The 72,089-nt window shown below is 36.7% G+C and overlaps 2 protein-coding genes across 2 annotated transcripts; one reads left to right on the forward strand and one right to left on the reverse strand.

Moving 5' to 3' along the window:
• Nucleotides 1-19,596: 19,596 nt before the first annotated feature.
• LOC149249223 (uncharacterized) lies at nucleotides 19,597-23,221 on the forward strand. Its single transcript, XM_089452377.1, has 5 exons — nucleotides 19,597-19,695; nucleotides 20,240-20,299; nucleotides 20,406-20,477; nucleotides 22,308-22,505; nucleotides 22,622-23,221. Exons 1-5 carry the CDS (start codon nucleotides 19,597-19,599, stop codon nucleotides 23,219-23,221), a joined length of 1,029 nt encoding a protein of 342 aa, XP_089308503.1.
• A 1,160-nt stretch (nucleotides 23,222-24,381) lies between these two features.
• LOC149249224 (uncharacterized) lies at nucleotides 24,382-32,012 on the reverse strand. Its single transcript, XM_089452381.1, has 3 exons — nucleotides 31,907-32,012; nucleotides 25,687-25,816; nucleotides 24,382-25,555 (listed from the first exon to the last, which is right to left on the reverse strand). Exons 1-3 carry the CDS (start codon nucleotides 32,010-32,012, stop codon nucleotides 24,382-24,384), a joined length of 1,410 nt encoding a protein of 469 aa, XP_089308507.1.
• Between the last annotated feature and the right edge of the window lie 40,077 nt (nucleotides 32,013-72,089).

The raw sequence follows: 72,089 nt of genomic DNA on the forward strand, positions 1-72,089 counted from the left end.
ATGTCAATTGGGCTTAGATAGTTTGGGTTGTGAAGAGGAACATTGTTATCCTCCCCACCAATGTTTAAATCCCACTTGTAACATTTTCTCTCATGGGCTTATTAGGGCTAATAGGGTATGAACAATGTCACTTTGTTTAAGTGCTTGAGGGTGTTTAATAAGTTAGAATTTAGGCTATTTGAGTTGGAAAAAGTAGAATGATTGTTGACATTCATTATTCTTGACATGAACAAATTGTTTCTAGAATTTTTTTATGCAAAGTTGAAAGTTAGTAAACTTTTCCAAAAAAATTACAAAGTTTCTTGAACGTTCTTCACTTTAAAATTACAAGTATATGATATCTCTACATCCAACAAGAAGTTATAAATGCACCAACAGTGTCAAATAATATATAATTTCAAGGGAAGAAGAAAATTAAGGTATAAATTTGTATTACAACATGGGAACATGGAATTCTTGGAAGTGTGGAAAAAATTCTTACACTTAGATGATGAACAAAGTTCAAACCTTTTCTTTAAACTTGAGAAATGGTAATAGTTCCTTTTGTCATTTCCACCTCAAAAATAACTACAATTTTTGGGACAACCCTTATAAGCATTCTCATTGTAGATCCTAATTCCCTTACCCTAGTACTAGAAAACCAATATAGTATCTTAGTAGCTAAGAGCAAAAACAAGACTCAAACTTTGGCTAGTTTGAACACTCAAAATTATATGGTCACATTTTTTTCCAACTACTTAATTTGAGAACATGTGAATATGTACAATTTAAAGCATTAAAATAATAATAAAAATTGGGACTTTTTGAAATAAAATACACTTGATTATTGGGGCTCAATATAATTATCACAGACAACCTTACCTTAGTTTATGGTGACAAGGAGATTACCTTTCCTAGAACTCTAATTTATCAACTAATAAAATAGTTCAAATTCTACAGAACTTTGGCGATAGGACACAATGAAAGTTATATTTACATAACATAGTTCTCAATAGAAATAAATTAGCATAGGTTTAATAAGTATTTTACTTCTAGTTATTTATACTAAGGTGCAACATATACCAAGTAGACTTGAGCAACAAATGTTGGTGCAAAATGTCGTTGCCAATAACATGGAATTATATTTGAGCTATGAGATTTTCCACCTCGAATAAAATGTTCTCTTCCTAGGTTTTATCCATTAAGACAACACAAGCTTGTTGGACAAGGAAAAAATAATAGCTTTGATTTTATCAGTGATTATCTCAACTCTAGGGTTTTGTTTTCTCTCAAACATCCTTAAATAATAAATTGTAATGTTATAAATTTAAGTTAACGATGTTAGGTTTTTTGTTTAGGGTTTAAGGATTAGGAGTTAGGTAGTTACACTATGATTGGGGTTTAGGATCGACTGGTTTAGACTGGTTTGTACCCTATCCCTATCCAACTAGCTAGTTTTACCTACTATCCAACTTGCTTATTTGATTAGTCTTGTTCAAATTGGGTTGACTTTTAAAACATTAATGTAAGTGCCTTCTCCCATATTTAGCTACTTTCACCAGTTTTTTGAGGGTAAACATAACCTGAGGGTCACTATGATAAGGCTCAACCTCCTATATGACCTTAAGGTAATGGAGTCGACAATTTAAGACCTTACTAACTTCCCTCAGGTGTTACAGGACCTCCAGGAGCTACCCAACCCCTCCAGGTGTCCAACCCATGGGCTAACTCTTTTTTTCACTAACCTGACCTCTCAGTCGCTCCCTTGACAAGGCCTTCAAGTGACTGTAAGCCTCCAGTTTCTCCCATAAGCCTACTTCTGAGTGACTATGGACTTTTCTAGTATGTTTTGTGCCAATGACCCTAATTCTGAGCCACTTTTTCAGGGCTAGGATTGAGACCTCTGCCCAAAACTCAATGAAACTTCCAGAAATGATGAATAATGTTGGGTCATAGAAAAGGTATGTTTTATCCTCATATTAGTTTAATTAATCATTCATCTTTATATGTTTATCTTCACTTTAGAAAAGAATTTATAGTAAACGATTGTAGAAGCTAGATAAAATCAATTACTGATGAATTGGGTAATTTTGGGCATGAAAGCTAACTTTCTCTATTTTAATATGCAAGAATATGAATTGAACAGTTGTTGTTCAAATGGTGGAACAACGATGACCAGGAAAAGGAAAAGGATAATGTTTCGCTCATGAAGGCTAGTGGAAGGCCAGGAGAATAGAGTTTATTTTGTAATAAACTCAGATTGTCGGTTGCAAAATCCTCAGGATCTCCTGATCTTGAGGATTCACTGTTCTCCATTTGTCTCTCATAGGTTCTATAAATCTGACAGGCGAAATAGAACAACTAGCTAGGAATTTGGAGATTGTAACTATTCACTTTTGACACAGAGTATTCTCAGTATGGTGACGTTGTATCTTTATTATTGTGTTTAATGAGAAAGACCATGTTTTACCTGTAATCACATTCTGAGTATCTTTTGGCAGTGACTTTTGGAGACTCTAGGCTCGATTGATAGGAGATTTACTATTTTGCTTGTGCCATACTTATTCCTTTTACTCTTGCAATTGTTTATTCCTGTTATCTCATGAAATTAGAATTATTTCGATTGTTGTGAGTATTGATCCTTATGATTTACTTGATCAGACTTGATCAGGGAATAATCTCAGTATAGTAATTCTATCTCCTCTCCTCCTTAAGGCCTTCCCATGGAAGTCTTTTTATACTTCTCCCAAATTAGTTTTTTAGTTGGGAAACAGTTGGGAACAGTTAGGCCATGGGCACTAGGAGGTAATCAACAGGTAAAACCCATGAACTCCGCCCATAATTAAGGAAATTTAATTTTTAAGTGTTTTAACACATATACGTGGGTTGGGTATAGAGTAACCCGCATGTACACGCTTTTATCACATGGCAAAGTAGCATACAGAGAGTAAAACATTGTTTCTAAAATATTTGGACCAATTTTTGAAGGAGGGGTTACCCTAGGCCATAAACCAAGCATCACAAATACCAAAGGTGATATTTGGAGCTATAACACAAATGGAAACTGATCCCAAGGATTGAATATTTCTAATTCATTGAATAACAGGCAAGAAAATGGCTTCGTTGGAAGGGTGTGCTTTCTCAATATCAGTACAGTATCAGGCACATTTGTAATGCCAACAACAACACACAAAATCAAAAAATCAGTTAAAGAGAGAACCAACGTAAAAACAAATCTTAAATGCTATCACACTAAAACTTTACCATAATTGAGCAAAGCTGAGTTCTCATACCACTGTTGTAGGGAATGGGGACTGAAATTGGAAACATAAACCAATACACAATAACAGTAGACAAGAAAAATTGTTGTATGAATCAAATATAGCCAAAACAATGATTGTACTTTCCTTCATTTCTGATATAACCAGAATCACCACTGGAATTCACATGGAAAAAAGATTCAGACTCTATCAACTCCATTAAATGCAATAAACATATTAGATAAAGGTGCACAGTCTCTATCATCTGATGTTGGCAGAGGCAGTAAAAATGATTTCAATTATTGAGAAGTAAATCAATCATCTAATCCAATCTAGCACAAAATTAACACCCATGACATCCATCAACATCATGGATTGGTTAAATTTGCAGGTATGGATCCTCCCATATTCTATTATTTCATGACCCTTCACAGTTTAAAAAATTGATCTAAAGCTTCTGTAAGCTGTAATCTTAGCAGCCAATCAAATTTGAAATGGATTAATACAATCAAACAGAATATGCAACCCACATTTTGTCCAAATACGATTTGAGGGCTCTGGATTCATAACCCAAAGAAATTTGTAGTTCCAAAGGATGCTCTTTGAAAATGCTTCGATTGACTTTGTAAGAGTGTCTATATTAATTTGTTATTGTATTAAAAATGGTTGATTCAAACATGTCAATCTTCACTTTGGGTGTCATCAAGTCTTTTACATATGCAAATGGCAACTGATCCCAAGGATTGAAGATTTCTAATTCATTGAATAAGATTTCTAATTAATTGAATAACAGGCAAGAAAATAGCTTCGTTGGAAGGGTGTGCTTTCTCAATATCAGTGCAAAATCAGGCACATCTGTAATGCCAACAGCAACACACAAAATCAAATGATCAGTTAAAGAGAGAACCAACCTCAAAACAAATCTTAGATGTTATCACACTAAAACTTCACCATAATTGAGCAAAGCTGAGTTATCATACCACTGCTATAAGGAAGGGAGACTGAAATTGGTAACATAAACCATTACACAATAAGAGTAGGTAAGCAAAATTTATGTATGAATCAAATACAGCCAAAACAATGACAAATGCAGAATAGGGAATATTAGCATCTTTGTTAATATAAGCTGGTGGATGGACTCATATATTTGTACCATCTCAATCAACATCTATCCCCATGTCGCACCTGTTAGTGCCTAAATCTACCTTAGGCTGAGAAATGTAGGATCTAGGGTAACATCAAACCAAGCTTAACCTGGTAGCTAGCCCTACCAGGTCTGGAGAGGGCTCTCTCCTGTCAATCTCAGCAAAAATAATCAATGAGGCTTTGAGATGACTTGAATGAAGACTGATTTTAGGCTAGGTATTTGTGCAAAAGGGCTTGATTGAATTTGACGATGTTTTGTTGGCTCAAATGGAAAGGCAGTTTTTGGGTCTTGGGAATGAGGCTCAGTTTTGCAGAGGTCTCAATGGGGCAAGGTAGGCAAGTGATTTGATACTTCAAATTGAATGAAATAGAAAAGGTATAGGTATCATGAGTTAGCCCGGTTGTTTGTGCTTCATCTACATAATGGCCAAACCACTCTAGTTGGTGTGACATTCACCTTGACACCGGAGTCTATTTCTCTAGCAACCGGCATTCCTAATGTTAGAGAGCAGTGGAATAAAAGGCAGCAAATTGACAAGGAACACTATGAACCATACATCAAGCCCGGTTATTTGAGACAACTCAGCAGAGTTTTTCCCTTTTGATACTTGAAAGACTCATATGCTCCCTTGATGAAACTCATAATGAAATATTTCAGCTGTGAGGGTCAGTTTTCTCACCTATATGCTTATCATATTAGATTGTTGATGCACTTTACCAGGGTGAGAATGATGAATCTCCCCTACTTCATGTGCCGAAATATTGAGAAGATGACCACACTAGTACAACAAAAGACTCCTCAGCAGCAGTTTAACAGTATATACCATTTTGCACTCATCAAAATTGTGGTCATGCATCAGCTTGGTTTGCAGGGCATCTCATGGGAGGATTTCATTTCTCATGAGTTCTTCACAGCTCCTCAGGTACCTCCAGATACTTTTCATGAGACAGGTGGACCTTCTCATCAGCAGGAGGGTCATGAGACACAGACCGCTAGTGTGCTGGTATTTGTCACATATCAAAAGGGCACTAGACAATTGTTTGCAGTAGCAAAGCGAGTATTATCTCCACCCGGGGTGGAAGGGGTCTCGCTTCCTTCATCAGCACAGTAGGTTCAGGACAAGGGCAAGAGGCCATTACATGATGAGGGGCCTTCAGGTGAGCAAGAGACCGATTTCATTCTCATTCAGGACGATGACACGGATTTGGGCCCACAAAGCTCAAAGCTCAAGGAAGTCATCCAAGAGCAATAGGCGGACATCAATGCTTTGTCCCTCAACTTGGAAAGAGCTGAGTGGATAATAAAGTACCTGGAACAAAGAAACAAGCAACTAGAGGATCAGAAAACCATAATGGAGCTTAGAAACATAAGAAAAAATCGGCAAGCTGCCAAACAGAGGAGAGTCAAGTTCACAACACTTGAGCAAGAAATCAATGTTGATCGTGAGTCTTGGTTGGAGAGGACTAATATCCACTTGGACAGGATGTTGGAGAAAGCCATCAATGAGAAGAATATGTTGAGAAACATGGCATATCATTATTTGTCAAGGAATATGGTGTGCCAAGCTAGAATCAGGAGCTTGAAGGAAAAATTGAAGAAGAGATCGAGGAGGCAAAAAGAAAGATAAACTTCAGATCTTGGTTGAGGCTTCCTTGGCCCAACAAAACACTTGATGGAGAGCACTTAGCCCAAATTTCAAAAAAATTTGGACACTTTTTGCATTTTTGAAATTTTTGGGTTAAAACACATAATTTTCTGCCTAATGCACCACGTCACCTGGCGCTCGCTTTTGAGGGAGGCCTCCAAATGACAAAAACTCAACATCTTTGGATTTTTCTTGGAAAAATATGCATGCCTACGAGCACCTCCTTTAATAAAAGCTATGTCACGATGGTGCACATGCGAGCAAAGATGAGTTTTCATACCACTACTATAGGGAAGCTTTTCAGAGCTCCAAGGTTGCAAGCCATCGGCATAGTAACTATCCATTTGATATCTCACAGCATCTTTGCTTCACTTTCTCCATCTGACTATAAAAATGGTTTTCCCCATGGTATGAGTATTGTAAGGATGCTTTGAGACAACAATATCAACATTGTGAGTTATAAGGAGATTTTCCAAAATTAACAAAGGATCAACAACAAGTTGTAGCTTGGCATCCATCCAAATGCTATAAACACAGTTTGGGAAAAGCATGTGGGGAAGATGCTTGGGTATGAGGCAATTCATTATAGATTCCTTATATGGCAACTCCCTGAGCAAAACAATGTGCCGAATTCCAATTCTATGAGACTCATTGGGCTTGATCTGGTATCTGGAAAGAACCGTGAGAGTTGCATTGTCCATAAACATGAAGAAACAAACATTTTCTGCTGTGATTTTCTTAAAATTCTTGGGTTGCTTAATCTTGTCATAGGCTCCAAATATAGATGAAATTACCACAACCCCCTTGCACTGTTCCATGTTCTTCCTATCTTATTCAGCCACAAGGAACCTTGAGGTAAGGTAACTGGAAAAACCACAAGGAAAATTAGTCCCTTCAGACTAATTGAAATACCTTTTTCTTTCTTTCTCATCCACATTTCCACCAAAGGTCACTGGACCTATTGTTGAATTGGGGTTTTCAGGTCCTTTCATGTACTGTTGCCGAGATTTATCAATTAACTCTTCTTTCTGAATATGATGAACAATAGCTGAGACTACCATCAACAACGAAACATAGTTTTAGCCTGATTACTTCTACAGACATGCATGCCATAAGGTAATGTTTCTTGATAGATCTCTCAAATTGTTAAATATGAGGATCTTTGATTACCTAAAAGCTGAGAATATAAGTGGCAAGACCGATTCCCCACGGCTATAGCTTTCCTGAGCAAATACTTCTCCGCTCCATAATCTGAAGGGTAAGAATTGCAGAAAAGAAGTTGAAATCAAATACCTTCCCTCCAAAGGATTACCCTCTATTTTCTATTATACAAAGCTTAAAATTAAGACTTGGACAGTGCTATAATCTATAACCCTATGGGAACTCCATTCAACCATGAATACAATTAAGCAGAGCAAACGATAACCCAGATGCTGAGTAAACCCATCAAACTCTTTGATGCTAAGTAAACCCATTAAATTCTTGGAGCAGTTCAAAGGGGAAAGAGGAACCTAGAAAGAAATTACATGACTGAGTAGTTGTATGCGACTGGGGTTATGAAAAAAATTTTGACGAGTCATTGATGATTTGACACCCGTCACTGATGATTTACCTGAACAAAAAAAAGCATATGAAGGCTCTGTCAATGAAATCGAGGGTACCAAATGTAACCAATTAGCTAGCCAAAGCAATAAAGATCTTGTCAATTCTAGCACTGAAGGAGAATTATCATACCAATCATAGAAAATAGGGCATTTAATCTATGAAAAGTATGCACGTATAGCCAATTTACAGAAAGTGCACTTTGAAAAGGAATAATGAAAAAACGAGCATCCCAGGTGAGGAGAAAACCACCATAGCAATAGTCAACGAATAATATTGAAGTGGAGTTGCAGGTTTGAGAGATTGGGGTGTGGAGATTCATTCCTTGTGCATTAAATTTCACTGTGAGTTTGATACCACTAGTTGGGGAATCTAGCTCAGTGTTGAGAAATTTGTAGAAATGGAGCAGTTCTATGTTAAGCATTGCAAAAATGGAGCAGTTTTGTGTTAAGAATTGCAGAAATGAAGGTTGTCCCTTAGCTATGAGATCAGGGGGTGAGAAACTATAATATGTAGGTGGTTACCTCGTCACCCTAACCACCAAGGGAATCATGTGACGACACAGAGTTATTTAATCGTCTAACAAGTGATCGGAGGGCACAAGAGGGTAAATATATTGTATTTATGTCTCTAAATGATATGAGAGTGATAGTAAAATATTTATTTATGATTGAGGGTAAATTAAGAATGAGTAAAATATTTTAATACAGTGAAATATGCAATAAAATGTTTTACCACATATCAATAACTAACCAACCAAATATAGTGATAATAAAATTATTGATATTTTATAATATTTTTAATTAAAACTAACCAATTCATTATTTTTTAATATAATCAATATTATTTTTTAATATAACAAATATATTTTATATTAATTTCAAAAAACACATGTCTAAAATCACACATAACCATTACACTTACAATGACCTATAGCATGCCTCTCTGCCCACTAATATAAATTACTTCTAATTAAAACTAACCTATTCATCGCTTTTTATTATGATCAATACTCTTTTTAGTCCGTGCCGATAGGCGGCTGGGACTATAGTAATCGAAAATGTCTTTTTAGCATTAATCTGGGCTAATCCGTATGGCAAATTTATGGCAAATAACCTAAGTGGGCTAATCCGTATTGCAAATGTATGGCAAATAACCTAAGTTTTTAGCTCTGAAATTTTTACAACTTACGAAATTTGTTTTACAGTCTTATTTGGCCTCTTCCCGAGGCGCGGGGAGGCCGAAACATATGTTATATTGATGTGTTCCCATCACATTTTAGAGAAGGTAAACTAAAGGTAAATTAATGCTAGCATTAGTCGAAGAAATTAAATGCTATGCGCACTGATCTTGGAGGCAATATCACTTAGTGTTGGCATTATGACTAAAGTGTTGTCCTTGATGGCAACCCATTCAGGTGACAGGTCACTGTTCTTCAAGTCAGCAGCAGAAGTTGATGATCAGCTATCAAATATTGAAGGAAATAAGGAGGACGCAGGTATACCTTACAGAAAGTGCGTACCCGCAGGTACACCATGCAGAAGCCGTGTCCAGAGACGCAGGCCAGCCGTTCAGGAGGTGTGTCCACCCAGTGCACACATTTTAAGGCAGATAAAAGCACACGTGGGGATTTCTTGTGTTTTACTCTTGGTATCTAGCCGACGGTATTGTGTTTCTATGGTGTCGGCTCGTGGTATTGTTCCATGTTTTGAGGAGGAGCTTGCCTATATAAAGCAAAGGAGATCATTTGGTTTGTACATGTCTTTGGTTGAATATCTTATGAGGCTAGATCTGGTCTAGATCTAAAAGGGCGAATCTTCTGAAAGACTGAGATCTCTTTGGCGCATGATCAGATCTGTAGATCTGACTGTTTGGGTTACTCTTGAAGTCTTGAAATCATCTATGCCCGGAGGTACGCAGGTGCAGTAAGGGTTCAGGTGCGCCGGGACGCAGGCGCAGAAGGGTTCAGGTGCGGCGGGACGCAGGCGCAGAAGGGTTCAGGTGCGTCCGGGACGCAGGGCGACTAAGGTTCAGGTGCGTCCCTGGAGCAAAAGGACGCGGTGCGATAGCATTTCTAGGTGCATCTCTGCAGCAAAGTACGCGGTGCGATAGTGTTTCTGGGTGCGTCCCTACAGCAACAGGACGCAGTGCAGTTCAAGGAACAGTGCGTGGGCACGCAGCGGAGCGGAAGGTTAACTGCGTCTGGTCGCAGGCCACAGAAGGGAAAACTGCGTCTCTATCTTAAGATGTTCTGTTGATTGAATTTCTCTGTTGATAAGGTGTTCTGGGTTAGTTCTGTTATTACTGATCTGATAACTGTAGTGGACTGTAACTATGATGTACTTGATGATCATTTGATCCTTTATGAAAAGAAGTAGGGGGTTGTAGCTCCCTTCCAGGAGAAGACTGGAAAACGAGAGAGAGTTGTAGCTCTCTGCAGGTTGCAGCCTGCGTACTGGTAAAGGACTGCACCAGTACAAAATCATTGTAAAAGGAGTTTCTAATTTGAAAGAAGATAGAGACATATTGCAGCAGGTGGTTTTCACCCACATTGGGTTTCCACCTTACATCTTGTGTTCTTTGGTGTGACTATCTGTTTTCTTTGTTCATGCTCATTATTTTATGGTACTGACATGCAAAAATAATTCAAAGATCAAATAAGGAAGATTAATTAAATTGCTAGATAATACTGATTCACCCCCCCTCTCAGTATTATTTTCAACAATTGGTATCGGAGCAGGTCCTTCAGAGAAGCTTGATCGCTTGAAGGTAGATCGTTCATCATGAGCAACTACGAGAGAGAAGCATCAATCAGGCCACCGGTTTTTGATGGGACAAACTTCAATTATTGGAAGGTAAGAGTTACTGCATATCTTCAATCTCTTGGTACAGAAGTTTGGGACATTGTAGAAACGGGCTATGCTTTTCCTTCAGCTACTCCTACAGATCCAGCTGAGAAAAAGAAGTATGAAACAAATGCAAAATCAGTCAGTACTCTGTTAGGATGTATATCCCAAACGGAATTCATGAAGGTAATGCACTACAAATCCGCAAAAGAAATATGGGACAAAATTGTCACAAGCTATGAAGGAGATGAACAGGTAAAGCGTGCTAAACTGCAAACTCTCAGGATTCAGTATGAGACTCTCAAGATGTATAATGATGAAAGTGTGGCTAACTATTTTCTTCGGGTAGATGAGATTGTTAATTGTATGAAAAATTTGGGTGAAGAAATAAGAGAGGCTATAGTGGTTGAAAAGGTTCTAAGATCTTTGTCTCCCAAGTTTGAATCTAAAGTATCTGCTATAGAAGAAAAGGAAAATCTACGAATTCTTACTATGTCTCAGCTACATGGAATTCTAACTACTTATGAAATGAGAAAGGGAGGTCCTTCAGACAGAAGAGAAGCTGCTTTCAAGGCATCAGGCAAAGGAGATTATTATGAAACAAGCCACGTCCCAGAAGAAGAGGAAGAAGAATCAAATTTTGTCAGAAATCTTCAAAGGGGTTCTGGAAGGTTCAGAGGTAAGTTACCTTTTAAATGCTTTGCTTGTGGAAGAGTAGGTCATTATGCTGCAAAATTCTCTTATAAGGATAAAGGAAAGGAACCTGCTAGATGGAACAAGAAACAGAACGCAAATAAGAAAAGCTACTACACTCATGAAGATAGTGATGGTCTATCAAACAGTGATGAAGATGAACAAGGTAATGAATATAAGTTGTTAATGGCATTTGAAGATGATGATTATATGGATGCTGTAGATGTGGATAACCTTTATGATGAAATTACTAGACACAAGAGATGTATAGAAGAAAAGAACATGATCATTGATACTCTACAATTTCAAATTGATGAAAAGGAAAAACATCTTGAAAAATTAGAAGGTGAAATTGTTGGTCTTAGAAAAGAGATTGAGAAAACAAAAGCTATTAATCTCAAGTTTGTCAAAGGATCTGAAACTTTGGATGAGATTATCAATGTGCAGCGATCTCCTCTAAACAAGACAGGTCTGGGCTATAATGGAGAAACTTCTCAAGCATCCACCTCAAAAGGTTATCTTGATGCAGCAAGAAGAAATGAGCAAAAGCAAAATGAAGATCATCAGGTAAAGCAGGGACGAACTACAAACAGAAACTATCAGGGGCAATCCATCTTAAGGGTGAACAAAAGCTACAACCAGCCACAGGTAAAATCTTCTCAATTTGGTTCAAGAATGGATGACAATAGAAATTACAATCATTTGGCCGGTAGATCTGATAACCGCAGAAGTTTCTTCAATGGACAATGCTTTTCTTGCCATAACTTTGGTCACAAAGCAGCTCAATGTGTTGCATATAAAACAATCATGACTAGGTAAGCTCAAAAACGAAGAAGTATGACAGGGATTACAAAAAGGACCTATAACAACTTTTCGGTTCTTGAAAATGAAGTTGAATGTTCTATTTGCAATAACTTTGGTCATGAAGACTCTGAATGCAGGAGCAGGTTCCAGCAGAAAAAGGAACAAGCCTCAAGCACCAAAACATGGAGAATAAAGGAACCTCAAACAGAAAGATGTGGGATAGCATTTTATGCAGAGGGACAGGAAAATCTATGGTACATTGACAGTGGATGTTCGAAGCATATGACAGGTGATAAAGAAAAACTTGAATCTTATTCTGCTCTAGAAAAGGGAAAGAAAGTCTCTTTTGGAAATGATACTCCTGCGACTATAAAAGGAAAAGGCATTGCTCAGTTAAAAGAAAAGGTCAAGGCTGGAAATGTTTTGTATGTTGATGGATTAAAACATAATCTTCTAAGTGTCAGTTAGATGTGTGATCAAAGAACCGAGGTTATATTCAGATCGAATGGATGTCTTGTTCGTGATCTTGATACAGGTAAAACAGTGCTCAAAGGCAAAAGAACTCCAAATAATCTGTACATATTTGAAGAAGGACAACAACAATGCTATCTGAGCAAGGATGAAGAGCACTGGTTATGGAATCGGAGGTTGGGACATCTAAGCTTCTCACAAATAAGGAAAGCATGCAAATATCAGGCAGTCCGCGATCTTCCAGATATTAAAATTCCTAACAACACCATATGTAAATCATGTCAGTTTGGAAAACAAACCAGAACTAACTTTCCAGAGAAAGAAGGATCAGCTAGCATGCCTCTTGAGCTAGTACATACAGATACATGCGGTCCCTTCAGAAAAAGGACACCTCGAGGAGAAGAATACTTGATATTATTCATTGACGATTTCTCCAGGTTTGTCTGGTTAGGACTTATGAAGCACAAAGATGAAGCATTCGAAAAATTCAAATCCTTCAAAGCCTTGGTTGAAAATGAATCAGGTCACAAAATCAAGTGCCTCAGATCCGACAGAGGTGGGGAATTTACTTCAAATGAATTTTTCGATTTCTGTGATGAACATGGGATAAGGAGAGAATTCTCTACAGCTAGAACTCCTCAGCAAAATGGAGTTGTGGAAAGAATGAACAGAACAATCCAACAAATGGCTCGTGCTATGCTTGATGAATCAGGAACTCCCGCAACTTTCTGGGGTGAAGCTGCACATGCTGCGGTTGTTATTCTCAACAAAACAAATGTCCGGGTGAACAGCACTCAAACTCCTCATGAGCTTTGGAGTGGTAGGACTCCTTTGGTAAAGCACTTCAAAATATTTGGGAGCAAATGCTATATCAAGAATACTGATGAGCAGCTTGGCAAACTTGAACCCAGGGTAGATGAAGGCATTCTTCTTGGTTACTCTCCATATAGCAAAGCATACAAGTGCTACAATAAAAGACTTGGCAGAATTGTTGACAGTATTGATGTAGTGGTTGATGAGAAGGGATACATTCCTAGGCAAGTGCATCATGAAGACATAGAAGAAGATGAAGGCTACCCTCAAAGACAGAATGATGAAGAAGAAGAACCTCAAGCAGAACCTCAAGAAGAACCAGAGGAGCAGACAAGAATAGAAGAGAAAACCCCATCTAGATATGTTCAGAAAAATCATCCAGAATCTCAGATTGTAGGGTAGAAAGAAGCAGGTGTACAAACAAGAAGAACAGTTGCAGAAGCCTCAAGCTATTTGGCATTACTCTCCTCTACTGAACCACAAAATGTGAAAGAAGCATGCAAAGATGAATGTTGGGTGAAAGCAATGGATGAAGAACTTGAGCAAATCGAAAAGAACAACACTTGGGAGCTGGTTCCTAGACCAAAGGATAAGAATGTAATCGGAACAAAATGGGTCTTCAAAAATAAATTGAATGAAAATGGAGAAGTAATTAGAAACAAAGCCAGACTTGTTTGTAAAGGATATGCGCAGCAAGAAGGAATAGACTTTGAAGAAACCTTTGCTCCTGTTGCAAGACTGGAGGCCATCCGAATGTTCCTTGCTCTCTCAAGTTTTCAAAACTTCAAAGTATTTCAAATGGACGTGAAATCAGCCTTTCTGAATGGAGACTTGGAAGAAGAAGTGTACATTGAACAGCCAGATGGGTTCATTCTTGGAAATGATCCAAATCTTGTATGCAGATTGAAAAAGGCTCTCTATGGTCTCAAACAAGCTCCAAGGGCTTGGTACTACCGTTTGGACAAATATCTTCATCAACAAGGTTTTTCAAAAGGATCAGCAGATAGCAATCTTTATATAAAAGTTGAAAAGGACAAATTGCTAATACTTGTTGTGTATGTAGATGACATTATTTTTGGGAGCAATGAAGAAGCTATGAGTCAAAGCTTTGCCTCAGTCATGCAGAAAGAATTTGAAATGTCTTTACTAGGAGAACTGACATATTTTCTTGGTTTGCAAATCCAACAAAAAGAAGGAGGAATCTTTTTATCTCAAACCAAGTATCTCAAACAGATTTTGAAGAAATATGGTATGGAAGATGCAAAACCAGTATGTACACCCATGGTCACAGGATGTAGCCTTAGTGCAAATGATGAATCTGCAGCAGTACATCAACCAACCTACAGATCTATGATTGGAAGTTTACTTTATTTGACAGGTACCCGACCGGACATCATGCATGCAGTTGGAATAGTTGGAAGATTTCAGGCAAATCCGAAGGAGACTCATCTTCAGGCAGTGAAGAGAATTTTCAAATATCTTCAAGGGACTCAAAATTATGGCTTATGGTATCCTAGAGATACAGATCTTACTCTTCATGCTTATACAGATGCAGATTGGGCCGGAAGCGTGGATGACAGGAAAAGCACAAGTGGTGGTGCGTTCTTTATGGGTTCCAGACTGGTATCTTGGTTCAGCAAGAAACAGAGTTCGATTGCCTTGTCTACAGCTGAAGCGGAATATGTTGTTGCTGCATCTTGTTGCACCCAACTTCTTTGGATGATGCAGACTTTGCAGGATTTTCAAATCACTTGTACACCACCTATCCCCATCTTATGTGATAACACAAGTGCAATCAGCATCTCAAAGAATCTGGTTATGCATTCAAAAACCAAGCACATACCAATCAAGTATCATTTTCTCCGGGAACAAGTGCTTGAACAGAAGGTCAAGTTGGAGTATGTTCCTTCTAAGGAACAAGTTGCTGATATTTTCACCAAACCTTTGCCCAGGGACACTTTTGAATACCTCAGGCAAAAGCTGGGGGTTGTTGATGCATCATCTTATTGTTGAATCTTTTCTGATTGATGGTACAGGTTCAGGGGGAGCATATAATGCATTGTTGGCATTATGGAGGATGGTCAGATAGCTGCAATATGTCTCTATCTCTTTCATGGTGGATTATGGTTCTTTGTTGCAGATCTGGTTCATATTCAGGGGGAGCATGTTCTTAGGGGGAGCATACCCCTTTTGCCCTTGATGTCAAAGGGGGAGAATGAAGCTGAAGTTTGTGAGGTTGCCATCAAGTCCAAAGGGGGAGATTGTTGGCATTATGACTAAAGTGTTGTCCTTGATGGCAACCCATTCAGGTGACAGGTCACTGTTCTTCAAGTCAGCAGCAGAAGTTGATGATCAGCTATCAAATATTAAAGGAAATAAGGAGGACGCAGGTATACCTTACAGAAAGTGCATACCCGCAGGTACACCATGCAGAAGCCGCGTCCAGAGACGCAAGCCAGCCGTTCAGGAGGTGCGTCCACCCAGTGCACACATTTTAAGGCAGATAAAAGCACACGTGGGGGTTTCTTGTGTTTTACTCTTGGTATCTAGCCGACGGTATTGTGTTTCTATGGTGTCGGCTCGTGGTATTGTTCCATGTTTTGAGGAGGAGCTTGCCTATATAAAGCAAAGGAGATCATTTGGTTTGTACATGTCTTTGGTTGAATATCTTATGAGGCTAGATCTGGTCTAGATCTAAAAGGGCGAATCTTCTGAAAGACTGAGATCTCTTTGGCGCATGATCAGATCTGTAGATCTGACTGTTTGGGTTACTCTTGAAGTCTTGAAATCATCTATGCCCGGAGGTACGCAGGTGCAGTAAGGGTTCAGGTGCGCCGGGACGCAGGCGCAGAAGGGTTCAGGTGCGGCGGGACGCAGGCGCAGAAGGGTTCAGGTGCGTCCGGGACGCAGTGCAGTAACAGGAGATCTGCGTTGCGACGCAGGGCGACTAAGGTTCAGGTGCGTCCCTGGAGCAAAAGGACGCGGCGCGATAGCATTTCTGGGTGCGTCTCTGCAGCAAAGTACGCGGCGCGATAGTGTTTCTGGGTGCGTCCCTACAGCAACAGGACGCAGTGCAGTTCAAGGAACAGTGCGTGGGCACGCAGCGCAGCAGAAGGATCTCTGCGTGTGGACGCAGCGGAGCGGAAGGTTAACTGCGTCTGGTCGCAGGCCACAGAAGGGAAAACTGCGTCTCTGTCTTAAGATGTTCTGTTGATTGAATTTCTCTGTTGATAAGGTGTTCTGGGTTAGTTCTGTTATTACTGATCTGATAACTGTAGTGGACTGTAACTGTGATGTACTTGATGATCATTTGATGCTTTATGAAAAGAAGTAGGGGGTTGTAGCTCCCTTCCAGGAGAAGACTGGAAAACGAGAGAGAGTTGTAGCTCTCTGCAGGTTGCAGCCTGCGTACTGGTAAAGGACTGCACCAGTACAAAATCATTGTAAAAGGAGTTTCTAATTTGAAAGAAGATAGAGACATATTGCAGCAGGTGGTTTTCACCCACATTGGGTTTCCACCTTACATCTTGTGTTCTTTGGTGTGACTATCTGTTTTCTTTGTTCATGCTCATTATTTTATGGTACTGACATGCAAAAATAATTCAAAGATCAAATAAGGAAGATTTATTAAATTGCTAGATAATACTGATTCACCCCCCCTCTCAGTATTATTTTCAACACTTAGCTAGGCTGGTATGTGCATGTTGACCACTCGTCACTCGTTGTCTTTACCACCAAATCACTAGCCATCTTTACCACCAAGCTTATGGAAGGCTACGCTGCAGCTTATTGTTCTGGGTCTTTCAGTAGAAGGAGCATCCACACAGAGGACGATGAACAGCCCTCAAATGGGCTGCTCTTGAGAAGCTCCCAACTTATGATTGGCTAAGGAAGTCTGTTCTAAGCGAAGTTGCAGAGACCAGGAGTTTCAAATATGACGATGTGGATGTCACCACGCTTTCCAATGACACTCGCAAGAGGTTCATTGAGAGAGTGCTGCAGGTGGCCGAAGTGGACAATGAGCGCTTCTGGACGAAGCTCATACAGAGGATTGATAGGTAAAGCAGAATATCTGATGTCAAGTTTGAGCTTTCTGCAATGATGAAATTATACTAATGTCATGGAATTGCAATGATGAAGGCAATTTTTCAGTTGCAAAGAGTTGGGATTGCGATGCCAATGATAGAAGTTCTGTTTGAGCACTTGAACATTGACGCAGATGCCCACGTCGAAGGTAGAGCCCTTCCTACTCTTTTGAATTTTACTGTCAAAATAATAGAGGTGAGGCACCAGACGATATATTTGCGAATTCATTGTTCTTGTCCTTGCTTTTGATGTAATTTTAGTTTGGAGTGCTGGTAAAGGTAATCTTGCTCGTCAAATCCACCTGGGGAATAGTACCTACTCCATTGCAATTTGTTTCCAAATTGCACTACCACTGAGCTACATGCCTCTTGCGCACCTCTCCTTAACAGTCAAACCCTATTGTTTTCTCTGGGACCCAGTGGAGTGGCGCGTTAGAAAATTTTTCGGACCCTAGATTAGGTTGGATGAGCTCTTTGCATCCTTATGTTCTATGAAGAGTGGGAAATCCCCTGGGAAAAAGAGAGAGGTATGTCAAAGGTGTGTTTCAGCATGTGCAGGTATCTCACGTATCATTCTATTACTACTATTAGGCAGGGGCTCTTGATCCAATCCGTTGCTGGGCTCTCTATCTCTCCCGGATCAATTATTTATATAGTAGATCTCGCCTTGGATCGATGATCCAACCAGCTTCCCGTGTGGCTTATCGTATAAGAAAGCTATGCTCAGATCTGTCCCAGAAACAGACAGTAAGCGGAACCCAACAGCGAACGTATGACAGTTATGCTATTTAGATTCTCGAAATAGTTTGTATGTCAAGTAGTAGATTGGTGTAAGGCTTGCCTGCAGAGTGTCGGGGGAAATGCGAAGTGGACAGGCTAGAAACTGTTGTTCTTGCCCAGCTACCTTCCTTGGGTCGGTGTTTCAAGCTTCCTCACTTTGAAGTGCCCACCGGAAGAACAGCGAAGGAGATAGCTCCACCTCTACTTGTCATATTTTTGTTGTCCATTTTCTTTTTACTTGTCGGTGAGCATCCACTACTTTGACTGAGGTTCCGGATAATAGTAATAAGTGTTAGCCGAAGCCGAGAGTGGAGGGCGGGACTCAGGTTGTATGGCGGCCCAACATCCCATCCTTTTTCTTATTAGTAAGGCCCTTTAGCTTTGATCAATCCCTCACCCATAAATTCCAAACTTCTTCGGACACTCGAACTAGGGCTAATGTATAAGTGCGGATTAAACAGGAAAAGAGGCCTAGCGCCCCGAGGGTTAAATTCGTGGTTGTAGTCTGGTCACATAGAGAGAAAGGTTAAACCCTTAGAGCTAAGGTAAAAACGTGGGAGTCTGGTGTCTAGTCCAAAGGAGATTTGGAACTCGGAGGACAGGTATATAGGAGGCAGCGATCAATAAGTTCTTCCATGTAGGAGTAGCCTACATCATATGCTTCTTGTAATTGTACATAAACAAACCCTGAGCAATCCATGCATGCACTAAACCTTGGGACTCTATCTGAGTATTCTTAGCAAAAACAGAGCAGTAAAGAAAACAAGGCTTTAGATGATGTGGCAAAACCTGGTAAATTAACTTCAATGATGGCATAATGCAATCTCTCATCACATATTATTCACTTAGACGGCCAAGGGTCCATTCCCAATGATTAGGAATCCCCTCTACTGATGTTGCCAAATAAGCCCCTATTGTTTTGATGGCAAGTGGCAGTCCACCGCATCTATTAACAATTTCGTGGGCTATCTTGTCCAGCGCCTCTGGACAATGGTGTGCACCATCTGGGAAAGCATGGAGGTAGAATAATTGCTAACTGTATTCTTCTAACAAACTCTTTTTGCGAAGAATTTGAGGTCCAGCCCCAAAAGCCTTTGCAACCTTTTCATCCCTGGTTGTCAGCACAACCTTATCTTGCTTTCTGAATGCAACCCAATCTTCTCTTTAGCAAATCTGTCCCACATGTCATCAACAACAAATAGACAACTTCTTTTATCTAAAAACCTGTCAATCTTCTCTCTCAACATTCTATCATCTAGCTTGTCGGCCCCTTTTTTATATTTCTGAGAAACTGCTAACCAAACCTGTTTACCAACTTGAAACAAAAAGAGACATGGCCTACTTCCTGGAAAACTTGGTACTTGAATTTTTTTTCTTATTTCGTTAGAGTTTCTTCTATGATTTCCACTTCTTCTAGCTGGTGGAATAACTTATTCTACAGGTGTCGAGCATGCAAATGACAACGAAAAATATGGGAGACACGGGAAAAAGAGCATGTCTGCCTGCACAAGTGGTCGCAGGGATGGTGTGTTTTTCCATGTCGCTTTTTGGACAAGTGGTCGCAGGGATGGTGTGCTTTTCCATGTGTCCTTTTTTGTTTTTTTACGGTGTCTTCTTATTTTCTAAGTGACTTCATAAGTTTCTAATTTCTTAACATCTTTTTTTGTACGGTGTCTTCTTATTTTATAAGTGAATTCATAAGTTTCTAATTTCTTAACATTTGTTTATTAACATTTTTCAAGATTTGGAGAAATAATATTTTTCATTTTTCAAGATTTGCACGAATAATATTTTGCATTGTCGCTACAATCTAATCTTTATAAACTAAGTTAAAAATAATTCTAAGATCAATCCCGGCCTACTAATTGAATGCATATATCTCTTTCTGCAATATGTCCATCTGTGTGCTTCATAAATTGAATTAAAAAATATATCTCTGTTGACCAACAATCCTCATTGAATTCATATCTCTATCGTTCCAAAAGTTTTGTAGGGTCTCCTAACTTAAATAATTATTTATCTCACGCTTTTGATAAGGTCTCACAGCTCCAATGATTATTACAATTGAGAAATATTCATTGATAATAATTGAATTTCTCATTGTTTTCCTCCAGGGTGGAGAGGTTCCTTTCGCAGAGATGTTTGGCATATTTTCTCTAGTTGTTGGAGCAACGGTAAGACTGAGTACATTGGAAGAAAAAATAGAATTTTTCCGATCAGATATAATACACAGTTAGGTCAAGTGATCTTATTCAAAGAAATGATAAAATTCTATTGCAGATTGGAATGGAGGCATGCGCTCGTTGGGCACATCGAGCTCTTTCGCATTCCTCTTTATGGAGTATGCATGAGGTACATGTTTTCTTATGTTAACCATACATTATTATGTTTGAACTTCTAAGATCAAACTATCTGTGACAATCATATTGATATGAAATGATTTATTGTAGAGCTTTGTATGGTATATAATTCATTCAAGATGTTTGTTCTGAGTAATATTGTTGTATAGTTAATTTAATAAGTAAGGAGTGTTTTAATAGTGCACTTATTTATTATAAATTTAGCATAACTTATATAGTTAATTTAATAAGTAAGGAGTGTTTTAACAGTGCACTTATTTATTATAAATTGAACATAGCTTAGTTTTACAAGAAAAATTAATTCTTGTGTTCAACTCCCTAAATATTTATCCCTGAACATCTCCAATTGATTGATTAAAATTTATTATTTGAACTGCCCTGTTAACATGGATTTGTGGCAGTTGGATCACAGACTAAGAGAAGGTCCCTTTGAGATGAATGACATGTTTGCTATTATTAATGTTGTCCCTGCCATTTCCCCTTTATCTTATGGATTTTTCAACAAAGGCTTTGTACCAGCACTGTGCTTTGGTGTTTTAAGTTCTGACATCAATTTCCCCAACCTAACCTATATTAAAATTCTTCTTGTTTTGTTTTTTAAATTAGTGTCAATTTTGTTAGGAAAATGTGTGGATTATTTGCTTTGCAAGGCCTGGGGATCACTATCTTTGGCATGGCATATATGTTTGTACATGATGGTCTAGTTCACCGTCATTTTCCAGTGGGACCTATTGCAGATGTCCCATACCTCAAGTTGCAGTAATTGCCATGAGAAACAAGGGACAGATGATGAGTACCCTCAGCAGCCCTGTAAGTTTTCTGATAAGGGTTTCTTCTGCAAGTTTGACCAGGACAACCATAAATATGATATAGCAAAGGGCCCATCTGAGCCCATTAAAGACAATGGCATTTTGGACCAAAGGGAAGGATTATGTTTCTTTGTAAAATATGATGATGGTATCACAGCTTCAGTCTATGAACCTATTTTTACCAAGGAGCAATCTGGTAATGATTCTGCAGCATGGCTGAAAGGGAATGTTTATCTATTTCTTTTCTAGGTAACTGTTTGCGTTCCAGGCTTTGAACCTATCTGCTTTGTTGCTGTGATGGCATTACAATAGTAAGGCGGTCCTTAAGGGAGGGGTGATTCCATCTACGTTTTTCAAGGCATAATGACATGTACATGTCTCAGTTTCATAATCTTATTGCAACGTGGGTTGCATGCAATCAAGGCATGAGCACCAACGAGTCTGAAGTTGGTACACATGTTTTCTTCTTTTGGTTTTCTTGTAGTATTCATCCTTAATGCTTTCCATTGATTGACTTCCAGATTGGGATAACCTTATTTATAAATAATCTAACTTGACAGAATGATATACCTTCGCAAATTGGCGATTGCACTCGAGCCGGCTCAGATGCTTCCTTTGCTGCTAGTGACTGTCCAGGTTGACCGACAGGAATTGGCCATGCTTCAATCAATCACTTTCTAGGTAAGCATAACCCACCTCCTGGCTATCAGCGTCTGGCTTATGGCTCTTGCCTCTCCAAGAAGACTGGCTTTTTGAAACAGTGGAGAATTGTTTGTGTATCTTCGCTTGGTGCCTGTTGAGAGCAGTGGGGTGAGGGAATGAAAAGGCTTGATAGGAAGGTGTAGCAGGTATTTACAAGAAGGGCTGGGAGCACTAGCCTGAGGTGGAGTAGAGGTGGGAGCTGTAGAAGGGAGTAAGTGTGGAAAACTGGGTGAGAGTCGACACCAATATTATGCTCATATTTTGATCATGGAGTTGCGTTTTTCTTTATTAATGCGTTGAAAGAACTGTAGATTTTCCCAATAGCAGATGGGCTTTATGTCACATTCTTGATCTACAGGACACTTTTGTCCTGTTATTGGGAACACAGTCAAAACAATGAAGCAGGACACTTTTGTCCTGTTATTGCGAAGGCAGTCAAAACAATGAAGATAGGAGAAAGTGTGATTCTCACCGTAAAACCTACGTGTAAGCTGAAAGCTCCAAACTCGGTTTGTTCTATATTGCTTTGGGTTTGATATCTTGCTGCCATACCTGTAACACCCATTTCTGATCCCGCACTGCACTAATCTGGAATGAACGCAGCCATGAAAGTCACATTAAGCAGTATGTGCAGTGCAGTGCAGGATCAGAAATGGGTGTTACAGGTATGGCAGCAAGATTCGGAGCGGAGAAGATGAAGACCAGCATGAACGCAGCCATGAAAGTCACATTAAGCAGTATGTTTTGCAGAAACTATGTCACAAAAACTGATGTTGTTGCTTCTGCTTCTGCTTCTGCTGCTGCTGCTTCTTCTGCAACAGAACTCAACACCAACTTGAAGGACAGGCTAACTGGCCTTAACTTGAAGAAGGATGTGTCTCAGTTGATAACAAGAACCCCCATGGTACATCTGAGCAAAGTAACCGAGGGCTGTGTGGCTAACGTATTGGCCAAACTGGAAATGATGCAACCTTGTTGCAGTGTCAAGGACAGGGTTGGATATGCCATGATTCTGGACGCTGAGGAGAAAGGACTCATTTCGCCAGAGAAGAGTGTATTGGTTGAGCCAACATCTGGAAATATGGGAATTGCGTTGTCTTATATTGCTGCGAGCATGGGATGCAAACTTGTGCTCACAATGCCCTCATACACAAGCTTGGAAAGACGAGTGACCATGCGTGCTTTCGGCTCTGATACCATGACAGAAAACATTGAGAAACACTGAAAACTCTTTCATAGAGTCTTCAGTGTTTCTCAATGTTTTCTGTCATCAAACACTTTTTGAACATAGCGTTTTAGCAGGGACTTGCTGCTTAGCAGCCTCTCTTGTTTAATATAACAAGCACATTTTATATTAATTATAAAAATACATGTCTCAAATGTACGTTGAATAAAGAATCATACATAACCATTACACTGACCTATAGCAGGCCTCAGCCCAATAATTTGTCGAATAATGTAAATTGATATGTTTAATCGAGATGACTCGCCTATTTAAAATAGGTTGGGGATGGAAAAAATCGTAGAACGGGGCATATGTTATATTCAAATCTAATCAATTACCTCAGGATTTTTTTAACAATTTAATAACTTAAAAATTAAAATATATATTTTAATAAAACTCTGTTCCATTTATCAATATTTACATCTGATAGCCATTCAACCTTACTTTATACAGAAATTACCTTGATTTGGAAATGTACGCAGGTATGGTACGATTAAGATACCCATCTCCCATGTTATAAAATGTGCCATCAATGAAAATTGAAATATATAATAGCATCGAGTGAAAATTCGTATATCAAAATTACCACTCGGAAGATGAGAAAACATAGGAAAGAATCGAAGTGCCCAGAGAAATAATTTCATAGGTTTTGCACCTTCTTTGAAAAAGACAACGACATTTCATGAGCCTTCTTTGATGTGGTGAAAGCGACCGTTAAACGGTTGACATAGATTAGATCTGTTGTGCATATGAAAATTAGATTCCTATCTTTCAAAGTCAATTAGGTAAAACAGATTTCGTGATCCAGAAGAGAAGAAGAGGCGGTATCAATCTATTACTTTGATTTGGAAATGTACGCAGGTATGGTACGATTAAGATACCCATCTCCCATGTTATAAAATGTGCCATCAATGAAAATTGAAATATATAATAGCATCGAGTGAAAATTCGTATATCAAAATTACCACTAGGAAGATGAGAAAACATAGGAAAGAATCGAAGTGCCCAGAGAAATCATTTCATAGGTTTTGCACCTTCTTTGAAAAAGACAACTACATTTCATGAGCCTTCTTTGATGTGGTGAAAGCGACCGTTAAACGGTTGACATAGATTAGATCTGTTGTGCATAGGAAAATTAGATTCCTATCTTTCAAAGTCAATTAGGTAAAACAGATTTCATGATCCAGAAGAGAAGAAGAGGCGGTATCAGTCTGGAGATTATAAAAGTGCTCCTCTTGTGTCCAAATATTAACATGGCCGGCCTCACCTTCATACTTCAAGTCGAATGTTTTAAATTCTCGTCTTCTGGCTTCTTCATTTAGGAATGTTGAGCAATCATATCTCAAATTCACATCATTGGTGCAATCAAACTGATGCTGAGGTTGGACTTTCAAGGACTGATCAGCCTCTGGCGATATAATTGGTGGTGCACTAACTTGGGAGTGGGAATTAATTGGTAGGCATGACTGGTGTTGAGTCTTGACAAGCAGCTGGCTCGCGCAATTTTCTACCATATGAGCTGTATAAGCTCCCGGATAAACATCAGTAAATCCGTTGGCATTTGAATGGGCATGACTAGAGCTCCATGGTTCTATTCCAGAGGATGCTGTGGAAGACGAATAATCGATTATCATCTTATTCTCATTTTCCTTCAACATAAGCATGTTACCTTTCAATGAGACCCCCATATCAAAAAGAGCAGGGCTGCTGATGGTACAGCCAAAAGGGTTAATGGCAGAAGTGGGCACTTCAAGAGGCGGCAATGTAGTCGACGAGTCCATTAACTGATCACATCTTGATAATTTTGCGGTATTATAAGTTTGATCATGGGCTTTGAGACCTGCACATGTAAAAACCTTGGAGAAACTATGATTGGTGTTAGTAGAAGTAAGCCAGAGCTGAGAAGAAGGAATTATCTCGTTGTCATTAGGGTTTGCGTTAATAGGAAACAAGTTATTTTGCTCCAGTTTCTCTTCTTTCTCTAAATCCAATAAGTTGTGAACAGAAGAGTGCCGATTTTCTGCGGTTACCAATCCATTAAAGATGTTATAGAATGACTGCAGGTACCCTTGAGACATGATGTCCAACGGCTTGGCAGAGTGAAGCAACGTATAAGCATCACGAGCACTGGCTGACACTGAATCGGTAATGCAGGTATCGCCTGATTGTGAGGGTGTATTAAATTCTGTACAAATTTTGCCGTTGGATTCAGTGGAGGATGAAAAGGGTACCGTGGAGTGCTTCAAGTTGAGCTTCTTCTTGATGTAAGAGTTCCAATAATTCTTGATCTCATTGTCCGTACGTCCAGGCAAATGGGCAGCAATTTGAGACCACCTGCCTCGTCAATACCATTCATTCAGAAAGTTAAGGGACCGAAGATCAGTAGAGACTGATGTGAAATAAGTTTAACAAAGAAGTAGGAAATGGACGAAATAAAGGGTGTGGAAAAAGGAAAGTAAACAAACCTGTTACCAAGAATGGACTGTAAGTGTATGATCAATTGTTCTTCTATGGGTGAAATTGTAGCGTGCTTAAGGCCAGGTCGTAAATAGTTAATCCATCTCAACCTGCAGCTCTTTCCGCATCTTTGCAGACCTGTATAAGCATTCGAGCCAATATCATAAAATACTCACCCAATACTCATTGGTGGGAACGATGTCTATTACTTTTCCCAAAAACCTTTTATTTATTTGAATATAAATTAACCTAAGTAAAATTATGAGCGTGCACATTCTAATAGATTTTGGATGTTCAGAATGTTAAAGTGTGGATTTGAACTTCTTCAGAGAAGAGAATAGATTGAGTTTTAAATGAGTTGAATATGGATTTTTATCTTTATTTATTATCATAATAATAATGGAATTATATCTTTGAAAATCTACAAATTTAAAGATAAGTAACTCACAGGTTTGAAAACATTTATTTGTAATATATTTTTTTTATTAATAACATTTAATAAAAAAATTAATTAATTTAATTTAGTTTAAAATGAATTTCTAATAAATGCTAGCGCAATGTTTATTAGGTTTATAAGTTAATGTTTCGATGTTCAATCAGTTAAAAGTTAGTTTTTTAATAGAAAATGATGATATTAATGATGATTATAAATTAAATTATAATTTATTAATTTAAATTTAAATCATAAATCATAAATGTTAATATTAATTTTAATAAGAAATGGTTTTTTAGGTGGATCAATCAAAAGAGTACAACATGTTTGTCTAAAATTTAGTGCTTTTAGGTTTCAATTCAATCATATTGGCTGGCTAAAAGCACAACACTAGAGATGTTTACAAAATGCCAAGAACTCACCAATATGCTCAAAAGATTCTTAAGATAAAACACAACCCACAAACGTCAATGAATGAGAGGATGATCAAGGATCTAGAAGCCCAAGTTCCCCAAGAACATGAATTTCAACATGTGTTAGACAATCCTATAGTTGTTCCATACATTCAGCTAGTTGCCTTTGGCCTCAACAAAGTGACACTAGGTAATCCTGCATGTTCCATTGATTGCGCTGCAAGTAGTTCATGCAATTTATCATTTCATTGCAATCATCATCTGTATTTTGGCTTAGTTATTCTAGAAGCGTTGTGACTTGCCGCAATTGAGCTTCCAAGGTGTTAAAGGAGGTGGGAAGTAAGACACGACTAGACGAATGATCAAGGTTATGGGCCACCACCTCGTCAATATTTGCATCCATGACACCTTCTCCCTCCACTACCGTGACTTATCTTCTCTTTTATACTCCCTGTTATTGTGGTCCTATCACTCTCCTCACTTTACCCCTCTATCTAAACATTTTCATCAACCCTCCAGTCCATTATTCCCAGCGCCAAGCCACCTTTGACGCACCAAAAACCAATTAATCCACCAACCCCTAGCACCCAACTATAGAATTCCAGGGTTGCAACATCCATACCTCTTTCGTGGGTGGCCACCTCCAGCAAGGATCGTCTCCAAACCTTACTGCATTACTATCAGTGGAAGACCATGGTAACTCTCCTTTAACAATTTTGCAACCATCCCCAATAGCTTGACTCCCAAAACAAAGTTGGGATTCTTGGTGCTTTAAGGACACCTCACCGACCCCAATTTTCATTGACTAGAGGAGAAGACACTGTTTGCCAGCTTAGTTTTGTACAAACCCTCTCACATGCTTGTAAGCCTAGGATATCGTTAGCAGGGAATTGTAAAGCCCAGAGACCAACACAGTTATTAAACACCTCCCCTATATACAATGCAAGATCGCACTATATAAATCAAGATACCAGTTTTGTAGACTTACCAAGGTGCTTGAATCTGAATACCGGGTTTTTGTCTCCACTACCTTAAATGAGGTATGCAAGCTCCTCTCACGCGTCTCGCTTACCCATCTACAACTTAGCCTCTAGCTAAATTCCTCTCCAGGGTCTTAGATCTGACATTGATAGCCTCCAACAATGAACCAAGGAAATCCTCATTTACATATGACCACCTGTATGATTTAGAGCCATGGTCAAAGAAATTTGCACAAGTTAATGGCCTACACAAACACTTCATTCTCTCTACCACCTTAACAACCACTCATGCTGAAACTCACTAAAAACATCAATTCACTTACCCTCACACATATAAATGAACACATTCCATCGTGAAACATCCATTTTATAAATGCATATATAGCACATGCCACTTGTACCATGGTTCAACTCAAAGAGGAGGTGAAGTTTGCCTCCACTCCCCTCATAATTCCGTTCATCCACCCCATCAAGGTATTTTCATATGAAATGTTATAAACAATATTATAAGAAATAAAGTTAGTTATATATATATATATATATATATATATATATATAATAAAATAAATAAATTAATATATTATTTTTAAAAAATATTTTAATTATATATATATATATATATATATATATATATATATATATATATACTTTATTTATTTTTTTAAAATATATTTAATTTTTTTATTATTATTATTATTATTAATACTTAATTATTGAACTATATTTAAATGTGCTCTTCAATTTGTTATGTAATGTATTAATTTTTGTGTTGAGAAGCACTCTCATCTCATCTCAGTATGGAAGAGATGTAATGTTATGTAAACATTTCGACTCATTGTTTTAGGGCAAGGGCTTTGACAACCTATGCTTTGCCCCATGGTATTCTTCTCTAATGTAGTGTATTTAAAGGCATAAAGTTCCAATGAATTTTCATTTTTTCTAAAGAGAATTCTAATGAATTTTCATTTTTTCCAAATAAAAAGATTTGGTAAAGATGGACAATATCTGATGTGTAAGTGCAAGATAAAAAAACCTAAAAACCTCAAATAGACCACCATTTCGTTAAATGATGAATTAGATTTGGAAAACCCAACAAAAATCATATTACCAACCAAATACAAGAAATAGAATCGTACCATTTCGTTAAATGATGGATTAGATTTGGAAAACCCAACAAAAATCATATTACCAACAAACTACAAGAAAAAGAGAATCATAACAAAGGAGTGTGTAATGTCTTTTTAAAATCATAATTTTTAAATTTTTCCCAATTTACAATTAGTGATATCTACTATTTGAATAATTGTTTGGCAATTATATTTTTAATCATTAAATTAATTTAAATTATATTAAACATATTTATATGATTACACTTTAATAGAAAAATAAAAACATATAAATATAAATTTATAATTAAATAATGTATTTTTAATATAGAAATATTAAACCATCATAGATTTCTTTTAATTCTAGATTTATCAAGTGCTTAGAGGGATCAAATCTTTTAGGGGTAATTTTTTTTTCAAATTGTGCACTCAAAAAAAAGTTTGTACCTTGAGAGATTTGATCCCTCTCAATGTTTGGTAAATCCAAAATTAAAATATATCTAGGCTCATGCTATATTGAAGATACTATATTGTATTGTAAAATCAATCTAATCATTTATCCTAAAATTACTCTGACATAGGTACATAAATAAAATATATGTATTTCACTCTTACAATGTTATATTAAAATAAAAGAAAATTAACATATGTGTGTGTGGGGTTTACAATTTAAGCATTTTAATGTTTGAATTTTATGCTCTATAATGTTTCACACAATAAATTCAAATTAATTAATTCAAAATAAAACTATATTAAATATTTATGTTATTGTATTGAATTTTATGCTTTATAATGTTTCACACAATAAATTTAAATTAAATTAATTCAAAATAAAACTATATTAATTATTTATGTTATTGTATTGTAATTATTGAAATTTTACAAACAAACAAAAAAAATCTCGTGGAATACCATGGTAGGTCTATCCGAAGGTACCACACCCCCAGCTAAAATAATCTTAGCCTAACCTCAAAGGCATTAAGGAGAATTGAACCCAGGACCTCCCATGGCAAGGTGCTTTAGCAATTGAGCTAACCATCGAGGCTAAATTTTTACAAAAGTATTATCAAAATTGTTTATTTTGTTTTTTAAATAAAATTATTTTAATTAAAAAGTGATATGAAAAATTAAATGAGTATAGATAGATATATAGATAGATAGATGTGAAAAACATTCTTCAAACATGAGAAGGGACAACTCCACTGCCATCATGCCACTAACTTGGAAGGGGAGGTGTGGTTGTTTCACCCGCCGCATGACCCAAACTCATTACCTTGCTGATGCACAACAATTTGAGAATCATTATGACCCGGGATAGCATTCAAGAGAACTCTCTCAATGATAGGATGGTGAGGTGTAACTCGGGTTGGCGAAGGAATACCATTCTCATCCTTGTCGAGTTGTGCCAACTTCCCCCATCCAAACCTGATTTCTGCTCTTGAATTGTTGTTTCTCTTTTGTTAAGAGGGGTAGGACCAAGTCCTCATGACATAGCCTCCCCAATTGAGGCTATTATTCAACTTTTAATGGATAAGATAAATGAAATTTTGGAGATTATAAGCAAGCTAGTTGTTGGGTTATGTCTAAGTACTCTTGAGGGGAGGTAAGTTTCTCCAGGCGTGGAGTGCCCCTATATTGGTTGGATTGGTAGGGCTACCATGTACCTACACCCTATCTATCGCATTGGCCACACTTAGGGATGTGTTGGCACTAAGGTATTTCAAGGACTTGATTATGTTTGCACTCAATTTTATGTTTATTATTGTTGTTGGCTTTATGTGTTAATGGAAACATCCCCTTTTTTGGAACATACCTGGGTTTGGTATGGGGAAGTCTCACTTCCAACTCTATCCCATTCTGAATAGTTCACCATTTACAGGTATTTTGTCTAGTCTAAATTTTAAGCCTTTGAAGGTTAGCTTTTTCCTCACTAAAGTCGCTCTTCCTCTCCTCTATCGGTGAGGAAGGGAGCGTAAGAGCTTTCCCTCATGCCCATAATCTGACTTGCTTCTATCAAATATAGACTCTTGAGAACATTCAACAAGAAATTGATCATGTTTCAGTAGAGGTTCTTATAAATAAGGATTAACTTACTAATGCAAAGGCATTGTCATCAGTGGCTAAATGGGTCCCTAATCCGGGTCACACTGGAAGATGCCAATACTAGTACCTAAGTACCATTGAACTTTACTAGAACATTAAGGCACTTATTAGCAAGGTTCTTTTAGAGTGCAATGACGCTAAAAGAGAAACATTGCTGCAACTAGATGAGCTCCAAATCGAGCACATAGATATGGACCTCGGACATAAGGATATGGTTCTCATGTTGGCTTGGATCAAACTATTTTGAATTGTGGAAAATGCTCATCTTTTCGAGGAACTCTTCTTGAATAACTCTCATGGCCTACAATATTTCTCTTTTAATTTCCCATCCAAGAAATTATATGCTATAAAATTCAATTCTTTGCAAGTCATAATTTAATATTTATCCTTTACATGTTAATATATATGTTATGAGGAGTATAGGTTTTAGTAGACTTAACAAGAACTAATTTAACTAGTGTTATGTTTTTGTTAAATTGTGGGCAAAAGACTTTTTTTTCTCCACAGACAAACCAAAGTTGTAAAAAATTGGTTATCTATGTAACATTTTTTAGTGAGTAACAGAAATTACTTTTATATATATATATATATATTTAAAGGATCCCAGATTCAAACTCAAAGTAATAAAATATATACACCTTTATAAATGTTAGCAATCAAAACCCTACCATTAATAATTAACCTAAGAGGTTAAACATAAATTGTTAGTATTATTAACTAAATAATTTCATTGCTCTCAATTTTCCCTTCTACATTACAGGCTTAAAACTCTATACTTAATTACACTTTAATATTCTCATTATAAGATTTTTGTTGGGAAAGGAAAATGTATCTTTGTTATTTTAGAAGATCAAATGATACAATCTCTAGTTCTCCTGAGAATTCCTTCAACCCAAAAAAAAATAAAATTAAAACAGAAAAGAGAAGATCGTCACTCCATGATCCTTAAATTCTGCAATCTCAATCAACGCTTAATATATTGATGCTATGATAATATTAATGCATTATATTGATCCTATTGTAAAACACCTACCTATCTTCCTCGATGCTAACATTATTGCATTGCACGGTTTATACATGTTTAAAGACACAGCTGTTCAAGTGCGCCTAAGTATGTTACGCTGACTCACATAACCTAAAGCCGAGTTAAGCAAAATTGAAATTATCGTGCGAGTGGGTACACAAGGTATTACCAGCTTGCTTGGCCACATAGCTCCAGGAGCAGCCGAGAAGGCTGTTCTTCATCATATAGTTCTTGAGTTTCACGTCTTCCTCAGGTGACCATATACCTTTTCTCATCTCTGGCGTGGAGGAGCTCTCTCCTTGTCTTTTTGTGCACCTCATTTTGTGCTCCGCCCACCAAATTGCTCTTCCCTCCTGATTTTAATGGTCCGCTCTCTAACCACTGTGAGTTGCCAAGGGTTCACCTCGCCTTCGGAATCGTGTCGTCACAGATATTTAAACACAAATTAAGAAGCTAGATCGACAAAACCTAACGAAAGATGTAACCCATCATCCTCCAATTTTCTATCATCCGCACATTCGTAACCCACCATGACATGTCCAGTTGTTGAACGTTCATTCAGTGAGTTGCAGTAGTGAAGATAAATCAAATGAGTACAAGCTTTTATTTTTTCCTCCAGCTATTACTTACCATGTCAACAAAACATAATAGAATAATAGGGATTTTATTCTAGAAGACATAGTACTCCTTCCTTGGGATAACAGAATCCCCAAACCCATGATATTCTTTGTTCTCCAATGAAATATTACGTTCATTCAGTGATATCACCATGACATGTCCAGTTGTTGAACGTTCATTCAGTGAGTTGCAGTAGTGAAGATAAATCAAATGAGTACAAGCTTTTATTTTTTCCTCCAGCTATTACTTACCAAACGATAGCTTTTTCGGAGACATCTGTACGTAGTAGTTGGAAATGCTTTGCAGATTAGAAAAAGGTAACCATATTTTAGTCACGCAATGTTTTCAACTAAACCGTACAAGCGTGCAATGGCAGGTGATCTAACGCAGACATTTCAACGGAATGAAAACAATAGAAAATATGACGCATACGTCAAAAGTTCAAAGCCAATTATTTAAGCTTCTTAGTGTTCTATCTCTGGTTTGACCGAATCATGTAGGTCACTGAGATTTGTGATGACTGTTTCTTGGCATAAAGTAAAAGAAAATGTAAAATGATTGATATTCTCATCACAAAGCTTTTCTAGAGTTATAAAGTTCGGAGGTATTAGGACATCAACTACCACAAATTAGTCATTGTCGTAGTTGACGAGAGGATGATGCATGAGGATGATGCATGGGCTATTATCATTTATATTTATAAAAATAATCTAATAGTAAAAGGTGTATGCTAAATTTTTAAAATATATATATATTAAAAATTTAGCGTAGATCTTTTACTATTATATTATTTTTGGTATATATTAAAGCAATCAAAAGCTCAGTCATAAAATATATTTTTTTTTTTTTAGTATATATATATATATATATATATATATATATATATATATATATATATATATATGATAAAGAATGGTTGAAATTACAGTTTTGAGTTATAAGATTAATTTAAAATGTAATTTTAGTATTATAGGTTTTTTTTTGTTTTGAATTTGTTTATATATGCAAAATGTGATTTAAATAAAAAAAATTGACTTTACCAAAAAATTTATTGTCAAATTTAGCTAAAAAATATAGATCCATCTTAACCACGCATCTAAAATAAGTCTAGAAGGATTAAATTTCTTCATGTGCAAATTTATTTTAGAGTGCAAAAGAACAATGTGTAATTTTTTATTATTTAAATTGTATTTTTGAATGTTATAGAGATTACATAACATGTTCATTGAACCATTTTACACACATTAAACTAGTATTTTTATTATTAATATAGTTTAATATAGTTTATTATAACAAACATTGTTTTTCTATTTAGATAATATTTTATTTTTATTTTAACACGGATGTATATACTTACACATAGTCTTCACATTTGGCTATAGAATGAGCCTTTCCCCTCAATAAGAATCAAAATATAGAAAAACTAAAACATGCTATAATAATAACTAATATAAAGATTATAAGTTAGGGACGGAGAGCGCTGAAGCCGAAGACAAAGACGAATGGTTAGGGTTAGGATTTTGGAACGGGCGACCTCTAGAAGACCTGCACCTGGTCAGGGTGCAGGGGAACCCGAATCCACCTGTAGAAGTTCAGACCAAGCCACGCTAGGTCGATTGAAGGAAGAAACCCCAAAAATAGACAGGATTGACAAAAGAGATGACAGAACCGAGCGGGGGGGGTGAAGAGATCCCCTCCTATAAGAATGTAGCAGCAGGAGAAACAAGATGGAATGGATTGAGCGGCGGCTTAGGGAGATGTAGCAAGGATACGACAGTCATGGGGGCAATATGGCAAGCAAGGACGAGGAACAAATGTCTGGTGAGAGCAACAAAAAAACCCAGGTTTGTTATTCCTAACAATAAACTTGAGGAGTACAGAGGATATATGAAAGACCATGCTCTCATTTGTAAGTTTGTAGGCACATGGCCATCCGAGAAAGATCTGACTAAATGGATAGAACATAGATGGAAGCCCAAGGGACATATTGACCTAAAACTAGGCGCAAAAGGATTCTTCACGATAATATTTGCAAACCTGGAAGATAAGGAGAGGATATTTGAGGAGGGACCATACTTCTTCAATAATGTAGGCCTTTTTATGAGGCAATGGGAAGAATGCTATAATCTAGACAAAGAGAAAATGCTAGCAACACCAATATGGGTTAGACTGTTTGGGCTTCCAATAGAGTTCTGGGATCTAGAGATTTTAGAGGGGATTGGGAATTCAATCAGGACCTTCATCAAGGTGGCAGAAACTACCAAAAGAGGCAGATATACATCATACGCTAGGATCTGTGTCTACATGAATATCACAGAATCGCTTCCGGATTATATTGAAGTGGAATACCATGATGAGGTATGGCAACAACCAGTAGATTATGAACATATTCCATTCAGATATAGACGGTGCCATGAATATGGCCATCTGTATAAATCTTGTCCGATGATTGCCAATGAAACACCAACAGATTTGGGGGGAAGAAAGGAGAATACTGAACAGGAGGGAAGGAAAAGTGGAGGAGATAATTAAGGGCTTATAGAAGTACTGAGGCGAAGAAAATCCCAAGGAGAAAAAACTAAACAGAACCCACCCTCCCTAGAAGGCACTCAGAAAAGTCAGAACCATTTTGAAGTAGTACAAGAAGAAGAAATGGAAGCAGAAGGTGAGGATGGAAAAGATGAAACGGTGGAGCATATAAAAGAAAACAAAGGAAAAAATAAGGTGCCAAACAATATGGAGATAGAAAAGGAGGGGGAGAAGACAAATCAACCTCAAGAACAGAACCAAATGGAGATAGACCCACAACAGGACAAAGAAGGAGAAGAAGAACATGTTATGAAGAGACTTCTGCAAGAATGGTGGCATTTGGATGAAAGATTCATACCCAAAGACCAGAAACAACTATACAAAGACATGTTCCAAAGATACAAGGAGAAACGAGGGACAATAATAACAAATCAGCCAGAACAGCTAGGGACGCAAGGAAGACAAAGCATAGAAGTAGGTACTATACGGAAAGGAGGAAGGAAAAGAGGAAGAAGACCTATGAGAGAGACCATCCAAATGGTTGGACAGATGTTGGTAAACTCAGGAAGAGTGGTGCCATTGTTGGAGGTATTCCAGCAACCCCTTAAATTGTTGAAATGATCATCACAACCTGGAATATTAGAGGGCTGAATAGTAAGGGGAAACAAAGATATCTGAAAGAGAGACTCAAAAAGATAAACCCAATATCATGCTAGTTCAAGAAACAAAAATTAGAGAACAAAAACTAAAACATGTTATTAGCAACTTCAAGCCACATTATGAGATAATTGGTCAAGATGCTATAGGTAGCGCGAGTGGTGTGGCAATCCTCTGGAACCTAGAGGAGGTTCAATTTGAAGACTGGATCAGTATACCTCGAATTCTTTCAGTAAGATTCAGGAATATATGATCCCAAGAATGGGTTCTTTTATCTAATGTATATGGTCCTCATATACCGGTGAACGCAGGAATTTTCTTCAGAACCTAGAAATTATATGTTCCATGTTTCCAGCCTCTCCATGGATTGTAGGAGGAGATTTCAATATGATCACATCCCCAAAGGAGAAAAGGGGAGGCCTCAGAAGAACAAATGCAGATATGGAAGCCTTTGGAGATATGATAGCAGAACAAAGGTTGGTAGACATTCAGACAACAAACGGGATCTACACATGGAACAATAGATTGGGAGGTAGACACCAAATCACCTCCAGAGCAGATAGATTTCTACGGTCAGAACAAATTATAAATCAAGACATTTTCATTGAAGCAATGATTCTACCGGAAATGGGATTGGACCACTGGCCGATCAAAATAGAACTTGACATCAAAGTGAGCCCCAAGAAAAAGCCCTTCAAGTTCAAAGCCTTCTGGCTCAGGGATCAAAATTTTATGATGAAAGTAGAAGAATGGTGGAAACAAAGTCAACAAAGGGGAAGAAACAAGATGCAGACCTTCCAGCTAAAATTAAAGGAACTAAAAGAAAACATCAAAAAATGGAACAAAGAGGAATTTGGAAACATCTTTAAGGACCAGTAGCTTCTAGATCAGAAGATGAAGAAAATCCAACAAGAAATAGAATTGCAGGCAGAAGTGAGGATCTAGCCAGAGAAGAAGGGATCCTGATAGGACAAATGAAAGAATGAAGGAAACAAGAAGAGATTCTATGGAGACAAAAATCTAGAGTGAACTGGCTTCGAGAAGGGGAGAGGAATACAAAGTTCTTCCATCAGGCAATGATCCAGCGAAAACATAGAAACAAAATCTTCTCCATAAAAGATGAAGAAGGACTACGAGTAACTGAGCATGAGGAAATGGAACAAATTCTAGTAAATCACTTCAAAGAACTCCTTACGGAATCTAATGTAGATCGATGAGAAGCCACTGAGAGAATATGAAATGAGATTCAAAGTATGATTACAAGGGATCAAAATCTAGCTCTCATGAGGGTAGCTACTCTGGAAGAGGTAGAAGAGATTGTGAAAGGGATGAAGAAGAGTAAAGTCCCTGGACCAGACGGGTTTATAGTGGAATTGTACCAAGCAGGATGGAAATTTTTGGGCGAAGATATCCTGGATGTGGTAGAAGAATCAAGAAGAAATTAGAAGGTAAGTACAGGATTAAACTCAACTCTCTTATCTCTTATTCCTAAAGATGCTAAGTTTGAAGAGCCCTAGGTCTTTAGACCCATTGCTCTGTGCAATGTTATATATAAAATTGTAGCTACGCTAATGGCTAAAAGACTTACGCCTATTCTCTCTAGTATTAACTCCCCTGAGCAAACAGGTTTTGTCGAAGGTCGCCAAATCCTGGATGGTCTTGTTGTATCTCAAGAAGTAGTTCATTCTCTTAAAACAAAAAAGGAAGCAGGTATGATGATTAAACTAGACTTCTCCAAGGGTTATGACCGCTTGAATTGGGATTATTTGAAATTGGTTTTAAGGGCCTTTGGTTTTTGTAATCGATGGATCGAATGGGTCTCCGCCATGATCTCTTTGCCCAATTTCTCCATCCTTGTGAATGGAGTTCCTTCTCAAACTTTTAAGGCCTCCAGAGGACTCCGTCAGGGAGATCCATTGTCTCCCTTCCTGTTCATAATTGCAGCAGAAGGTTTAGGAAGATATATCAAAAAAGAATTGAGGGAAAGAAAGATTAGAGGAATTCAGATATGGGGTAGTAATTGTTGGGTGTGGAGCCTGATTATCTTCTGTATTCAAAGGTTTCAGCTGGATGTATACCCTAGGAAGACTGTACACCCCTCCATGCCGGGGGGGGGTGCGGGGGGACTTGTCCCCCCCGCGAGGGTCTAGGGGGGGCTAATCCCCCTTGGCTTGGGGGTCCAGGGTCCAGTGTTGCCCTGGAGGGGGTTCAAGGGCAGCACCCCCAAAGCTAAAAATTGATGTAAAATTGCCTTGTAAAAGTCTAGTAATTTCTATTCAATTTGGGCCGTTAATTAAGCGGATGATTTGACGGTAGAAGTTATGTTTAATTTAGGGTTTTTTACCTTAGAATTGTATTGCATCTATGTATATCTATATTCTAAATGAGGAAGAGAGAGGAGATTGAGAGCAAAGAGGGTTTTACAATGGATCTGTTGTAGGTTGTATCTCTTCAGTTTGCTAGATAATATAAAAGGAAGGACTGGTTGTTTCTCCGTGGACGTAGCCCAAACTGGGTGAACCACATATATCTGTGTCTCTCTTGTTTTATGCATTTTCTGTGTTTATATTTTTGCAATATTTTATGTGTTCCATTGCTCCATAATATATAATTTTCTAACAAATGGTATCAGAGCCGAATGTCTATTTGGCTGATAAACTTGCAAGAGAGAAGGGTTCCTGGTTCAAGAAGGAGCAATAGCGGAAGATGGTAGGTTTAGGGTCGAAAAATTCAACAGCCAAAACTACCAGCTATGGAAGATGCAGATGGAAGATTATCTGTATCAGAGAGATATGTACCTACCATTGAGCGGAAAGACAAAGAAGCTGACGAGTATGATAGACACAGAATGGGATATTCTGGAGAGAAAGGCACTTGGAACAATACGACTGTGCCTAGGGGCATCGGTAGCGTTTAATATTTCAAAGGAAACGACAACACAGGGTTTAATGTCGGCATTGGCCAAACTGTATGAAAAGCCCTCGGCCTCAAATAAGGTATTTCTTATGAAGCGTTTATTTAATATGAAGATGTCAGAAGGTGGATTTGTTGCAGATCATTTAAATGATTTTAATACAGTTACAAGTCAGTTAAGTTCTGTAGGGGTAAATTTTGATGATGAAGTTAGGGCTCTTTTATTTCTTTGCTCATTGCCAGAAAGTTGGAATGGTTTAGTTATGGCCATTAGTAACTCTATCTCTGGATCTAGTACTTTAAAGTTTGATGATGTTGTTGGTTCAATCCTTAGCGAGGAAATGCGATGGAAAATCTCCGGTGAGACATCAGCTAATGCTTTGACTGCAGAGACTAGGGGAAGAAAAATGGAAAGAGGAAAGAGCCCAGGATATCGCAGTAAGTCAAGAAAAGGTAGATCCAAGTCCAAATCAGGGATAGTGTGCTGGAAATGTAGGAAGAAAGGACACTTGAAGAAAGACTGCAAGTCTAGGAAGGGAAAAGAAGGAGATGCGCAACAAGAAACTAATCATGAAGCGAATGTAACAGGTGATGTGTTGCAAGATGCTTTGGTTCTTTCATTAGAAAATATTATTGATGCCTGGGTGATAGATTCAGAGGCCTCATTCCATGCCACACCTAATAAGAAACATTTTCATGATTATGTTCAAGGAGATTTTGGACAAGTTCGATTGGGTGATGATAAACCCTGTAAAATCATTGGAATGGGTACAGTTTTCATAAAACAGCAAAATGGAAATCAGTGGCTATTGAAGAAGGTAAGGCATGTTCCAGATCTGAAGAAAAATCTGATTTCAATAGGGCAGTTGGGAGGTGAAGGTTGTGTAACTACTTTCATAGATACAACCTGGAAGGTCACTAAAGGATCCATAGTAATAGTGAAAGGAGAAAAGGTTGGTACATTGTATTTATGCAATGGTATTTCTAATTTTGTTAATGATTTAACCTATACAGGAGAAGATATGGCATTGTGCAATCATAGGCTTAGGCACATGAGTGAGAAGGGGAGGCAGATTCTTCACTCAAGAAATTTGTTACCAGGTTTGAAGCATGTTGATTTAAAATTATGTGAGAATTGTGTTTATGGAAAATAGAAGAGAGTCAGATTCCTTAGAGTTGGGAAATAAAAGAAGAGTGGAAAATTAGAGCTTGTGCATACATATGTATGGGGACCTGCTCAGGTATCATCTCTTGGTGGCTCTCGTTATTATGTTACTTTTATTGATGATGCAACCAGAAAAACCTAGATTTATTGTATTCGAAATAAATCTGATGTATTTGATACTTTCAAGAAATAAAAATCTTTGGTTGAAAATGAGACAGGGAAAAGGTTGAAGTGTCTCAGATCAGATAATGGAGGTGAATATTGCAGCAAAGATTTTGATAGGTATTTTTCATAGAATGGAATTTGCAGAGAGAAGACAGTTCTAGGAACACCACAAGAAAATGGTGTGTCAGAAAGGATGAACAGGACAATCATGGAGCATGCAAGGTGCATGAGATTGCATGTAGGATTGCCTTTACAATTTTGGGCAAATGCTGTAGATACTTCTATTTATCTAATAAACAGAGGGCCTTCAAGTTCCTTGGATGGTGGTATTCTAAAGGAGGCATGGACAGGTAAAAAGGTAAACTACTCATTTTTAGAGACTTTTGGTTGTGAAGCTTTTGTCCATATTAACAAAGAAAATAGAACAAAGCTTGAGGCAAAATCAAAGAAATGTACCTTTATTGGATATGGTGTTAATGATTTTGGTTATCGCTTATATGATTATGAAAATCACAAAATCATTAGGAGCAGAGATGTAATATTCAAGGAAAAGGTCTTGTATAAGAATCAGTTGCAAGAAAAGAAACAAGAAAAAGAAAACAAAGAATACACAATACTTGATGATATCATAAGAAAGGTGATGGTGCCTACAAATCATAATGATCAACAGCCAGAACAACAACCACAACAACAACAAGCACTTCAAACACCTGAAAGTGGTGTTAGAAGATCTACCAGGATAAGTAGACCCACTGAACGATACTCTCCTTCATTATATTATGTATTATTGACTGATTCTAGTGAATCAGAATGTTATGAAGAAGCAGTGCAGGTAGAAACCAGGAAGAAGTGGGAGCAAGCCATGAAAGAAGAGATGGACTCCTTAGCACATAACTAGACTTGGGACTTAGTCAGGTTTCCTGCAGGTAAAACAACATTGTAGAATAAATGGGTTTACAGGCTGAAGGAAGAAGATGGAGGAAAACAGAGGTACAAAACTAGACTTGTGGTGAAGGGGTTTGCACAGAAGAAAGGTATTGATTTTGATGAAATATTTTCTCCTATTGTTAAAATGACTTCAATCAGAACTATTTTAAGTCTAGTAGTCGCTAAAGATTTACATCTTGAGCAGTTAGATGTAAAGACAACCTTTCTCCATGGGGATTTGGAGGAAGAGATATATATGTAGCAACCACAAGGATATGAGGTAAAAGGGAAGGAGAAACTAGTGTGTAGGTTGAAGAAGAGCTTGTATGGCTTAAAACGGGCTCCAAGGCAGTGGTATCTAAAATTTGACAAGTTTATGTTTGAACAAGGTTATACTAGATGTCACTCTGATCATTGTGTTTATCTCAAAAGGCAAAATGATGGCAGCTATATTATATTGTTATTGTATGTAGATGACATGCTTGTTGCGGGTTCTGACATGTAGGAAATAAATGTGCTCAAAAGGAAATTGGCAAACTCATTTGCAATGAAGGATTTGGGTGCTGCAAAACAAATCCTTGGTATGAGAATAACTAGAGACAAGAAGAATCACAAATTAACATTGCCTCAAAGTGAGTACATAGAAAAGGTGTTGAAAAGGTTTAATATGCAGAATGAAAAACCAGTTAGTATACCTTTGGCTAGCCATTTCAAATTAAGTAAGGAGGTGTGTCCCAAGACTCAGGAAGAAATGGCTCATATGTCTAAAGTTCCATATGCATCAGCAGTTGGGAGCTTAATGTATGCAATGGTTTACACAAGGCCTAATATTGCACATGCAGTGGGAGTTGTAAGCAGGTACATGGACAATCCAGGAAAAGAACATTGGATGGCAGTGAAGTGGATTCTCAGGTATTTGGGAGGTACCACAAATCAAGCATTATGCTTTGGTGGTTCAAACATTGCTCTATAGGGATATGTTGATGTAGATATGGCAGGTGATAGAGATAACAGGAGGAGCACAACAGGGTATGTGTTTACTGTAGGTGGAACAACTGCTAGTTGGGTTTCAAAAATCCAAAGTGTTGTTGCACTTTCAACAACAGAAGCAGAGTATGTTGCTGCTACAGAGGCTAGTAAAGAAATGATTTGGTCACAAAGGTTTCTGGATGAATTGGGCAAGAAGCAAGAGTTGGGTAGGTTATACAGTGATAGCCAGAGTGCCATACATCTTGCAAAGAACTCTACATTTTATTCCAAGACTAAACATATACAGATCAAGTACAATTTCATACGGTCAGCATTGGAAGATGGACAGTTGAAGCTGGAAAAGATACACACTAGTCGGAATCCTGCAGATATGTGAACAAAAGTTATAACCAGGGAGAAACTAAGAATCTACTCAGTTTCAATTGGTCTTCAAGTATGATGAAGAAGATGAGAAACAGCCAGGTCCAAAGTGGAGTTATTGTCTAGCAAATGAAGCAGCGGTGGAGTTGTTATAATCAGTCTCCAAGTGGGAGATTGTTGGGTGTGGAGCCTGATTGTCTTTTGTATTCAAAGGTTTCAGCCAGATGTATACTCCAGGAAGACTGTACACCCCTCCACGCGAGGGGGTGCGGGGGGGACATGTCTCCCCACGGGGGTCCGCGGGGGCTAATCCCCCCTAGCTGGGGGGTCCCGGGGCAGCACCCCTGAAGCTAAAAATAGATGTAAAATTGCCTTGTAGAAGTCTAGTAATTTCTAGTCAATCTGGGCTGTTCATTAGGCAAATGATCTGACGGTAGAAGTTATGTTTAATTTAGGGTTTTTCGGCCTAGAAGGAAACCCCTCACTATATATGAGGGAATTGTATTGCGTCTATGTATATCTATATTCTGAATGAGGAAGAGAAAGGAGTTTGAGAGCAAAGAGGGTGTTATAGCGGATTTGCTGTAGGTTGTATCTCTTTAGTTTGCTGGATAATATAAAAGGAAGGACTGGTTGTTTCTCCATGGACGTAGCCCAAACTGGGTGAACCACGTATATCTGTGTCTCTCTTGTTTTATGCATTTTCTGTGTTTATATTTCTGCAATATTTTATGTGTTCCATTGCTCCGTAATATATAATTTTCTAACAGTAACATACCAATCACTCACCAGCAATTTGTTGACGATATCATTCTATTTGGTGTTGTGTCTCTTAGAGAAGCTAGAATAATAAAAGAGATCTTAGACCTCTTTATGGAAGCTTCTGATACACAAATTAATAAGGAAAAGTCTTATTCCTATTTCTTTAATACATCAGGAAACATCAGAAAATTTTTAATAAGAATACTGGGTTTTCACTTAGGAGAGCTACCCAAAAATATCTAGGCACTTCGTTAGCTTTGAATCCACTAAGGATGACGAATTGGCAACAAACCTTTGAGAAAATTACAAGCAAACTAGCCAATTGGTCCTTCAGAACACTGAATATAGTAGGCCAAGTAGTACTAGCCAAGGTAGTCCTACAATCGATTCCGATCTATCAACTCTCGGCAATGACTGCCCCTAAAGGTGCGTGTGCCAAAATGGTGGAGATTTTTAAAAAAATCATTTGGGGCGAACTAAAGCAACAAAGAAAATGGGCACTGGTATCCTGGAAGGGCTTGGTGAAAAGTAAAATTGATGGAGCACTAGGCCTCAGAGATCCTTACTCCTTGAACCAAGTGATGGGGGCTAAGCTTTGGTGGAGATGGATGAAGGGAGGAGATGACCTATGGAAAAGAATATGGACAAAAAAATACAATATGCCAAAAAGTCCAGAGGAAATCTTAAGAATAAGGGACACCCCGAAAGGTTCTACAATATGGAATCAGGCTAGTCAAAACAAGGAGATAATAACTAAACACGCTCTTTGTGAAATCAGGAATGGAAGTTCAGCCAAGTTCTGGGGAGAAGCCTGGCAGCAAAGAGAAAGATTGAATGGGTTACAAGCTTTAAGTGACATATGTCAAAAGGAAAAAGAGGAAGGGATGAATTATGTAAGGGATTTCCGGAATGAAGGGTGCCAAGAAGAATCGTGGAGAAACTGGAAAAACCTGGAAGAATGGAATGGACATATTGATAGGGAGCAAAGAGAAATATATATAAAAGAAATGTAGACAAGGAAAATACCTATAAGAATAGGACCAGACATATTAAGATGGGTTATACAATGAAGGGAAACTTCACAATTAAAGAAGCATACCATCTCTCCACTCAGCAAGAACAAGATGATATGGCAGTTATATGGAAACAAATTTGGAGGAGCAACTGGTGGTCGAAAGTGACCCACTTCCTGTGGCTAGTATGTAAAGGCCGTATCCTAACCTAGGACCAAATTCAAAAGTGCAGGATTCAGGGTCCTCCCAGATGTTGTCTTTGCAAACAAGATCAGGAAACGCAAGAACATCTCTTGAATTCATGTAGTGGAGTACAACAACACTGGGAAGAAGTAAGGAGACTCTTTGGAAGGACAAAACGAGATCAACACAACATCAGGGAAACAATTAAACAATGGGGACGAGGCCAATTCATGTGCCCTGTGGTTAGATGAGCCTGGAGTCTAGTAGTAGGCATGAATATGTGGATGATTTGGAAAGAACGACATAGGATAATCTTTCAAAATAAAGAGATGTCTAAAGAGCAAGTCTGGAGAAAAACGATTAGTCATATTCGAGAGACCATCTTAGTAGAAACTTGGAGCATAGAGGATTGGAAAACGACTCCAGAAGAAGACCAAATTCTAAGAAAGATGAATCTTCAACAAGGAATGGTTGCTTTGCAAATGTGGAAACAACCCAGTATAGGATGCAACAACCCCATTCACTTCTCTTGCCCCTCGGCAGGATTTATAAAGTTAAATTTTGATGGAGCATCTAAAGGTAACCTGGGCCCGGCGGGGATTGGTGGCCTCTTCCGAGACGACCAAGGTAGAACAAGATGGATTTACTCAGATAATGGCAGCAACATGAGCAACAATGAAGCAAAATTGATGGCAGTATATCAAGGACTGAAGATAGCAATCAGAAATGGCTACAACAATCTGGAAGTGGAAGGAGATTCCCAAATGGTCACACACATAATTAAAAAAATTATTAATGGGACTTCATGGGAGAAAGTTACTCAAAGTTGGAGGACGGCTAGCCTGATCCAAGATCTGGAAATTATCTTAAAGTGATTTGAGTACATGATCATTAAGCATGTAAGAAGAGAAGGCAACAGAGCAGCGGATTTTCTCGCAAATTGGGGAAGTCAGGAACAAGGAGGAAAATTGGATAGTATCTGGATGACTCACTCAGAGAAGCTAGAATTAGAACCACTTAAATTGATATTAACTCAAGACCATAATGAAGACACGATCTAAAGAAAACAGATACAGATGGCCCCTGATCAGGGTGAGGAGGAGAACAGGTGAGGGAAACAGGAGAAATCATGAGTGCGGCAGGACAGAAAGATCACCTCCTACCCATATCACTGCCCAACATGCCACAATAGAGTACTGCATGTCAGTGCGAAGGTTGAGAAAACGGAGTGGAAAGAGTGGGATGAGAGTGAAACGCAGAATTGGTGGTGGAAGTGGGATAGGAAGTGGGACAGGTGGGCTATATTATTTGAAGGTGGTGAAGTGGAGAAGGATAGGTAAGCCGCGTTGAGAGGAAAAGGAGCAGGGAGCAGTGGAACCGGTGGGAGCCTCGACGGGAAATTGCGATTTCGGGTATGTCATCTCTGGACCTTCTTCTGATTTTCTCTCTGTTTTGAATGGTATGATGGAAGAAAGAGGGACGCTGGCTGCCTCTAGGGAAGAAGAGAGCAGGTACAGGGTTGCCTTTTACTCTGCCATGCACTATGTAGAAGAAATGGAGTTCAAGCAGGGAGTGGCACAAGAAGGGTCAAGGATGTGTGGTTCAGAATATAGTCTAGGGAGAAATACTAAGGACCAGACCGCTCACCCCACGACGAATGGTATGAGGGAGGTAGAGAGGCAAAACTTGAAAACTCTGCACCTGGCTCAGGCATTGGTTAGTATGACAGAAGGTCTACTTACCTTCCTACATCCGAGAGAGGATAATCACTAGAAACCTCAGACAAATGAAGGTGATGGGAGCAGGGGAGGTGGGATAAGAGCCAAGAAAGTTAAGGAGGAGGGCAAGTTTGTAAGTCCTTGAAATATAACTTCTGTTGATGAAAATTGTAAACAGGCAACAATAAAAGGAAAGATGGCACACCTGGGCCGAGGAAGGGGGCGTGGAGGTAGAGGATAGCCAAGCCAGCAGAATAGAGTTGACCCGTCAACCGCAACGCCTGCTAGCCAACGGAGGGGGAGGAGATCCATGCTGATTGTTGTCTAGAAAGCTGTGAGAGCCTACAGAGAAGGCATGGATGAAGACATCCACCAGCTAATACAAGAAATGGAGGCAAATGTGATGGAAGAGCAGTCAGACCCTGAGATAGAGGAGTGGGCAGACATAATTCAAGATCCTGGAAACACTCATGGATGGATGACGCTCTACCGGCAAGCTCTTCATGTCTATTGGGTTTTAAAATGACTTCTTGCGAAGGCGCTAGAGCAGGTGGCCAGGGAAAATGCTGAAATTGCCCAAGGGATGCGAAACCTTAAAAAGGAAATGAAGAATTTGTAGGTGATTATGATTATGCAGGATAACAAGTTGGATGAGATCCAACAGAGGTTGGCTCAGATGACTCAAGCTCCCACGGAACCCATGGCAACCCCTGCCAATGCTGATCTGATTATTGATGATTAGAAGGAATAATCATTCAATGTTTCTTCTGCCTTTAGCGGACAACTCTTTTTTCAGTTGTTTATATGATAGTTCTTAGTTTATTAAGTACTTTCAATTGTTTAGTGCATATAGCATGGATGGAAAGACTGGTGAAATTTTGTTTTTGGACTGCTTATAGCAAACTCAGGTGGCCAACAGACTTGGTTTCCCTTCAAGGTAGGTTGAGGCCACCAAAACGATGTATTTGGTTTTATTGGATATTATAAATAGAAAAGGAAGGCACCACCTACACTTACAAAAAAAAATTAATATAAATATTATATATATTTACCATTACATTTAGAAGCCAAAATTTATTATTATTATTATTGATAGATATTTTCATTATTTTCCTTTGACAAAAAGACTGTGTTTTGGATTCAATTTGACTGATTGTTTTTCCTTATCATGTATTGTAATTGAATATGGTTATTGCAGTTGATTTACTATTACAAACTTCTCAAGTTAACTTTAGTTAATGGAGTGTAGGAATGAAATTCTATATTTAAATATTTTAACATAATAAAAAGCATATGTATCTTTGTTGTGGCCATGGTCTTGGAAATGTCAACAAGTATCCTTTTGTCACGTGGCAGGCCATAGGGAGCGGCATAGCTCTACAACCATAAAGTCAAGAGGATGAATAAGGAGAATCGTCCTATTTCATAATATTATGGCCTCATGTTAAATAATTTAAACAATATAGAAGTTTATATAGTATGTGACATGACATATTTAATTTTATGTGCACATTCTTTCTCTAAGATTCATGTTTTGGAGGTTTGTATGACTTGTGAGTTGAAATTTTTTTAGAGAAGTTTTGTAGTGTTTAATTCATGCATGTGCAATGAGAATGTGGGTAGTTTCAAAAGTCATTGTTTTATTTGTTAAAACATAAATTAATTGATAAAAAAATAGCAACTTTATTAGAATAATGTTACATGTTTCCAATGTAATTGAGGTAGAAATTCATATGAATTAAATTTAACTACATGTTTACTCAACATCCATTCTTTTATGGTGGCTTAGGAACTCCACATTAGATTATAAACAATTCCTTAATATAAAGCAATTATATCTAACCTCAACAAAAATCTCCAAACAATGTCCTCACATTTCTCCAATGCTTCCTCCTGAATGCAATGCAATTTAACCCCAATTATTTTTTCTCTTATATCATTACAAAAACACATGTTCGATTAATTCTCAAGAATAAGTCTTATAGTCACTATTCTAATGAAGACATAAAACATGGATAGGAAGGTTAAACATGAAATAAAGATTTTTTATCCCATCTCCAAACAATTTAAAGGAATTCATCAAAGAACTTAGTATCTAAATCAAATAAAATGCTCTTCCAATAAAAATATTTCTGATGTCATTTATAACATATAATATTGAGAATGAATATAAATGAACATTTTGGAATGAAATAAATATGATATGTTTAGTCGAAAATAAATTAGTCATCTATTTTTGCTAATAAGTGTCTATGACACATATCAATTGTCATGCTAGAAGGTATAATTCAATTCTATGTGATTTCTCATATCAAGTATTAAAATTTCTTCTTGTTTTTAACTAATATTTCAAATAGACCATTTTAATTCTAGATTATTGGATCTAAAATAAAGTGGGAAGATGACTACCTTTTTTGATTTATCAACTCTAAAATAAGGTAAGAAAATCCATGGTTATACAAGTCCAATGCATAAAAGAAAAAATCAACCACCATTACAAATCCAAAGAATAAAACCCGAATTATTCACCATATTTATTGTTGGGAATTATATGGAATATTTAGTGATATTATAGAATCCAGTAACACATCGTATTTACTCAACCCAAGTAATGATTGTAACAATTGATTTAGTTGTACTATATGTCCCATGTGGTATATTTTATTTGAAGCAAGAAATATTTATTGAGAATTCCTTATATTTCTTTAGGGAAAATTTCTTTATTAGAGGAAATGTCGTGTCCTGGGAGGAGTTCTCTGAAGAGAGAGGGACCATTTGTCAGGTCGTACTATGTAGAGGATAGGGTTGTTTTTTTGGGGTTGTTCTTGGCTGTGAATTTTCTAGAACTGCTGTCGTAATATTAACTTGATCTATTCTGCGAAGCTTAATAAAATCCCTCTTTGCCGATTTTTCCCCACTGGAGTTTTCTAAAGTTGTGTAAAAGTTCAAGAGCTTGGATTTCTTGTTTCTGTTGTGTATAATTTGGTAGAAACTTAGATATATCAATTGTGTATCATTTTCAAATATATTTTTTGTTTATGGGTTTTTAGTAAAAAAAATCAGATATAGAAATTTATTGGCACATCAATCGTTTGACCGAGATTAGAGAAATTAATCCAATGGACTAATAGATATATGGTGCACATTAGAAATGGATCATGTAAGTAAAAATCCAATACAATATATGTAATAACACTATAAAGTTTGATAAAGTTCATCGATGAAGAGATAATTCAGAGATGAAAACATGGAAGGGAGCAACAAATTCCATACAAACAGATGGATATAAAAATAAAATAAAAGGATGTTGCAAGTTTAAAAATACTACTATATTCTCATTGATGCAAGGAGTATAATGGATCAAACATTAATCATTGTAACAAAATCCTAAATATTTACTACCAAAATAATAGTAAGAACTATAGAAGGGACATATTCTTTCATCGACTTTACTATTTATCCACTTTGTCCTCTAGTTTCAAAGGTAAGGAATGAATTGTTTAAAGGTCTTTTGTAGAGGTTAACAAAAAAATCTTAACCTTTATTAGTAAGGAAGGGAGATGAAGACATAAGAAACTCAACTAAATTTAAGAATTAATGTTAAGAACATTCTTTTAAGTACAAAAACATAGTTGAAACAACTTAGTCACTACAAGCTAACTCAAAATTATTTTGGGTTAAGTATTAGCCAACAAGCTAGGATGGCTTCAACATCCTTGAAATATATGACATAAATGTATTTCCTTCTAATTTATAGGCATTATAATGACATCTCTCCAAAGTCTAACGTTTAGGTATAACCATGCTTGACTCCATTTGAAGGCCTAAGTTCATGAGTAGAGGCACGGGTACAATATGTTACCTTCATGTAAAAAATCCAACTATATCTTTTAACATAAATAACATAGCACAATGAATTTTTAATGTTACCTTCATGTGAAAAGTCTAACTATATCTTTTAACATAAATAACATAGCACAAAGATTAGGCAACAAATTTATATTTAATATAACAGAATTGAAACCCTCAATCATATATTACTTGTAGCAAAACAAAGGAAAGCTAGAAACAAATAAATGCATAAAACCAAACATATTAAATTTATAAGGTTGACCGGCCAACAATGTGTGATATTGAAGATTGTTCCACGACAAAAGTAGTAAATTTTAGAAATCCTTATGGTTAAAAAATTCAGAGGAACAAACTCACAATTTTGCCTCAAACAATCATGCTTTTATAAGTCTCTTAAAAACCTTTCTCGTCATGCCAACCACCAAAATAACTAAAGATTGAAAGTAAAAGTCCTCACACTCTATGACTTTGCCATAAAGGAAATGCAACTGCAGAAAATGAAAAAATAATTTTAGAGAAACTCACTTAGATCGATCATTCTACTGAGAAATGAAAAACTAATCTTCGTATGGTTTCATCTATAATAAAATCCATCTCACACTGCTAAGTACGGATTTGAGGAGATGTGGGGAACCTATTCCTACCCTGATGCATGAGATTTTGGGGGAACCTATTCCTACCATGATGCATGAGAAAGAGCATCGAACGACGGGGCCCTGCTTCACTATTTTTATTTCAGTGTAGGGCATTCAATTTAGCGTAGATTCGTATGATGAACTACATTTGTAGATTGTCCTCCTGACGAAGGACATTTGTAGATTGTGCTCCTGACGAAGGAGGAATATGGTCGACCGACACTGTCGTCGTCCTCAATATAAGAGAGGATGGTCGACCAAGAGATGGTGGGTATGGATCTATGGGGAAGGGTTCAGGTTGTACTCCCCAACCCAAGCAGAACATTATTGACCTAAGATGCATGTCCGCTATTCATTTGAGAAACAATTTAAAATTGATTAGACAATTAATTCATGGTAGTGGAACCTGCCAGACTTTAATCAAACGTTTAAAAATACATTTTTTATCATGTTAAATCATAGAAATGTTCATTTACAGAATTTAGTATAAGAAAGTACACAAGTCAAAAAGTTAAATATCAACCATCAAAATCCTATTTTAGAAAGGAGTAATAATATAAATTGAATTTTAAAAAGTTAATTAATAAAATAGGTTGAGTTGTTGTTGAATGTTAAAAGTTAATGAATTGGGTTTGTATACCGAAACCATAATTAATAATATAGGTTGAGTTGTTGTTAAATGTTAAAATTTAATGAGTTGGGTTTGCATTAAACCAATGTTTTTTTGGTAGGTAAGCACCCACGAGGATTTGAACCAGTGACTTATCACAAGGAGTGCCTTAACAGTGCACCCATTCCCCGTCAATCCATTAACCCAATATTAATAAGTTAAAAATGTTATATATATATATATATATATATATATATATATATATATATATATATATATATAATCAAGTACATAAAAATAAAATAAACGAGTATAAACTTATTTTAATTATGGATTTATTAAGTTTCAAGAGGTATTAAATTTTTCAAGTTGCAAATTTTTTTTGAAGAGAAAAAGTTGAAAAAAAAGGTTTACATATCAAGAGATTTAATCTCTCTCATGTAACACATATTACAATAGCAAATATTAACCTAAAAAAAAACTTTACAAGTACCAAACTTTTACCATGCGATAATATGTCTAAACTTACCATGTGATAATATGTATCAAACCTTGAGATATTGTTTCATGTGTGCATTGGAATTATAAACGGATCTAACAGTCTCCACACTATAGTTTTAATGTCATTCATAAAGGAAATAAATCCGGCAATACAACACATAACACATGTTGCTCATATATTTAATGTTATGGTGCCCGACACGAGAAGGCTCTGGTAGCTCAGGACACTTGGCTTGGCTTGCTCCCTTAGATCTAGGTTTGGTGATCTGACGGTGCTCGGTGCCCAGGGTTTAATGCAGTAACTGCTCCATCAACATCCTGCCGCAAGTGGTTTCATTTGGGTTATGTAATTTTTCCAGTTCTCTTCTCTACAACTGGACCAAGCTTTCACTACAACAGGGAGGGTTTTAGTCTACACATTCTTATTTCGATGGAGAGTTGCACCAAACTCTATCTTGTAGGTACCCTAAAAAAATGCCTTCCTCCTTGATTTGGATACTTTCTTCCAGCTTCCAACTCTATTTCGAAAGTGCCCAGACAAGTTACTTTGCTCATTCGGTCCACTAAGCAGGGAATGTATGTTGTCGTCGGCTTACCCATCTTGATGAAGATGAATTTGGAGATTATCAAGCTTGTGGAGGTAATAATAGCTATAGTAGCATTTGTTTTTGGTTTTCCATTTTCCCTAATTCAAGCAGCTGCTAACTCGATATATGGGTTTCTAGAACAGGTCGCCTTCAACATTCCAGTACTGCCTTGTCTCAGGTATCTTACACCTCGTTTGAGGACTAATTTAAGTTCAATGTTAAGGGTTTTATTTTAATCTTATTCTTCGTGCATATACAGGAATCAACCTTTGCCAAAACCTTCCACTTGTTGACGTGCTGGGCTCAAATGCTTCCTCATTACTCATGGTTACCGTCTTCTTGTTTTCAGGTTGGTTTGATTATTGGACCCAACGACGATTTGTCTTTCTCAAATATTTTTGTGTATATAGTGGTTATTCTTGTAATCACTCTAGTGGATGTTATCCAGGGCTTTCTAGGTGAAAGCATGTATTTAGGTAGAGGCTACAAGTCGGCCATAGTTTCCATTTGAATACTTTGCTTTAAAAGGGTTTTGGGTACTCGAGGAACTGAGTTGTTCCAAATTCTTCACGACATAATTATATGTAGATCTGGCCTTTCAGAGGGTTTGACTTTGGTTTATTTACGAAGGGTCTGTAATTTTTGTTTGTAAGTATTTTGAGGGTTTTAATACATTGTCGATGAATGCACTTAACTATTCATAGTTTAACGCTCTTTTGATTTTTCTCGGCTTTCGATATCGAAGCTTATCTGTTTCAATTTCAAAGGACTCTACAGAGCCTGTACATCGATTTATGGTTTTTGTTTGGTTAAGTTATATATATATATATATATATATATATATATATATATATATATATATATATATATATATATATATATATATATATATATATATATATATATATATATATGGACTGTCTTAACTCACTTTTCTGGAATTGACCGAGTATTACTTTGACCCTACATTTGATAATGAGCATTCTCCCTACAGTTAATAAATTTAGGAACTAACTGCGCTCTTAGCATTTGACAGTTTCCATATATGTAATTTTTAATTCTCCATTATTGTGACCGTTTAGAAAGAATAATGTCAGCCTCTTACTTAAGATTGTCACATTTTTTATAAAGGTGTACTGCATACAGTAGGTCCATGCATATGCATAATATTAACAATGCTCTGACTCAACGTTTAGGCTATTCTCAGTTGAACATATTGAACATATTATTAACAGTTCTCTGTTTAAATATTTATATCTATTTGCTCTCTGTTCTATGTTTAATAGGAACAATTCTCTATTTAGATATAGCTTAATTCTCTACTTAAATACATAATTTGTTCTACATTTAGACTAAATAATAAATCTCTGGTTAAATATGTAAGCTATTTCTTACTAACTTAAAATACAGAACATATAGTTTCAAATTAACTAGCATAAGCACAATCCTGTTATTATCCATCAATCACTGTAGAATAATTTCCTTCAATGATCACTGAGTTAAAGGGTTTGATTACTTATCTACTCATTGCCTTGTAGTTACGTAGTTCCTTTTCAGGAAGGTCTCACCACCCAGCCGTGAGTCTAGAAATTTCGTCCAGACTCTCCCCTGATCTCTTCCCCCTCCAAATAGTAAAATGAGTTTGTTGCAGTTAGGTATCTTGGACATCAAGACTCACGGTCTAAACTCAAGTCACATACCTCTCAGACTGTGCTCAAGGTTTCCCCACTAGTTTATTCCACCTAACTCAAGGAATTCTAGGTAGCATTGCCCTTCTCCCTTCCCCCATATGATATTATTTTCCTTTTGTCTTCTCCAGCCCCCTAGGCCTCCTTGCATTTCTCTCTTGAGGAGACAGATGAGTAACCGCTTTTAACTATCTTAGGAGGTCAACAATGTTTTGTTTTAGTTCTTGTCAAAATACCTTAACTCTTAATTATTCATTAAGAAAATAGGAAAATATGTTCTAGCCTTCCAGCCATAGTTCTTTAATATTATGTGTCAAGTATTTGATGACAAAGTAAAAAGATAAAGTAATAAGTAAAACACGATAGCCAAATTAAATGTCTATGCAACGATGGTGTTACATCTTCTCCCTCTTATGAGGAACACCGTCCCTAGTGTTCTTCCTGATTTATGAATATAACACCGGATAAGCTTTCTACATAAAATCCTCTTCTTCCTAGGTGGCCTCTTCTAGGCCAAAGTGCTTCCATTACACTTTAACTTGGGTGATGGCTCATTTCCACACTGTGGTTTATCTCTGATCGAGAATACGAAGAGGTTTTGCTAGAAACTCTCCTTCTGGTTCGACCTGCACATTTTAAAACTTGCTATTAGAAAATTTTCAAAACAAAAAATTATACATTGTTTATTCTATTAACTTATTACCTATACATTTTCCTAGTTAATTATATGCTAAGGGTTGTACACATTTTTTTTAACAAGGAAACGTGGAAGACATTGTGGACCCGGATATGGCTTGGTAATGCAAGTTTGTATGCCACAGGTCCAATATGTTCCAAAACTTTAAAAGGTCCACAATACCAGGGTGCTAACTTAGTAAAACCCCTCCATTGCAGAGTGCTTTCTTGAGGCTTTACTCTCAAGTACACATGATCCCCACCTGGAACTCTCTATATGTTCTTCTTTTATCTGCATAAACCTTTTGTCTATGTGGGTAGCTTTTAACTTCTGACGAATTTTCTTAATTGTCTCTTCCATCTCGGCTAACATATTAGGACCCAATGTTAGTCTATTAACAGGACTATTCCAATATATGGGCACCCTGCACTTTCTTCCATACAACACCTCAAAGGGGCTCATGCCCAATGACTTGTGGTATCTGTTATTATAAGAAAACTCCACTAAATGGAGGTAATATTCCCACTTATGCGGTTGTTGCATCACAAAAATTCTTAACATATCCTCTAGAATTTGATACACTCGCTCCGTCTGACCATCCATTTACCAGTGGTATGCGGTACTAAATCAAATCTGGGTACCCAATCCAAAAAAGAGTGTTTTCCAAAAGGTGGATGTAAATTTTACATCCTTGTCTAAAATTACCACCTTGGGTATTTCGTGTAATCGAAAAATTTCCCTCATAAATATGTCTACAATTTCAACAGTTTTGTAAGTGGATTTTACTGGTATGAAATGAGTGGTTTTGCTTAGCTTTTCAACCACCAAAATAATTGATTCATGCTACTTCTTGGTGTGAGGTAAAGCGTTAATGAAGTCTAGAGTAATTGTCTCCCATTTCCACTCAGGAGTGGGAAATGGTTACAGTAGTCCAACGGGATGTTGATGCTCCGCCTTCACCAACTGAAACTCCAAACATTTAGATAGGTACTTGATGGTATATTTTCTTAAAACTAGCTAGAAATAACCTTTCCTAATGGCAGAAAGTAATTTTTGGTACCTTTGGTGGGCAACATAAGGTTTTCTATGTAATTCATCCAATATTATTTGTTTGACAGAATTTTGATTAGGAACATAAATTCGGTTTTTGAAAGTTAGCATTTTATCCAAATTTATACCATATTCAGATGTTTCCCCCTTCCTTTGGGCCTCAATTGCCTACTGCCAAAGAAAAGCATACTCTGGATCCTTAAGAGATACTTCCTTAATTATATCAGAGAGGTTTGATCGTACCTTATTGAATTTCACTTCATAAATACAATGCAGTTTTTTGCTTAATATGTTGGCTACCTGATTTTCCTTTCCCTTAAGGTGCTTCACTTCAAATTCAAATTCGCTCAAAAATTCTATCCATTTGGCCTACCAGGCATTTAAGATGGATTGGTTAAAGAAATTTATAAGACTATTATGATCTATTAATAACATAAATTTCTTTCCCAATAAGTAGTGTCGCCACATTTTAAGCGCATGCACTATTGCCATTAATTCAAGATCATAGGAAGAATATCGTTGTTGATCATACTCTTTCAATTTGTGGGACTCATAAACTATAACTTTCCCTTCTTGTGACAATACTCTGCCAACACCTTCCTTACTTGCATCTGTGCAAACCACGAAAGATTTTTCTTGGTCTGCTACTTTTAGTACAAGTGCAGTAGTAGGTAATTGTTTTAATCATTAAAAGCTTTGTTGGCATTCAACTATCCATCAGAAAGTTCTCCCCTTTTTCTGTAACGAGGTCATAGGAAAGGTGATTTTCGATAATCCTTCAATGAACCGACAGTAATAACTGACTAAGCCCAAGAATGATCTAATATCAGCAACATTCTTTGGGGTGGCCCATTCCATAATAGTTTTAATCTTTTCCATATCCACCGCTATACTCTCCGCTAATATGACATGACCCAGATATTGTATCTGGCTTTTTTATAAGTTTTTCTAAGTCACACTTGCTATACTTAGTGTATAACTAATTGTCTCGCAGAGTCTGCAACACTATACTCAAATCATTTTCATGCTCCAACTAATTCTTAGAGTAAATTAAAATGTCGTCAATAAAAATCATCACAAACTTATCTAAGTAAGGCTGGAAAATACTGTACACCAGACTCATAAAAGTAGTTGGGGCATTTGTAAGGCCGAAGGGTAATACTATGAACTCGTAATGACCATAACGAGTTGAAACACAATTTTACAAATATCTTCTTCCTTTATCTTAATTTTATGGTAGACGGACCTTAGATAAATTTTTGAGAACACACTAACTCCTTGAAATTGATCAAATAAATCATCAATGCGTGATAAAGGGTATTTATTTTTGATAGTGGGTTTATTCAACTAACGATAATCAATGCATAGCCTCAAAGTTCAGTCCTTTTTTTGTACGAAAAGTATAGGGGATCCCCAGGGGGACACACTGGGGTGAATTTAACCTTTATCAAACAGTTCTTGAAGCTACATTTTGAGTTATGTTAACTCAGGTATTCTCACGTGATAAGGAGTCCTGGAAAGAGGAGCTGCACTAGGGACTAATTCAATCATAAAATCAATATCACGTTTAGGTGGTAATCCAAGAATGGAATCAGGAAGCACATAAAAAAAGTCTTGAATGACAGGAATATTTTCCAAGGAGGTCATTTTACTCTTGGAATTTTTGTATCTTACTTGGATAGCATAAATCTGACAAGCCTTCATAATGCATTTCCCTGGTTGGCTAGCAGTAATAGGACACAACTTAATATTTTTCTTGATTGCTTGTATTTCCTTTCTCTACCCCACCTCAATAAGGTAACTAACAAATTTTTCCTTGCAATCAACTAAGGACCAGCATCCTTCCAACCAATCCATACATATTAGTACATCGTACAAACCCAAAGGGAGTATATTTAGATCAACATAAATCGGTTGTCCTGAAATAGTTACAGGACAACATTATGTTTTTGCAATTACCCTTCTCCTTGCCCCTATGGCTAGTTGAACTAACCAAGGTTTTTGGAACCTACTGCTTTGAAGTTGGCATCTCTCAACAACCTTAGGACTAACATAGCTTAGGCTAGCACTTGGATCAAACAAAATAGAGACAAGTTGAATAATGATCATACCTTCACACTCACTCATGGTGGGCTGGACTCTGCTTGATGGTCATCAAGTGCAACATTAATTATGGGCATATTTGCCAAATACCCAACTATGGAAGCTTCTTCCATGTTTGAAAGTTGTTTTGTCCTGGACCTATGCGGGCAATTTTTGTAATAATGGGGTTCTCCACATCCCCAGCATTGCAGGGGTTGTTTCTGTTGCTGAACATTAACAAGTTTATTAATCTCCTCCGATTGTCTATTTTCAGTGGATGCTGGGACCTTTGACTGATTTTTTCTGAAAATTTACTGAAGGGTTTTTTTCTATACATTCCTTCCATTGGTAGCTTTTGTCTGTCGGTTTTCAGGTAAATTTCTCCCCCTCTAGCTTAATCTTTCTTTTGATCCTTCACTCTTCTGTTTAATTTATTGATAACAAATACAGGATTTTCGCACTACATCATCCATTGTTCTTGGGTAATCAAATTCCAACTTTTCCTTCATAAAGTTGGGTAGGCTACTAATAAAACGTTGAATCTTGGCCTTTTCTTCCTGCATATATGGTACACACCGTAATAGGGAGGTAAATCGTTTCACATATTCATCCATGATCAAGGTTCCCAACCTTAAATCATGGAAATCGTTTGATTTTTCATCATAATAATGGTCAGTTAAGTATTTATCCTTAAAATGATTTTGAAATTCTTTTCGCGTAACTTGCTCTTCAACAATTTTTCTCACAGTTTTGACTTCCTCCCACCAAAGGGTGGCCTCACCCCTTAATTGATAAACTGACAGTCGTGCCTTAAGTTTATCATTATACTCATAAGTATGAAATTATTTACTCATGTCAATTAACCATGCTTCCGCTTCTTCTTCAGACTCTCTTTCAAAGGGTGATGGTTTTATCTTTTTGAATTCCGCTTGTAATTCGAATTTCTGTCTTTTTGTTTTCCACTGGTCAGAAACATTATTAGAACATCCTTCTTCATATTCCTAATGGCTTTCTCCCGACTCAACATTATCATACCCTTGATGGTCTGTGGTGGTTTTCTCCCCATTACCAATGCTGGGGTCTGGTCCACATTGATTCTGTCGACCGGAAAAACTTTTAAGTTCTCTCTTTCTCTTTCCGCAACTGTTCATTATCTGTCCACAATTTTATCATCTCACCATGTAATTGTTGAATAGTTTCAAGTAGGGAAGTATTGGCTTGTCAAGATTCCTCTCCTAGTTGTATCCACATGTCAAGGTTGGCCCCTACATAAGTTGCTTCTAGATGGTTCGGTGGTCTGGGACCCCTCTACATTCTGATCCTTGGTGCTGATCTCTGTGTTCACATTCACATTTACTTAGTTGTTTATTTTATATATATTTTAAATATCCCAAAATCCTCAGTGTGCGAACTTGGCTCTGCTAGCACTTGTAACACATATTACAATACCAAATATTAACCTATTTTTTTTTTTACAAATACCAAACCTTTACCATGAAATAATATGTATCAAACTTACCACATGATAATATTTATCAAACCTTCATATATTATTTTGTGTATGCATTGGAATTATAAACAGACGTGATAGTCTCCACACTATAGCTTTAATGTCATTCATAAGGGAAATAAATTCGATAGTACAATAGATAACACATGATTCTCATATATTTAATGTTACAATGTCTGACACTAGAAGGATCTAGTAGCTTAGGACACCTGGCTTGGCTTGCTCCCTTCGATCTGTGTTTGGTGATCCAATGGTGCTCGATGCCTAGGGTTTAACATTGTAACCGCTCCTCAACATCCTTGCGCAAGTGGTTTCATTTGGGTTATGTGATTTCTCTGGTTCTCTGCTCTGCAATCAGAACAAGCCTTCACTAAAAAAGGGGGGGTTTTAGTTTTCCCATTCTTATTTCGATGGAGAGCTATGCCAAACCCTATCTTGCAGGTACCCTGCAACTTTTTCTTTCTTCCTTGATTTGGATACTTACTTCTAGCTTCCAACTTAATTTAGAAAGTGCCCAAAAACGTTACTCTACTCATTCAGTCCACTGTGCAAGGAATGCATGTTTCTATCATCTTACCCATCCAGATGAAGATGAATTTGGAGTTTAACGAGCTCGAGGAGGTAATAGTAGTTATAGCAGGGTTTATTTTTTGTTTTCCATTTTCCCTAATTCGAGCAGCTTCTAACTCGATATATGGGTTTCTGGCACAGGCAGCCTTCAACATTCCAATACTACCTTAATTCAAGTATCTTACAGTTCCTCTAGGTACTAATTTAATTTCAATGTTAAGGGTTTTCTTTTAATCTTATTCTCTGTGCAATTACAGGAATCAACCTTTGCTTAAACCTTCCACTTGTGGATGTGCTCGGATAAAATGCTTCCTCATTACTCATGATTACCGTCTTATTGTTTTCAGGTTGGTCTCATTGTTGAATCCAACGATGATTTGTCTTTCTAAAATATTTTTGTGTATACAGTGGCTATGCTTATAATCGCTCCACTAGATGTTATCCTAGCTTTTCTAGGTGAAAGCGTGTATTTAGGCAGAGGCTACAAGCCGACCATAGTTTGCATTTGAATAATTTGTTTAAAAACAATTTTGGATACTCGACGAACTGAGTTGTTCCAAATTCTTCACAGCATAATTATATGTAGATCTGGCCTTACCGAGGGTTTGACTTTGGTTTATTTATGAAGGGTCTGTAATTTTGGTTTTTAAGTATTTCGAGCATTTGAATACAGTGTCAATGAATGCACTTAACCTTTCATGGTTTAATTCTCTTTTGATTTTGTTCAGCTTCTGATATCGAAGCTTGTCTGTTTTAGTTTCAAAGGACTCTACAGAGCCTGTACATGCACTTATGGTTTTCGTTTGGTTAAGTTATGAATATGTATATATATATATATATATATATATATATATATATATATATATATATATATATATATATATATATATATATATATATATATATATGGACTATGTTAACTCACCTTTTTGGAATTGACCGAGTATTACTTCGACCCCTGCATTTGTTAATGAGCGGTCTCCCTACAGTTAATAAATTTAGAAGAACTAATTGTGCTCTTAGCATTTGACAGTTTCCATATATGTAATTTTTAATTCTCCATTATTTGACTGTTAAGAAAGAATTATGCCAGGTTGTTACTTAAGATTTTCACATGTTTTATGAAGGTGTACTACATACAGTAGGCTGATGCATATGCATAATATTAACAATGCTCTGACTTAGCATTTAGGATATTATCAGTTGAACATATTGTTAACAGTTCTCTGTTTAAATATTTATATCTATCTTCTCTTTTTTCTATGTGTAATAGGAACAATTTTCTATTTAGATATAGCTTAATTCTCTACCTAAATACATAAGTTTTTTTACATTCAGACTAATAATAGATCTATGGTTAAATATGTAAGCTATTTCTTACTAACTTAATACAAAATAGACAGTTTCATATTAACTAGCATAAGCACAATCCTGTTATTATCCATCAATCACTATAGAACCATTTCCTTCAATGATCACTGAGTTAAAGGGGTTGATTTCTTATCTGTTCACCGCCTTGTAGTTTTGTAGTTTCTTTTTAGGAAAGTCTCACCACCCAGCCGTGAGTCTAGAAATTATGTCTAGACTCTCCCCCAACCTCTTCCTCCTCCAAACATAAAATGAGTATGTTATAGTCATGTATCTTGGGCATCATGACTCATGGTCCAGCCTCAAGTCACATACCTCTCAGACTGTACTCAAGGTTTTCCCACTGGTTTATTCCACGAAACTCAAGGAATTTTGGGTAGCTTTGTCATGCTCCCTTTGCCCATCTGATATTCTTTTCCTTCTGCCTTCTCCAGTCCCCTAGGCCTCCTTGAATTCGTCCCTTGAGTAGACAAATGAATAACCACTTTTAACTGTCTCAGGAGGTTAACAACTCTTTCTTTTAGTTCTTGTCAAAATACTTTAACTCTTAATTATTCATTAATCAAATAGAAAAATATGTTCTAGCGTTCGAGCCATAGTTCTTTAATATTCCGTGTCAAGTATTTGATGACAAAGTACAAAGATAAAGTCTAAGATGGATCTATATTGGATATATGTGTGTACACACTACACACCATGTGTAATTGTTTATTATTTGAATTGTATTTTTGAATGTATAAATAGATTCAAATCTTAAATTGAATTTTTTTAATATATAAATGGATTTCTTTGAAAATAGGCTTTCACACTTCCATTGTGTGGGATACATAGCTTAAATTTGTAATTCCACAAAATATATTTGAAACAAAATTCACTGCAAAATATATCATAAAAAGGCTAAAATCTAGAATAATAAGGATATTTGAAATGTTTTAACTATAAAAATTTATTTTTTAAATTATTATATATATATATATATATATATATATATATATATATATATATATATAGATAGATAGATAGTTAACATTCACATATTTTCTCAACATAGGCATTGAAATGTTTTATTTATGAACCTATTAAAATATATATTTTGTTATTAATCTATTTTGAAATATAAGTGAATATTATTTAACATGTATATTACTACTTTTGCAAATAGTAACATTATGTCAACCATAGGATTAAATACATGTCTTCTTTATACTAAAATGTAACTGATTATTTTTTACATTCAATTTTTTTTTCTAGTTTTTTTCTTTCCATATATACATATATATGATATTGATAGAATTTATTTTATAAATTGTTTTTTATAATATATGCACAATTTTTATTTTTTTAACCATATATAATGTATATCTATATAGTTAACATTCAAATATTTTCAGGGCATTGAAATGTTTATTTATGAACCTATTAAAATTTCTATTTTGTTATAAATATATTTTGAAATGTAAGTGAATATTATTTAACATGATATACTAATACTTTTGTAAATAGTAATTTTATATTAAGTATTGAATGAAATACACATCTCCTTACTAAAATGTAACTTATTATTTTTTACATTCAATTACTATTTCTATTAGTATATTAAAATATTTTATCATGATATATATTAGTTAATAGAGATATTCAAATAGTTTAAGTATTATATTCAAATATTTTTAAAGTATATTTAAGTATAAAAATTATAGTTAAGGTAGTCTGTTTAAGTATAAAAATTGTATATCTTTTTGGTGCTTAAAAGTGAAATTTCTAGTTTTAATTATTTTATCATTTTTAAATTTTCATATAAAATTGTTACTTAACATAGATATTAATATATTTTATTTATGACGAAGAATGAAATGGGAGTGAGTAAAATATTTATTTATGGTTGAATGTTAATTAAGAGTGAGCAAAATATTTTATCACATATCAATAACTAACTAACCAAATATAATAATAGTGAAATTATTGATGTTTTATAGTATTTTTAATTAAAATTATCATTTTTTTAATTATAATTAATATTATTTTTTATGATAGAATAATTTATTTTTTATTATAAAAAATTATTTTATATTAATTTTAAAAAATACCCATGTCAACCTCAACTTAAATTCAACTCCAAATTTTTATTATAATTAATATTATCTTTTATCATAAAATATTTTATTTTTTATTATAACAAAAATATTTTATATTAATTTTAAAAAATATCGGTGCCAACTTCAACTTAAATTCAACTCTAGAGCCCTCACAGTGACCTATTGTGACACTCGAAGCTGCATAAACAATTAGTGTGGTTATTAAGTTTTATTTTACCTTTTACTATATTAATTTTCTTGCTTTATGTTGTTAAAATGATAAATGAGGTTGGAAGGCGAGGATATATTTTTTTACCTAATTAATGGATAATTAGGAGTTAAGGTATTTTAACAAAAACTGTTTGAAATAGTTAAAAGAAACACTTAGAAAGAAACAATTACTCATCTGCTCCTGGGGGAATATAGATGGGGAAGGAGTCCGAACAGGGTTACATCCTTGAGCTGGGTGAAATAGACCAGTGGGAAAAATACTCAATGATAGTCTGCAAAGTACATGACTTGAGGCTCGACAGTGAGTCTTGAGGCCCAAGGCACCCGACTATAGTTGGACTCATTTCAATTGTGACGAGAAGGAAGTGCTCGAGGGAGAGTCTAGACGTAATACCAGACTCGCGATTGGGTGGCGCACTTTCCAGACAGGATCAGAGTTGCATGATTACAAGTATTTTAATAGATAAGTAATTCAAATCTATATTTAGGAAATTTTGGTCGAATATAGAGAAATACTAATTGACTGACAGAATTAATTAAAGAGGAAAATTGCATAGAAGTGCATTTAGGATAGAGAACAGAATTGAAATGCTTACATTCGGTAGAACAGATAGTAAATTTTTACAGACAAGTAATGCATGGTCTAGTTATGTTACTGTAACAAGTAGATATTCAAACCCTTGAAATTGTTAAATATAAACTTTTATGACAGCAGGTACGGAATCTCGAATAGATAATAATTAGAAGAATGAAATGAGTCACAGAAGGCAATCATTTCTGAATAACTAGCAAATCACTATCTAATCATTCAGCTATTACCTTTAAAAGAAAAATGGAGAAACAACTTTACCAATCATTATAGAAGACAAGGAGAAAACAATAAGGAATATACCATTATAGGGAAAATGATTTCTTTATAAAAAACGAAGGACTAAGCTTAAATAGAGTTCTTCAAACTCAAAAAGAGGACTGCAATTTTAAAACTTAAATTAAACCCATAGTGGAAGAATTGGCTCATCGGCCTAAAAATTTCCCAATCATTAAATAACCCAAACTCTCGGATCTAGAACTTAACAGAATCATTTATAATTAGATATCCACTATTCAAAGTGTTCTTTCAGAGAAAAATGCCAAGGTAAACCCTCAGTCGAGACTCATAATAAGCAGTTCAGAACCCATGTTAACGTTGTGTGCAAACATAACCGATAAACATAGACATCCAAATAAAGGTCTGGTTCAATGAGTTTTGGTGCAAAGCATCTGCCCAAAAAAATCCTTTCATAGTACAAATTATCATATGACTATCTATTAAACATCTAATGAACCAGAGGGGATTTCCGACCTGTAATCATAAACAGAAGTCCATAAGCTCTTAAAAAATATGAATAACATTGTCTTAACCATGCGAATATAAAACCAGTCGCAGTGTGATATGTAAGATACTTGCAAAACAAGTGAAAACAACCTCAGAACCCAATTCGAGTGCAAATCTGCTATTAAACCAAGTCTCAAGGGATGCCGAGAAGGCAGGGTTCATACCTGAGACTGGAGAACTCCAGTAGATGATGGCACACCTTCCATTCCTGTAAGATGAATTAGTTAGCCAAACTGAGAATAAGAATCTGCAAGAAAACAATGGAAGAAAGCTAAGGAAGACTTAAAAAAAATAGCATGCTCACCTTCGAGAAGCCAACTTTGGTTCTGGCTACCTTCCACAGAATCAAAAAGCCATTGAGCCATCCCTAGACGGTGGGAGTAGCTAGTGAGACACTGAACCATATGAAATACTAAAGTGAAAATCCAACCGTGATGACTTAGAAAATGGAACTGCATAGACTCGAGGGGTTTAAGATAGCTATTGGTGAGGGCATGTTGAGACCCTCCATTGTGGGAAACAGAAATGGTCATGAACTGACCTGAAGACACCAGGGGCTAACGGCGTTGCAGAGTTGTGAAAAAGAAAAACCACCAACAACAAATGAAACCACAGTCAGCGGGACGCGAGAGAATTGGTTATATGGTGAAACCCTAACCCCTCCCCACCGTCAGATCGCCGTCCAAAAATCAACGGAAGCAGATCGGGCTAGTCGTCATAGGTGAACCCAACCCTCTAATGGACACATGCAGTGGGATTGTCATGCGCATGTCACGTGTAATAGAGTATAGGTAACATTTAACTGAGGTCCGATCATTGACATCAATACCATTTGGAAGCCATGTGAAGAGTCATTGCAGCCTGACGTGAACCTTATAAACCGTATTGCCTTAAATATAAATAATCAAAATAGATAAGTAATCAGGGTGCCATTAATGATGATTCAACCATTCCCATGTTTATTTATATTTTTTATTTATATATTTGTTTGTGTAAATTGTTTGGTTGTAATGTTACAAATGGTATGAGAGCTCAGGTTCGTACACTGAGACTCTTTGCGGAATTACGTATATATGAATAAATGTGACATTAATGAAAATAACTAAGTGTGCATGTGAACACGGAGACCCGCATCAACACAAAAGTGGTTAGAATGTAGAGGAGCCCAAGACCACCAAACTAGCCAGAGACAACTTATGTGAATGCCAACCCTCACATTTGGATACATCTAAGAGAGGAATCTTGTCAAGCTAATGTTGTTCTACTCGAAACTTTTTAGCAACTACATGCGGAGATGACAAATTTAAGAATAGACAATGAACGACTATGACTATAATAGGAGAGAATTCTTAGAAGTATATCCAATCGATAGAACCAACAAATCCAGACCTCAGTGCTGAAGATAGAGAGAAAACCCCAATGGCTCAGCATGGAGAAGAGAATGCCGATTTAGCTGAAAAACATGGGGAAGACGAAGAAGGGCGTTCGGACAATGTCTCTGACCAGTGCAAGACAAAATGACAGAAATTTGAGTTACAAGGAGAATTCAAAAAGATTAAATCGTCACTCTTTGAAGGGGAATCTGAAGAGGCAGCGGAAGCTTGGTTAATTGACATGAGAAAATACTTTCAGATTTATGATTACACCGATAAACTGAAAGAATGTTTGGCAGTTTATCAGTTAAGAGGTAAGGCTGCCCTTTGGTGGGAAGAAATCAAAACTGTGAGGAAAATCAATGAAGAACCATTTACGTGGAAAGAATTTCAAAAGAATTTCAAGGATAAGAATCTAACTAAATGTTATTATGATGAAAAAGAAAAGGAATTTCACGAGTTAAGATTGGGAACCTTAACGATGGACAAATATGTGAAACCATTCACCTCCTTACTGTGCTATGTCCCTTATATGCAAGAATAAAAGGCCAAAATTTAGTGTTTCATTAGTAGCCTACCCAATTTTATGAAGGAGATGCTTGAGTTTAATTACCAAATAACCATTGATGATGCGGTGCGAAAGGCCTACATCTGCTACTAGCAAATGAAACAGAAAAATGAGGGACCTAAAGGAGGATTGAATAGGAAGGGAAGGAACCTGATCTCAAATAGACAAATAAAATTTACTAATGGCAGGAATATACAACAAAAACCTCTCAGTAAATTTCCAAGAAGGAACCAACCAAAAGTTGCATATTTTGAAAATAGACAGTAAGAAGTCGTTAATAAATCTTTTAATGACTAGTAGTCAATGCTGCCTTTGCAATGCCTAGGATGCAGAGAACCCCAGTGTTACAAAAACTATCTGCATTAAGCAAGGACAAAACAACTATCAAATATGCAAGAAGCTTCCACGGTTGGAGAAGTGGCGAGGGGCCTGCCCATAATTAATGGTGCTCTAGACGACCATCACGCAGAATACCATCCCACCATGATTGAATGTGAAGGTACGATTGCTAAGCAACTTGTCTCTGTTTTGTTTGATCCTGGTGCTAGCCTAAGCTATGTTAGTCCTAAGGTTGTAGAAAGTTGTCAACTGCAAAGAAGTAAGTTTCCAAAACCATGGTTAGTTCAATTAGTCACTGGGGAAAAAACAAGGGTAATTGCAAAAACAAAATGTTGTCTTATAACAATTTCAGGACAACCCATTTACGTTGACCTTAATATACTCCCTTTGGGTCCATAGAAATTTTAACAGGGATGGATTGGTTGGGAAAATGTTGGTTCCTAGTTGATTGCAAGCAAAAACTGTCAGTTTTATCACTGATGCAGGCCAAAGGAAGGAACTTCAAGGAATCAAGACAAATACCAAGTTGCGTACTATTATTTCTAGTCAGCCAGGAAAATGTATTAGGAAGGGCTGTCAGATATATGATGTCTAGGTGGGATTTACGAACTCCAAAAATAAAATGACATCCTTGGAAAATATTCCTGTTATTCAGGAATTTGCTGATGTATTCCTTGAATCCATTTTTGGATTACCACCCAAGTGTGATATTGATTTCACTATTGAACTAATTCCGGGTGCAGCGCCTATATCCAGGGCCCCTTATTGCATGATCATACCTGAGTTGACAAAACTCAAAATGCAGCTTCAAGAAATTCTGGATAAAATGTATATCTGCCCCAATGTGTCCGCTTGGGGAGCCCCCGTATTGTTCGTATGGAAGACAAACAGAACTTTAAGACTATGCATCAATTATCATCAGTTAAATAAACTGACCATGAAAAATAAATATCCCTTGCCACATATTTATGATCTATTTGATTAGGTACAAGGAGCTAAAGTATTCTCAAAAATCAATTTAAGGTTTAGCTACCACCAAATAAGGATAAAGGAGGAAGACATTTGTGAAACTTCATTCTAAACTCGTTATGGTCATTACAAGTCCGTGGTGTTGTTATTTGGCCTCATAAATGCCCCATCTACTTTTATGAGTTTGATGCACGGTATTTTCTAGCCTTATCTTGATAAGTTTGTACTAATTTTTATTGACGGCATTGTAATATAATCCAAGAATCAGGAGGAGCATGAAAAGCATCTGAGGATAGTGTTGCAAACTCCACAAGAAAATCATTTATATGTTAAATATAGCAAGTGTGACTTTTTCAAAAGTTAGATTTAGTACATGGGTCACGTTATATCAACATAGGGAATAGTAGTGGACTTGGAAAAGATCAAAACCATTATGAAATAGACCTTCCCAAAGAATGTTGTTGATATTAGGTCATTCCTCGGTTTGGCCAGGTACTATCATCGGTTCATCAAAGGATTTTCAAAAATCACTTTCCCAATGACCTCATTACAGAAAAAGGGACGCACTTTCCGATGGACAACTGAATGTCGGCAAAGGTTTGAAAGACTAAAACACCTACTTACCACTGCACCCGTGTTAAAGGTAGTAGATCCAGAAAAATATTTCGTGGTTTGCACAAATGCTAGTAAAGAAGGTGTTGGTGGAGTGCTGACACAGGAGGGAAAATTTATTTCGTACAAATCACGAAATTTGAAGGAGTATGAGTAGAGATATTATGCTTATGACCTTCAATTAATAGCAGTAGTGCATGCACTTAAAATGTGGCGACATTGCCTGTTGGGGAAGAAATTTCTGCTACTAACAGATCATAGCAGCCTTACAAATTTCTTTAACAATTCTAGCTTAAATGCTTGGCAAGCCAGATGGACAAATTTTTTGAGTGAGTTCGATTTTGAAATGAAACATCTTAAAGGGAAGGAAAATCGAGTGGCTGGCACATTAAGCAGGAAATTACATTGTATTAATGAGGTCCAAATGAGTCGGATATGCTCAAACATCCCTGAAATCATAAAGGAAGCCTCCCTTAAGGATCTAGAGTACACTTTTCTTTGGCAATAGGCAAAGGAAGCTCAGTTGAAAGGGGAAATATCAGATTTTGAAATAAATTCAAATAAGATCCTCACCTTCAAAAATAGAATATATGTTCCTAACCAAAATTCTGTTAAACAATTGATATTGGATGAGTTCCATAGGAAACCATGTGCTGGCCACCCAGGGTACCAAAAGCTGTTTTCAGCCATCAAGAAAGGTTATTTTTGGCTCGGGTTAAGGAAAGATGTCATTGAGTACTTGTCCAAATGTTTGGAATGTCATTTGGTGAAGGAAAAACATCAACATCCCACTGGTTTGCTGCAACCATTGCCCATCCCAAATTAGAAATGGGAGACCATATCTCTAGACTTCATCATCGTCTTACCTCGCACCAAGAAGTAGCACGACTTAGTTATGGTGGTTGTGGAAAAATTGAGCAAAATCGCTCACTTTATACCTGTGAAATCCACTTACAAAACTGTGGAAATTGCAAACATATTTATGAGGGAAATTTTTCGTTTGCACAAAATACCCAAGGTGGTAATATCTGATAGGTATGTAAAATTTTCATCCACATTCTGGAAAACCCTCTTTTTAGTATTAGGTACCCAGATCCAATTTAGTATGTCTTACCATCCTCAAACGGACAGACAAACCGAAAGAGTGAATCAAGTGTCGGAGAACATGTTATGTATGTTTGTGATGCAACAACCACATAAGTGGGAAGACTATCTCCACCTAGTGGAATTTTATTATAATAATGGGCATCATGAGTCACTGGGCATAAGCCCCTTTAAGGTGTTATATGGGAGAACGTGCAAGGTGTCCATAGATTGGAATAATCTAGTCAATAAACTAGCCTTGGGTCCTAACATGATAGCAGAAATGGATGAGACTATTAAGAAGGTTCGAAAAAATCTAAAGGTTGCCCAAGCCAGAAAGAAGATGTACGTAGATAAAAAGAGGACATACAGAGAATTTCAGCTAGGGGATCATGTATACCTAAGAGTAAATCCCCAAAAGAGTTCCTTACAATGGAGGGGTTATGCCAAGTTAGCACCCCAGTACTGTGGACCCTTTCAAGTCTTAGAATGAATTGGACTGGTAACATATAAGCTTGCATTACGAAGCCATATTCGAGTCCACAATTTTTTTCATGTTTCCTTGCTAAAAAAAAATATGCGTACAACCCTTAATATATAATTAGCTACAAAAATATTCAGGTCGAACCGGAAGGAGAATTTCTCAAGAAACCTCTTTGTATTCTCGATCGAAGAGAAACCACCTTGCGGAAGTGATCCATCACCCAAGTTAAAGTGCACTGGAAGAACTTTGGCTCGGATGAGGCCACATGGGAAGAAGATGAATTTATGTGGGAAGCCTATCCGGCATTATTTTATTAGATCAGAAAGAACACCAGGGTTGGTTTTCCTCATATGTGGGGGGAGATGTAACACCCCAAGCTGCATAAACAATTACTGTGGTTACTAAGTTTTATTTTACCTTTTACTGCATTAATTTTCTGGCTTTATGTTTTTTAAAATGATAAATGACTCAGGCTGGAAGGCCAGGATATATTTTGTTACCCAATTAATGGATAAATAGGAGTTAAGGTATTTTAACAAAAAATGTTTGAAATAATTGAAAGAAACAATTAAAAAGAAACAATTACTCGTCTTCTCCTGGGGGGGAATATAGATGGGGAAGGAGTCCAGACCGGAGTACATCCTTGAACTGGGTGAAATAGACCAGTGGGAAAAATACTCAATGACAGTCTGCAAGGTATAGGACTTGAGGCTGGATTGTGGGTCCTGAGGCCCAAGGTACCCGACTGTAGCTGGACTCATTTCAACTGTGACGAGAAGGAAGTTCTCGAGGGAGATTCTGGACATAATTTCCAGACTTGTTGTTTGGTGGCGGGGCTTTCCAGATAGGATTAGAGTTGCATGATTACAAGCCTCTTAACAGATAAGTAATTCAAATCTATATTTAGGAAATGTTAGTTGAATATAGAGAAATAATAATTGACTGACATAATTAATTAAAGAGGAAAATTGCATAGAAGTGCATTTAGGACAGAGAACAGAATTGAAATGCTTACATTCAATAGAACAAATAGTAAATTTTACAAACAAGTAATGCATGGTCTAGTTATGTTACTTTAACAAGTAGATACTCAAACCCTTGAAATTGTTAAAAACAAACTTTTATGACCACAGGTATGAAATCTCGAATAGATAATAATCAGAATATGAAATGAGTTACAGAGGGCAATCTTTTCCGAATAACTAGCAAATCACTATCTAATCATTTAGCTATTACCTTTAAAAGAAAAATGGAGAAAGACCTTTACCAATCATTACAGAAGACAAGGAGAAAACAGTAAGGAATATACCATTACAAGGAAAATGCTTTCTTTAAAAAACGAAGGACTGAGCTTAAATAGAGTTCTTCAAACTAAAAAAGAGCACTGTAGTTTTAAAACTTAAATTAAGCCCATAGTGGAAGAATTGACTCATCGGCCTGAAAATGTCCCAATCATTAAATAACCCAAACTCTCGGATCTAGAACTTAACATAATCATTTATAAATAGATATCCATTGTTCAAAGTGTTCTTTTAGAGAAAATAACCAAGGTAAACCCTCGGTCGAGACTCAGAATAAGAAGTTCAGAACCCATGTTAACATCATGCACAAACATAACCGATAAACATAGACATCCAAATAAAGGTCTCGTTCAACAAGTTTTGGTGTAAAGCATCTACCTAGAAAACAATCCTTTCATAGCACAAATTATCATATTTCTATATATTAAAAATCTAATGAACCAAAGAGGATTTCCAACCTGTAATCATAAACGGAAGTCCATAAGCTCTTAAAAGATACGAATAACACTGTCTTAACCACATGAATAGCAAGTCGGTCATAGTGTGATATGTAGGTTACCTGCAAACAAGTGACAACAACGTCATAACTCAATTCGAGTCCAAACCTGCTATTAAACAAAGTCTCAAGGGATGCCGAGAAGGCAGGGTTTATATCTGAGACTAGATAACTCCAGTATATGACAACCCACCTTCCATTCTTGTAATATGAATTAGTTAGCCAAACAGGAAATAAGAATCCGCAAGAAAACGATGGAAGAAAGTTAAGGAAGACTTAAAAAAGAAATAGCATGCTCACCTTCCAGACGCCGACTT

The sequence above is a fragment of the Pinus tabuliformis genome, chromosome 7 (assembly GCF_031772625.1).
Source record: "Pinus tabuliformis cultivar Carrire ecotype Pingquan chromosome 7, CPIR1, whole genome shotgun sequence".
In the NCBI taxonomy this organism is placed as follows: domain Eukaryota; kingdom Viridiplantae; phylum Streptophyta; class Pinopsida; order Pinales; family Pinaceae; genus Pinus; species Pinus tabuliformis.

Bases quoted from the DNA above. Each gene is read 5' to 3' on its own strand.
- LOC149249224 (XM_089452381.1), bottom strand. From the start codon at position 32,012: ATGAGAAAAGGTATATGGTCACCTGAGGAAGACGTGAAACTCAAGAAC. The intron at 25,817-31,906 runs GTAATACCTTGT...ATGCTTATACAG, and splicing joins CTATGTGGCCAAGCAAGCTG to GTCTGCAAAGATGCGGAAAG. The intron at 25,556-25,686 runs GTTTGTTTACTT...TTGACGAGGCAG, and splicing joins CAGTCCATTCTTGGTAACAG to GTGGTCTCAAATTGCTGCCC.
- LOC149249223 (XM_089452377.1), top strand. From the start codon at position 19,597: ATGGGAGACACGGGAAAAAGAGCATGTCTGCCTGCACAAGTGGTCGCA. The intron at 20,300-20,405 runs GTAAGACTGAGT...ATTCTATTGCAG, and splicing joins CTCTAGTTGTTGGAGCAACG to ATTGGAATGGAGGCATGCGC. The intron at 22,506-22,621 runs GTTTGTTCTATA...CACATTAAGCAG, and splicing joins AGCTGAAAGCTCCAAACTCG to TATGTGCAGTGCAGTGCAGG.